Source organism: Rhyacophila brunnea, unplaced genomic scaffold (assembly GCF_057557595.1).
Source record: "Rhyacophila brunnea isolate RB1 unplaced genomic scaffold, BYU_Rbru_1.0 scaffold_22, whole genome shotgun sequence".
NCBI classification, from domain to species: Eukaryota; Metazoa; Arthropoda; class Insecta; order Trichoptera; family Rhyacophilidae; genus Rhyacophila; species Rhyacophila brunnea.
Genome location: NW_028232882.1, coordinates 28,214,416 through 28,274,144, shown reverse-complemented (window position 1 = coordinate 28,274,144; position 59,729 = coordinate 28,214,416). Strand labels below are relative to the sequence as shown.

Below are 59,729 nucleotides of genomic sequence, written 5' to 3'. Positions count from 1 at the left end.
CGAAAAGGATTTCTGTGCAACTCCAATAGCTGTGCATACACCCTAACAAAACATGCACTAGCATATAAATCCGGGCCCTAATTATGACTTGGTTTTCGCTGGGCTTAATTAAATTTTAAAAACTAACAAACACCATCTATAAAATTATAATCTTATTTCAATGAAAACAAATACGTATGACTGACAATGTTTAGTGTGCTCTGTTTATGTCGGATCTTAACAGCCTACCTCCACCCATCGCCACTGGTGGGCGATAGGGACCAGGTTGACTACTCCTGGTGTAGAAGTATTCTTCAGTAGAAAGGCAAATACTGAGTTATAAATAATATTCTGTTTGAGGTAATAAGTCTCTTATCGATTTGGATACATCCATTGCCGACTCAAGTAGAAAGCCGATACATTCACAACGACTGGTCCTACCTTTTCCGCCCCTCCCGTTGTTGTCTATGGATGACCTGTCATTGTTCTATAGAGTGCTCATACTGACGCGTCTGTCATGCTCACACAGGGAATGGTTTGATTTGGATAGATGAGTTACATGATAAATAATACACTAGCATTAACACATATGTAATGCATAGATTAATGCTACATATTTTTTGGAAATCGATACCGGTTTTTGTGTGAAGGACTAGTCTGACTTTGACAGCTTATGAATAACAGGAATATATATTATTTATTAACACTGATGGTTAATAATATATTTTATTTGAGAATTTTTTATAATTCAATTTGAAACGAGAAAGGGACCGAATGACAGCTGAATAGTGGACCACTCGTTGCTTGTGCAAGAAGATATGTCCAGGCTTTATTAATTTACAGATGGCGCTGATACATCGCAAACATAATAATATATGACGGCCGAAGTAAAGGTTTTTGTTTTCCGTGTATGCTAAACCTTTTTACCTGACGGCATATTGGGAAAAATGAATTTATTTTGTGACACACCAAATAAAATCCACAAAGGATATTATGCATCTTAAAACAATGGGGAAAATTTTGTAATGTATTCCATTCAATTTCCATTTTTTAAGGCGGGATTAACAAAATCTAGAAGGTGCCATCGTCTTTCATATTTAACAATAGATTTTAGTCGCTTTAATCACTTTTGTAGGTACATACCCCATACTCTGACACTCCGAATTTCGATTCAAGCAAAAAACCACATGACCTTCAGGTATAACTAAGGGTTTTCACCATTGATATACTACTGGATGAATCATATGCTTCTTAAAATGACGCCCGATTTTCAGCGAGTCGGCCTTTGTTCAAACTTACTGAGTAAGCCCGGTCTAGCTTGCATCTTACTCTAACTAATAGTCAGCGCATGACGACTTGCTCTGTCTGTTTTGCGTTGCAGCACCCTTAGGTTCACTATTCCAAGAACGCAAATTAAGTTTTACAGCCAGGGCAATACGGGTGAAATTCGGGAATCCATGTTAACGGTCTTAACGTATTATACCTACAAGGAAATATTATAAGACGATATTCGTTATATCTTTTGTGGTACATTTTTAAAATGACACTTGTATGGGAACTGCTCATCTAGTAGTATATCAATGGTTTTCACACACGACTTATTGCGAGCTGTAGTATTCACAAGTGGTTAGGTATAGAATGCGTCATAATTATTATTAGGAATGTTAGTGTTCATTTGTGTCATTCGCGCTGTCTTGTTGCACCAATTTATAAGGGCCGCGGATCTCCCGGTACCCACAAGTCTTGGTGTGATAGAATGCAGAGAGGAGTAGAGACAACCCGTGGAGAATCTGTTCTTCAGGACCTTACAAAGAAGAAGAAGAAGAATTTACTTAAATAATTTGTATTTTTTTTCTGTTTCTGGGGGGGAGGGGGGTCCGAACCCGAAAACCCCTTCTTGTGTGCGCACCTGTTACTACTAGGTACATAATATTGTTTTTTTATTTTAATTAATGGTATTGTGTACTCACCGACTTTTTCTATTAATTTTTTTTTAAATTTTTAATAGATGCCTATTTAATGATCCTAATAATTAGCTAGCATTCTAGATAATAATATTATTTCGTACATCCTTGAAATGAGTTTCCACTTAGTCAATAATAATATTTTATCACACAATACACTTAATCTTCACTTTATTAGAGGTTATTTCGGTACTGGCCAAGTAAAATATTATGAAAAATAACGCCTAGTGTTGCAATGTTTGCTATATGATTTTAATCATATTATTTAGGGATTGCAATACCGATATTTTAAAACCGGTACATATTCCAATATTTTTGAATACCGAAATACCGGTATTAAAAATTAGACAATGCCGATATATTCGGTATTAAAGATTGAAACAACGTGTATTAATTAACAAGAGTGTATTTTTTTTTGTTGGCTAACGCGGGGCAACATTGTTTTTGATTTTACTTCTTATGGGATAAAAGTAAAACGATTGCTATTATTACATATCATTATTATTATTATAATTATATAAAGTGTAAAAAGTACAATAAACTAATAAAGCGGGTCACAGTCACATACATATTATTATCGAATTGTTATTCTGATTGTTAAACTGATTGAAAGATCATTCGAAGAAGAAAGTGCCATAGTTCAACTACTAGATATTAATTGTAAACACTAACATATCTACCGTATCTTTCCTTTACATGTATGTACATATTTAGATATTTTTGCAATAAAATACCAATATATTAAAGAGATTTATATAATATATATTTATTGGTAGATTGATATTATTTTTTCCATGTATTTTTAAAGTATCGGTATTCAATAAGAAATATCCAGGGCTCGAAATGGAACGGAACGCACCGGAGCGCCGTTCCGGCTCGTGAAATTTGTAAAATTATCGCTCCGTCTCGTGGGAAAAATATGTTGACTGTCTGAGCTAGATAGGCCATAGAATAGAAAATCTGACACACTTATTTTTATAAAATACACATACGATTTGATGACTATGTAAATATCTTCAGAAAATTTGTCGAGCGCTCCGGTTCGTAAACTTTTCCATTTCGAGCGCTGGAAATATCGAAATACCGGTATTGATATTTTCATTCGGTGTTGCAATCCCTAATCATAATATTACACAACTAAACTAAAATCTTTTGTTTGCAGAAAAATATGACTTGTAATAATTGGTTAATAGTAGTCAGGAATTCACGAAAATTTGTAATCAACGTATATTCAGAGAATCATTACAAGCAATAAGCGCATGTAATGATGTAATTAGAACAGTCACATCGAAAGAAAACTATGAAAACCTGTGGGTTTATTAATTCTATACACAAAGCGGCTATCGGTCGTTATTATTTTATTAAAATTGTTACAATAAGTTAGCCGTCTGAACTGTCAAAACTGTCTATCTCTCCGTAAAAGTTAACACAGCCGAGAGAGGGGTTGTTAAAAATAGCATATTTTGACAATTTAACCGCCTCAATACATAAATGTAGCAATCATACCACTCAGCATTAAATAAGTGACACACTTTAATATGTATTTTAGGTTGTCGAAACAAAACAATAGAGCGATAATATTGTCAGCATGTCCTCAATCTTAGAGAGGGGTATGTTATGATTGATTAATTGCGATAATATCTCTTGTAATATGAGTACTGCATAAATGTATAAATGGAAGGAAAATGTAGGAATCCTTACTCAACTCATCGAATCCGTCACGAGACGCACTACTATTAATTGTCACGAGTCCTTCGCTCAACACAGTCAACGCCATTCCACTCGAATCAAGTATCTCAATTCATTAATATAATCAATCTCTTAATCACATCGATCTCACCAGCACATCATTACCCGCTATCATAATCTGATGTCATCATCCTTATTATTGTATTCAGTGTATTCTAGTACCGACAAATAAACTCTCCTCCAAACATCCACGCAACAATGACCTTCTATCTCCTCCACCTCAAAATGTATTCTTTGTTCATTGAAAACAAATAAATGAGTACCTATGACTGACAATGTTTAGTGTGCACTATTTATGTCGGATCACTACAGTCTACCTTCACCCTTCCCCATTGCTCGATGCAAATGGATCGGGATCTTTAATGGGCTAGTCGAGTTCCTTATTTCATTGTTTACATCTTCAGTAACATAACTAAATAAAATCAAAGTACTTTCGGTCGTTGATTAAGTATTTATTATATAATTCATACTACAAAAAATGAATTGATCACAGAATAACTAATTTAATATAGATATATCAGAAAGTTGTCATTCTAAATATTCAATTACCGTTAACATAATATGAAGAATTTTATTGGATAAAAAGGTATAATTATTAAAATATTTAAATATTTAATTTTACTATTCTTAAATCCAGTTTGCATGTAGAGACCAATCCATTTGCACACAAATTCAATATTTTGAGCTTTTATTAAGAATTACTGGATTTGATCGTGATGGCATGTCTGCCTAAATTTAAGCGAGAGGTACTGTTGTATTTCTTGGTTTGATCCCAATCCAGAAACCATTTTCTGCTGTCAACGTGAAAATATGGCTCTGGACTTTGATCAGAGATTCAGTTCTTGGAGTCATGACCAAGTCAAACTGACGAAGAATATGGAAAGCCAACAACTTTATTTCCATAAGGGCGAAGCGGTTTCCTGAAATTAAGAATGTTCATTATATTAAATTACGTACATATTTTACTCACTATGTTGCTTATTGTAGTTGTTAAAATAGCTGAAAGAAGAAATGCTTGCTTGTCACAGTTTTGCAACAGAAGGAATTCAACTGGAAATAGTTGAAGAGTTTGGCGTTTTGACACGCGGCCCGCAATAAAGTGAACTTGCTGAATCTGGTGAAAAAGCTGACGAATGAATCGGGAAAGATGTAGAATGAAGAGGACTGTAGATTAACTTACCAAACTTAAAACATGGGATTGTGTTAGTAATTTGAAGAAGAAAAGGGAAGAGCATAGAGGATCATAAAAAAACTCGTGGCCTTGATCAGAAAACACGGCGTGTTAATTGAAAAAAAAATATATATACGTCTATAATATTACAACACAACTGATCATGATTTTTGCAAAATGATGAATGATGTACAGTGACATTCCTAGACAAAATGCCGCCCCTAGGCAGTGCCAAAATGCCATCACATTTTTTATACAGTAATTTTTATCATCCTTTCATGAGTCATATATTGAAGAGATGTGTCATATGAATACATTACTAACAAGATACAGGAATACAACTAAATCAAATTTAAATGCCATCTCTGCTTCAATAGACAATATTGTGGTCTACGGTTTCAGATAGGTACATTTAAAATACACTTGACAACTTCCAAAACTCGCGAGTGACTGGCAAACATATTTGGATAAATTTAAAATTGGGTACATGTGCACGTGTCAATGCTGTTCACCAAGAACGTGATATCTACGGACAACGGAAGTAAACTAGACATCGCAAACCCGAAAAAAAAGTCCTGTTAAAACTTTTATAGTACCTAATTAATATATTTTGTTTTCAACCAGAGCTGATTTTTTTAATGGAAAGATATTTCCGTTATTACTAATTTTAGGTAGCTTTCTATGTATACCTAATGATTCTCCTCGATTTGCCGCCCTTTGGGTAAGTGCCGCCTCCAAGCGACGCTCAATCTGCCTACCCCCACGGGACTTCACTGTTGATGTAAATGGAATTATTGTATTGGAAATGACCAAAATACTGACCTATGCAACCACGAGGTCCAACACCGAAGGGCAGAAACGAGAAGGGGTGTATTGAACTTATGTTCTGATCTGAAAATCTCTCCGGATCGAATTTCTCTGGATTCGGCCAATACTTTGGATCTCTATGTATAGGGAATATCGGAACTTGGATAACATCACCTTTTTGAATCTGAAAAATATAACAAACCGGCTGAGAATATTCAATAGTAAGTTAGTGAGAAATGGAAGAAAAATAGTTTCATATTTTGTCCTGTACTTTTTTTGATTGAACTTACAAATATTTTTTTTGACAATGTCGATCTAATTAATAAGATGATAATATGGGCCTCCACAGAGTGGAGATCTGTATAAACAGATTTTAGTTTTTACGAGAAATGGATGTCAGCCACTTGCTCAACCTATTAGGTCCATACCTACTCTGACACACACACAAATTGAAAAACAATATGTGTACTTGTGTACATGTTACGCCGAATGTGCGAAATTGAATATTACATGAAATGGGCAAAATTTTGCCTAAATCATGAAAAATGCAAGCCCATTGCCTTACTCATGAATTAGACAAAATATCTGAAGAGTGCGTGAATGTATTGGACAAAATAGATAGTAGCGCTACGGTGGTATTTTTTGCAACTAAACTAAATGTATTAAATGCTCATGCATTGGTCAAAATGTACATATATTATCTATGGTCAAAATAGATGTCGCGCTCCGGTGGTGTTTTTTGCAACTAATCAAACTAAACAAATGTGTCAAATGTCATTGATTATAATATAAAAATATACCAATCAATAACTACAATGACGTTCATATCCATTTACTATGCGCAAAAAAAATCTAGAATTATTATAATATGATAACGGAAGAATTTTATTGAAAAGTATTTTCGCGATTTGATTCGTGCTTGGGTATCAAACGTGCAATGGTCGATTGAATGTTTGTGATAGTTTGTTGACACTTGATAGGACCTATTGACCTCAAAATGGACATTCAGTTGAATAATTTAATTCAGAATTACAAAACCTAACCTAACCTAACCTTATAATAATAATATTATATTATGTCCAATTATAACTAATAAAACCATCCGTATTAAATTTACTTTTTCTTTTGTCATGTTGACAGTTTAAGAATTCCATACCCTGGCGAATTCATGTACTCAGCAGAAAATTTACCTAATTCATGAATAAGGCAACAGGCTTGACTATTACATGAATTAGCCAAAATTTTGCCCATTTCATGTAATAGTTAATTTCGCACATTCGGTGTAACATACATACTAGACTGCGAAATCTTTAACGTGAGACCTGGCGGCGGCGTTTGTGTCGTATCGCGTCTATGGTTTTCGATTTCGAAGTTTTGTAAGTACTCAAACGAGAGAGGACGGGATCTAGTTCTCCAAGCCAGCCGCCTATCACCGTAAAGATTTCGCACTATATGTATGTGTTAACTGGACTTACTGTATGGCCTACATGGCGAGGGTTTGATGGCGGTAATCTGAAGGTCTTCGTACATTGTCGGTCTACTACTCCAACTGGTGGCCAAAGACGAAGAGTTTCTGAAAGACGGGGATTAACATTAAGGGGGGACATGCTCAGCGTAGGTCAAAATGGAGCTTTTATTGCATTTTCAAAGCACGATCGTGGACATTCCCTAAACGTTGTAGATAATCTATTTATATAATTTTGAAGCCTTATTATTATCCGTTATATTTATTTTAAACATTTGATGACTGCATAAAGTATTTTTATTACATAAAATAGTCTTCTTTTAAACCTCTCGCTCTAATGTTTCAGAATATAGTCATATTTCAGTACATAAATGTGCAGTGGTGTTTTTTTACATTTATTAATTTTTAAACGCATTTATAAAACCATCAGTATAATTTATATCGACATTATTATAGTGAAATATTTACGATAACAAAATATATTGATAATCTCTGTGATCCCAAATTTGACAAAAAATAGGCATTTTATTATTCAAAAAATGGGCAATATTAACACATTTGAAGATAATTCTAAAGATACTCATTATAAGTTATGTCTTTGACTATTCAAGTGTGATAAAACTGATAAACATCCTACGAATAATGATTGCTTTATAATAATTATTGACCTAAGAATAAAGTAGTGTTTTTTTGAAATAAGCCATTTCTTTTGGCATTCCCCAGTGGTTAAGCTACAACATACGGCGGTAGCCATAAATTGACAAACTAAAACTGAAGTAGGGAGTAATAATATGTTAACGCGCGTGTTTGAACATGTACCTAACCGAAAAAAAATCTTTTTTTTTAAACGGTACATGTTCAAACACGTGCGTTATCATGATCTTACTCCCAACTTCAGTTTTAGTTTGTTAATTTATGGCTACGGCCGTATGTTGTAGCTTAACCACTGGAGAATGCCAAAAGAAATGGCGAATTTAAAAAAAAACACTACTTTATTCTTAGGTCAATAATTATTATAAAGCAATCATTATTCGTAGGATGTTTATCACACTTGAATGGTCAAAGACATAGCTTATAATCAGTATCTTTAGAATTATCTTAAAATGTGTTTTGGCACCGAGTAGCATAATATAAATAAATAGATTTTTTCTAGAAAATAAAAGTGTATTTTTTTATCCAATCCATTTTCCTTATTGTCACGATTAATAAAAATGATTTTAAATTAAACAAATTTTTTATGAAATACGTAACTTAAATTACGAATTAAGGTACTGACTACCGAGGATTAAACGAGTATAAGTGTATTAATATTAATATTAAATAATTTATCCACCAACGCCTCTTTTTCCTATTCCTATTTCTTTCGATGATATTTCTGTATGACGCCATTTTGGAATGCATTGAGTATTTCACTTTTGGTGACACGTGTTAACAAAAACTGAATGATCGCGGAGCCTTTAGTCAATATTTACATTGTACAATTTCAGGGCTCGAAATGGACCGGAGCGCACCGGAGCGCCGTTCCTGTTCGTGACATCGGTAAAATTATCGCTCCGTCTCGTGGAACAAATAATTTGACCGTCTGAGCTAGATAGGCCATATATTAGAAAATATAATACACTTATTTTTATAAAGTACGCATAAAATGTGATAATTATGTAAATATCTTAAGAAAACTGTCGAGCGCTCCGGTTCACAAACTTTTCCATTTCGAGCGCTGAATTTATACTATGTTTGGTCAATTTTATTTATCCAATATTATTCTGATATAATGTTATTATGCTGTGAAACCAGTTGAATAGATATTGGAGTATACATGCTTGGCGACGTTGAGCCAAGTCAAGAAGAAGTGATACGTTTGTGAAATGAAAGCTGACTCGGTGCATGTTTTTTTATGTATGGTCTAAGGTCTAATAATCAAAACTTGTAGTGGAGAATTGCTTTTATCTGAAAAATACGATTACAAACAGCGCATGTATGAGTTCACAATGCAACATAGCCCACACACACAATAATACACTGCCCAAGCATCGTAAGTATTAACGAATCCCACCGTTTTATATCACGGTCTGCGGCCTGTCTTCTTGGAATTTGGCCAGTTCACAATGGGCAGGTGATCGTTTACAATTTAAAAATCTAATTTGCAGACAGAGTAAAACAGACGAAACTTTTTAGTCTCTCATGTAACTAGAGTTGGGTTTCGGGAATTTCCCGATGGGAATTCTCGAGAATTTTTCGAGATTTTCTATCCCGGATCTCGAAAATCTTTTCTCGGGATTCGGGATTTCTTTATTATCAAATATTAATTGAAAAAACGATTTTCTATATGAAAAAAGTGGACAGAAACACAAAATGTTCAAAAACTGATTGATGGGACATTTAACACAATTAAGCCAACGTCGACTCAAAATGAGCGCAATGTTTGCAACATCAGGGATTTTTGTGTCTCAAAAGGGTACGTGATTGATAGTCTGTGTTTTAAAAAATTCTATTTAAGTAATGTTTTAAATTATTTTTGTTTTCTTACTTCTATTTTGTTTGTCTTCTTACATAAATAAAAAAAACATAGTTTTTTGGAATTTATCTGTTTTTACACTGATTTTAGGTTTTTTACAGTTTTTTTTTAATTTCTCGATATCTCGAGAATTCTCGAGAATTCATTTTGGAAATCCCGAATCTCGAGAATTCAAAATTTCATCATTTCGGGAAATCCCGAATCTCGAGATTGAGATTTTCTCGGGAAATACCCAACTCTACATATAACTATTCTTAACTAAATTCTAGGTTATGAAACTGTCGTAAGCTGGGTCCATCCTAAAACACGAATGTGGTTGAATTCAGTGCATGTCAAAAGATCCATTGATTACAAATTGACTAGGTAATCTATAATTTAACAATTAATGAAAAATACTAGTATGTATATCATACCAGAACAAACCATATCCAGATATTTTAGTTTCTGAAGATCATTGTACGAAGCCATGGCTCCATTGTTCTCCCTGACATATTCATCTATCTCTGATTGTAGCTGGTCATGAGCTTCTCTATTTGTGCACAGTTCGTAAAACATGAAACTAAGCATGGTGGAAACTGTGTCGAAGCCTGCGAAAAGGAATACCACTACTTGAGCTGTTATTTCGTCCTTCGTCCAATCTGGAATATTAAAACGATTATAATATAGGGTTGATCATCAGAATTAGGAGTTCGGTTGAGGCATCTATATTCAAGTCTGAATAGTTGTCTAACTAAACTATACTGTCTTGAAGTCTCATGGTGTTCACGCGTCAAATACTTTAAATCGATTAAAAGTGGAAAAACTTATTAATTCGCTTACGTTTTACCTCAATTATCTCAGAAAATAGATCAAGGACACTGATTTTTTTATATATTTTATTATCGATATCACTAACATGAAATATAGTAGTTTGGAAAATCATTGTATGGGATATCTGATTTCACTATAATTTTAATAAATTGGTTGTTACTGCATTAGTTCTATAGTATTCGAGTAAACTAGTCGAGCGACAGGCAAAATAGCTGTTAGTAGTTTAATAAGATAAAGATTTTCATTTAATTGAAAAAAAACTCCATATTATAGAGTAGCTGACTCAACGATAATAATTATTTCCTAAATATTATTTTCAAGATATTATTTCGAGTGTGAGTACATACATATATAGCGGATCATAATTCATTGGAAACGTCACTCGAATATAAGTTCCCGGTCTGTTAGTGTCTCAGTCTCTGTATCGCTCCGCACAACATCTCATTATACCGAGACTCGGACCTCGGAACAGTATCATAAGTGTTGTAACATAACTACTGTAACATACTCTTGTACTGACTGCTTATGCTGTAAATAAAACTCGCTCCTCCATCCATTGGAGCAACCACCAAATCTCGACTTCTTCATCCACAACACTATGATCCCTAGATAAATATAAATGACCATTAGCGAATATCTTATATCATTATGCACCGAATCGCAGAAATTTAGTGACTTAATTCTAAAACAAGGGTCAAGTACCCAAACAATAATTATATTTACTTCGTTTAGTTATCTTCTTTTCTGTCTTCTCTTCTAGAACCCTTACAAAACCAATATCTTCGCTGATACCTGTGGCCTCTTTATCGTCGTGCAAGGATCCTTTGACGGCCTGCATCAAAAGGTGGATCATGTCTCTCCGAATCACTTCAGAATCTTCTCTAGATTTCATAATGTCAGTCACTGTTGACCTGAAGAAGTTGGCCACTGTATCTCGCATCAGGCTTACTTTAAATAGCTAATGAAAACGATATAATAAATAGGTACGTATTAAGAAAATTGTATATGAATTTGGTTTATATTAACGCTTTCGCTGCTGAATAGATAATGAGATTTTAATTGCCCCCTTTAAAATGCACGTTAATTACAACGATCGGCCGCCTGGTCATTACGCGCCGTGTGCGTCTTCCGCGTCCAAAGTATTAATATCGAAGCATATAATAATATGTAAGTTGAGTGACTTTTTTTATCATGGTGAATTAATTAAATTATATTTAGTTATTGAAAAGGAAGACTTAGCAATACGATAGACTGGCGCTGGGACCAGGGATTGCAATACCGAATGAATATATCAATACCGGTATTTCGGCATTTCTTATTGAATACCGGTATTTGTCAAAACATATTATAGTAAGAAATAGAAGTACTTACATCAATAAATATAGTTATCGAAAACACTATTTTATAGCAACCTAAAGAACCTACCTTATTGACCTTTATAAATATGTATGGATCATAATATTTTATAACTACTAATTTTTACAAAAACTTCAGTCGAAAGTCCAGATACAGGAAAATTACTTTCAAATTCAACGTTTTTTGGATGCACTATCAATGTTGGATCAATAGTTATAGAATATTTGGATATATTTGCCACGAATGTTTTCTTTTTCGAAATATGTTAATTCATCGCGACAATTCAATAAGTATATTAGAGGGATTTTGTTTTATTATTACTTAACTTTTGTTGGTTTCAGTAGATATATTTGCGGTTTGGCAGCATTAATCTGTACACTAAATTTAATATAAGTACAGTATAGTAGTTAGTAATGAAAAAAACTCAATTCATTTTCAAAAAATATTAATGTGTATGCTTTTTTAATACAGAAAATACCGATATTTTGGATTTTTGAAACCGGTATTTCGGTAGCGATAAATAATTGAACACCGGTTTTGAGATACCGGTATTGCAATCTTTAACTGGGACAACGGGACGCAAGGACAAGTTGGCACCGCATTGTCGAATGAAATAAAGTTCATAAATAAAATAAATAGACGTTCGTTATGATTTGATACATAAAGTAGGCGAGGAAGTTTAATAAGTTTCTATCTAGATAACTACTTAGTAGTTTTAATTCATTTTGATTTTAACATAATGTTTTTAATTACGGATTGAGAATTATCATGCTATAAAAATAAAAAAACTCTCTTCTCGTTGGAACTTAAACATATGCACAATTTTATTTCATTGTGTTAACTGTCAATACGTGCTAGGCATATTTTTTCAGCACCTCTTTTGGCTGTGGTAAATTTTAGAGCGAGATAGACAGTTTTGATTATTTAGATGGCTAGCTCATGCAATTGTTATAATAAATGTCAATACTTCGATACAAGCCTACCAAGAGTGCGAAGGGTGGAGATAGGCTGTTAAGGTCCGACTTAAATAGTGTAACTTAAACTAAATTTGGGATCACAGAGATTATAAATATAATTTTTTATCGTAAACATTTCACTATAATAATGCCAACATAAATTTTACTAATGGTTTTATAAATGCGTTTAAAAATTATTTAATCTAAATAATCTTAACACCACTGCACATGGATGTACAGAAATATGACTATATTCTAAAACATAAGAAGTTTAAAAGAATACTATTTTATGTAATAAAAATACTTTATGCAGTCATCAAATGTGTAAAATAAATATGAAGGATAATAAGGCTTCAAAATGATATAAATATATTATCTACAACGTTTAAGGAATGTTCGGGCTAATGTTTTGAAAATACCATAAAAGCTCCATTTTGACCTACGTTGGGCATGTGGGCCGTTAAGCCTTGCCTAAATCAAATTATAATAAATAAAAAATATTATTCTATCTATAAAATATTAAAAAAACTATGTATTATTTAATGGCATAATTTTAGATATTTTATAAATAGACGAGAATTTTTTGACTATTATTTTTATTGGTTTGCAGGGTTTAATTAAATTTTAAAAACTAACCAACACCACCTGTAAATTATTGTAGCCTTAGTTCAATGAAAACAATTACGTATGAATAACATTCTAAATTAGTTCAATGGAAACCTTCAAGGATAAATTAAGTAAGTATACCATAGTGTCTGTCACAATTAAAATACGCCTTACAATACAAGTCTTACCCTCATAAGACCAGGAAACATTGAAAGACCAGCCATCTTTGCTATTTCAAATCCTTTAAATTGTGTAACTTTTTCGGACATCTTGTAAAAAGTATTATTTGGTTCGTTCAATGAATCCGATTCAATTCCGAAGGCACACGAGGCTATAACATCATTTGAGTATTTGGTCAAGAAATCTTTTAGTTCTATTTCACGATAATCTCCTGAAAAATGAATATCGTATACAGGGCTCGAAATGGAACGGAACGCACCGGAGCGCCGTTCCGGCTCGTGAAATTTGTAAAATTATCGCTCCGTCTCATGGAAAAAATATGTTGAGCGTCTGAGCTAGATAGGTCATAGAATAGAAAATCTGACACACTTATTTTCATAAAATACACACGCGATTTGATGACTATGTAAATATCTTCCGAAAATTTGTCGAGCGTTCCGGTTCGTTAACTTTTCCATTTCGAGCGCTGATCGTATAATAAATTATAATGGATTATATTGTGCTATTCTATTTGAGTCGTTTTTGGCGACCCGGTGTTCGCCTCTCGGCATCAAAAGGCACTGTGTACACTCACCAAAAGGATAATAAACACTGACCACGAATACTATATCTAACTTATATAACCAATCAACCTATTATATTTTATTTCGTATTTTTATAATATTATTTTTAAAATATAACAAATCCACAAATAAACCCACCTAATATGTATATTTATATACATTTTTTGCGGAATGTCTCTCTTCTTAAGGCTTCAGTTGAGGCATGGTCTAAAAAGATCGTGACTAAGCGATGCGCGGATTGTGCAAATGAAATATAATTTGTCATAAAAATTCAACATGCGTCCATTTAATGTTATGTTTATTGTTATATTAGTAATAATAATAGTATTTTCATTACGTGTTTTATTTTTCAAGTACATGTGTAACGTTTTTTAGGCTTCTTTACACGATTTAAGAATATATTCCTCCGACGCCATCATAAAACAAATTGACGTGCTTACACCTTGATTGTCGGTCGCCGATTGGCCACCTACTGTTGAAAATTATTTCCCGTTTCACTTATGTATGCTCTTAAGCAAAAATAGATTGTCCCGCACGGGTCAGCTAAATCCACGATTATTCAATAAATACAAATAAGACGTTTAGGTCAAGGCATATTCGAATTATTCCCGGAAAAAGAGACCAAAAACATTTTCAAGCTAATTTCATTTATTTTAAGCATAACAATATCTAATTGCTATAGCAAACGGGTATTTTCTCAGATGAATTTAAAATGGTCAAATGCAAGAAACGGTAATTAGGTTATGTTACTTGTATTAAGTTGATAAAATCGGAATTACTCATTCAATTTAACATGATAATATACTAATGTGTTACCAATACATTATGCAGTAAAGAGCAATTATTGAAACAAGCATTGCATACCCTTTGAGAAACAATTATTGGTGTCCTGTTTTAGATAATCCGTCATGCGTTCTGCACATTTTTCAACGAAGGGTATCATTTCTTTCATCTTGGATCCCGTGAAAGCAGGACTTAACATGGTTCTCATGTCTCGCCACCTATCGCCTAAATCAGATAAAAATATAGTACAGTCTTCAATATAAGCTAGAGCATTTTTATTAATGATGGGTAATAGGGATCAAACCGAGTCTTAATGTCAAACAACACTATCTACAAAAGTGCAACTTTACAGGACAGTCAAAAACGTTTTTTTAGTTTCTTGTAACTCAACAAAGGATATGTTTATTTGAAACCTAATGTTCATATTTTATAATTTATTGTGTATTGTACATTTATCTTGTTTATAGTGTTGTTAAAATTTATAGGTGTGGTTTTAAAAAAAACAAGGGTTACTTTATGTAGTTAACGTGAAACTTTACTGACGATTCAATAAGCAACTAGAAAAGATTGACATAAAGTTGTTTGACTATCATGTAGCCGAGAATGTAAAATAACGTTATCTAAAATTTTTTTGTAAATAATGTTGTTTGATTTTAAGCAGTCGAAACAGTAAGTTATATAAGTAGAATAATATGTAAATCTTGACTTAGAGATGGTATTCGTTACTAGCAGTTTTGCAGTTTTTTGCTAGTTCCGAAATTCGACTAACATCTGCTACAGTTAATGGCACTTCAAGAATATGCTTTACAGTGAATGGTTTTGAGCTCTAAAAAGGTGGAAAAATAATCCATACATAATAAAATTTATTGTCACTTGTCTTGTTTTCCTACCTTTAAGATTAAATAAATTGTAGAAGTATAGTGGGTCAGATTCTTGCACTCCGAATAGTGTAGTATGGTCCGTGAAGTGATCGAAGTCTTTGACATTCACTTGCTTTAGCAAATCTAAGTCTTTTATGACCAAACAGGGCTGGGAGAAATTGAAAAATCCCACATATCTAAAAAAATCAAACAATAAGTCTTAAATTAATTTTCTCTTTAGTGCATATTTTAATAACTTTACTGATGGGAGTAAGGCAGTACGATGTGGTTAAATTGCACTAAAGTAGCTTCCGTTTATATGACTTTCAATTGTTCAATATTCTCAGAATAAAAAAATCCGTTAGTTTTCTGATTATATGGTATAGATTGGCATTGCGAGCGAGACGTGCGGTGTTGAAATATGTTTACAGAATGTACTGACGTTCAGACACGAGTATCGTTTTTGTAGGTTGGCATTACCCGACTCGGATTCCGTAAGTTAAACGCGAAATATATTATGGTGCATGTCGCGGACTATCACGTAACGTCACAGCACGCTGCCGCTATGGGAAAAAAGTGTGTAATGTCGTTTTTCTTGGTGTTTAAGATGTTATCAGACTGATGCTTCCACTCCGTAGCACATTTTGACAATTTAAACGAACATTGTCAGTTAGCAAAATCTGCCGAAATCACCAAAACAACAATGAGGTCACCTCACGTTGAACCGCGCTGTATCGACACCTGAATGACGTTTTGAACGTTTTTATCATTTTCTAGATGTCTACACTTTTTTGAATCATGTCAATTCACGTGTTTTTTTGATGGTTGACACTATAAGAATCTTGTCTATTATATATGGTCTGTGGGTTGGGTTCCGTTAAAAATATTATTGAATTTAAAGAGACTCGTTACTAGGTTACTCCATCATTGAATTTACAGAGATCGTGTTCGTTCAAAATATTCTGCAAAATGACGACACCATAGATTAAATTATTTGTCGCTGTGACAGCGTGACAGTATGCGACATGCATCTCAATATAATCACAACTAAACATTTTACACCCGCTACTCCCAGTGGAGTCATGAAAGAAATGGAATGTTGAAAAATTGAGACAACACCAATCCATAAATAACACTCAATTCACTAATGATAATAGAAACACGGGATTTCCAAATCAATGTTATAATATTATAATGTTTCTTACTTTTCATCCGGAAAGGTGTCATACGTCCTTTTGAAAGCGTCATTTAAATGTTCTTTCCCAGCAATTACTTTAAATGTGTTTCCAGCGAATGGCACTGGATTAATGTACTGGATTCCCGTATTGATAAAATGCCGTGTGCTTCTATTTCCCAAAAAGTACAGGGATACCAGAATTGATACTCCCAAAATGATAAAGTCTGTAGTGGTGAACATTGTGACGGTTGTCAACTGGAGCTAAAGGAAACATAGATAAAATCATCTGAGATGTTGTTGGACCTTGGAAGATTCGGCTACGCTGATTGGACGACGGAAAACTGTGCGCTACATTTATAAATGAAATGTGCAATTTTAATTAACGTAAAGTCCCGCCTGAGGTCAGTCCGTCACAGGTCCCCGGGCGCAACACGAGTAAACGGAAGTATATTGTAACACATTTTTAGCCCTAAGACCCGCTGAATAGACAAATTCATAAAGTTCGTTCAATGTACGTGGTAACAAAGAACTTGGTACCAAGAAGAGTGGAGGAAGCTAGGGGAGACCTTCATCCAGTAGTGGACCGACGCCGACTGATGATGATGATGATGATGAAATAGAATTCCACCTCACTCATTGCAATATCTTAAATAGTTTTGAAATTATCAGCAGTTTCTGTTTAATTAAGAAATATACTAGAGCTGTGATTATATTATTATGATGCACGTCGCGCACTATAAATACGTGAAGTCACAGAAAGCTGCCGCTATGGGAAAAAAGTGTGTAATTTCGTTTTTCTTGGTGTTTAAAATGTTATCAGACTGATGCTTCCATCCCGTAGCATATTTTGAACCTTTAAACGAACATTGTTAGTTAGCAAAATCTGCCGTTATCACCAGAACAACAATGAGGTCACCTCATACGTACCGCACTGCATCGACACCGGCATGAATCAATGAACGTTTTTTTATCATTTTCTACATGCCTACACATTTTCGACTTATGTCAAAATCACTTGTTTTTTGTCTTCCGCGGTTGGGACTATGTATTTTCCATAATAGTGAAAGGTGCTGTTCGGTTATACGGAATACAGCGGAAAACACATTTTGAAAATAGCCGATAAACTGGATTATTTGTTAAGTTAACCTAACCAAACCTAACCTAACCTAACCTAACCTAAACTAACCTAACCTAACCTAAACTAACCCAAACTAACCCAAACTAACAAATAATCCAGTATATCGGGTATTTTCAAAATGCGTTTTCCGCTGTATTCCGTATAACCGAACAGTACCTAGTGAAATTACCTATGGTCTGCAGGTTGGATTCTGTTCAAAATATATTATCTATGGCTGTAATATTGCAAGTAATTTTAACGTACGCACACGTAGAAACTGTTAAAATTAATTGGAATTGTCATGAATAATGAATAATAATTCAAAATACTAATACATTGGAGTTGGCACTTTCCATCATTGAATTTACAAAGATGGTGACTGTTCGAAATATCCTGTAAAATGACGAAACCATAGACTAAATCTGTCGCCGTGACAGCGTGAGAGTACGCGACGTGCATTATAATATAATCACAGCTTAACTAGCATCTATCTTTTTTTTGACAATCTTTTTATATCTACCGCCAACTTTTGTATTTCTGTTAGTAGTAAAATTTTCTAACCGCCAACCGGTTCCACAGTAATGGTGTTTTATAAAGTAGGGAAGTAAATTTACTTTATAAAACAGAGTTACAGCAATACAAGTTAAAGCATATAATAATAATTATTTACCAAATACCGTATGTCAGACTTTCGCTAAGTTTGACAGAATAAATCTTTATAAAACAACTTATGTACTGTTGTTAAATCTATCGTTTATTTATACTTATTTATATTATATGGAATCTGAAGTCTGATGAAATTACATTTAATTAATTAAATTATTAATGAGATCCCTGAGGCTAATGATGCGAAACTAAATACTGGATATCTGTCTCAATTTTTGTGAGGAAGAAACGAAGGTCTCCTCTTTCGGAAATATTCAGGCGGTTTCGTTCTTTAATATGACAGCACTAAAACCTAAATCTGGAATTTTATAAAAACACAATGAGAATGTTTTTAAAACCCCTACCGCCTACCATGAAAGCTAGAACACCCACTAGTGGGCGGTAGGGACCAGATTGACTACCCCTGATCTATATAATACAATTAAACAAATTAGGTACATCATGGAATGATAAATAATACCATTTATTTATTATTGTGAAACTGTAACACGTCATAATAATTATCTATATCTATGATTTATACTAATATAAATTTTATAATCAGTATATAGACATCAGTGACGTCCCTAGGCTGCCCCAAAATGCTGCCCCTAGGCAGTGTCAAAATGCCACCCCATTATGCAGTATTTTTTATTATCCTTTCATGACTTCAATATCTAAGAAATACATTATTAACAAAATTTATAACACAAAATTTAATTTAAATGTCATCTCTACTTCAATAGACAATATTGCGAGTCCACAGTTTGAGATATTTTATTTAAAAATACACCTGACAACTTTCAAAACTCGCGAATGACTGACAAAAATATTTGGAATAATTAATTAGGTACCTAAGTATGTACCTACCTTTAATTCAAATATAATTCGCAAATCTGCACGTGTTATTGCTGGTCATCAAGGAGTGATGTCCAAAGACAACGGAAGTAAACTAGACATCGCGAACCCGACGAAAAAAATACAGTCTTGTTAAACCTTGTTTGCTAATTAATACATTTTGTTTGCTGAGCTTTGTGAGCTGATTTTTTTTAATGGAAAGATATTTCCGTTATTACTAAAGTTAGGTACCTATTCATGTATATATATATATAAGCGCCTAGTTTCAAAAGCCCCTAAAACGGGTTTCATAAAAATTTGAGTTAGAGATATGTTTTTGTCCTCTATATGTTGGACAAAGTTATAGTTTCAAAAAAGGCCTAAAACCGTCAATATTTATTATCAAAAATTAGGCTTTATTTCAAAACCCCCTAAAACAGTTGGCGTGTGAATTTCAAATTCCCCTAAAATGAATAAGCCAATCAGCGGCTGTTCTGATGGTCATGTGATACGGATTTCAATATGTCTGCCTGAACAAATTAATTAAAGTGACTTCGTGTTGATCGCTCTATAGGTTAATAGTATGTTCAATATTTATAATGAATGTTGAACTGATTAATGTGCCGAAATGTAAGCCCAATGAGTCAAATAATTACAGTTTACCATTGAAAATGTAAAATATGTACCTATTGACTTAATACTTTTTCACATATTTTATTAATAATCAGTGGGTCTATTCTATGCTTATCGACCGCTAAAGTGATAAAGTGAAAAATATTATCAAACTTAGGGTAGGTTTGTATCAAAATATTAGCACTTATTGTAACAATTACACGAAGCCGGTTTTTATTGTTGCAATAAGTGCTATATTTTAACAGCACCTATCTTGCTGCTGTTAAAATATCGCACTTATTGCAACAATAAAAACCGGCTTCGTGTAATTGTTACAATAAGTGCTAATATTTTGATACAAACCTACCCTAAGTTTGATACTATTTATCAATTTAGTGTTCGAAAACAATAGAATAGACCCACAGGACCGGTTTTACCAACATATTATTTTATATACAAATATTTAAAAATGCATAATAACAAAATATAAAGTAGAGACAGCCACTAACTAGAATATAAATAATTATAAATGTACACTATACCAATACCATTCATCCGATTACGATAAAACTTTGGTGAGTTATTGTGTGCACACCTGCCAAGGTTTCTGAATTAGAAAAACTATCTTCTTCTTCATTCTATCTTCTTTTATCCGTGTGGTTCCTATACCATTCATTCGATTGCGATGAAACTTTTGTCAGTTGTTGTGCGCATACCCGCAAAGATTTTTAAATTAGTACAACCATGTTCTTCTTCTTCTTCTATTTGTATGCGTTCCTATACCATTAATCCTATTGCGATGAAACTTTGGTGAGTTGTTGTGCGTACGCCCGCGAAGGTTTCTGAATTAGAAAAGCCATCTTCTTCTTATTCTTCATTCTATCTTCTTTTATTCGTGTGGTTCCTATACCATTCATCCGATTGCAATAAAACTTTTGTCAGTTGTTGTGCGCACACCCGCAAAGATTTTTGAATTAGTACAACTATGTTCTTCTTCTTCTTCTATTCGTATGCATTCCTATACCATTCATCCGATTGCGATAAAACTTTCGTCGGTTGCTGTGCTCATACTTGCAAAGGTTTCTGAATTAGTACAACCATCTTCTTCTTCTTCTTCTTCTTATATTCTATCTTATTCTATTTGCATGCGTTTCTATACCATTCAACCGATTGCAATGAAACTTTTGTGAGTTATTATGCGCACGCCTGTGAAGGATTCTGAATTAGTACAACCATCTTCTTTTTTTTCTTCATGCGGGTGTGCGCACAGCAACTGACAAAAGTTTCATCGCAATCGGATGAATGGTATAGGAACGCATACGCATAGAAGAAAATAGAATAGAAGAAGAGAAGATGTTTGTACTAATACAGAAACCGTCGCAAATGTGCGCACAACAACTGACAAAAGTTTCATCGCAATCGGATGAATGGTATAGGACCGAATACGAATACGAGAAGATAGAATAGAAGAAGAAGAAGATGGTTTTCTAATTGAGACACATTTGCGAGTGTGCGCACAACCACCGACGAAAGTTTCATCGCAATCGGATGAATGGTATAGGAACCATACGAATAAAAGAAGATAGAATGAAGAAGAAGATGATAATTTTTCTAATTTACAAACCTTTGCGGGTATACACACAACAACTCACGAAAGTTTCATTGCAATCGGATGAATGGTATAGGAACCATACGAATAAAATAAGATATAATGAAGAAGAAGAATATGGTTTTTCTAATTCAGAAATCTTTGCGAGTGTGCACACAATAACTCACCAAAGTTTCATCGCAATCGGATGAATGGTATAGGAACCATACGAATAAAAGAAGATATAATGAAGAAGAAGAAGACAGTTGTACTAATTCAGAAACCTTTGCGGGTGTGCGCACAGCAATTGACGAAAGTTTCATCGCAATCGGATGAATGGTATAAGAACCATACGAATAAAAGAAGATATAATGAAGAAGAAGAAGACGGTTGTACTAATTCAGAAACCTTTGCGGGTGTGCGCACAGCAATTGACGAAAGTTTCATCGCAATCGGATGAATGGTATAAGAACGAATACAAGAAGATAGAAGAAGAAGACGATGGTTTTCTAATTGAAACACATTTGCGAGTGTGCGCACAACAACCGACGAAAGTTTCATCGCAATCGGATGAATGGTATAGAAACTGTTGGGTCACTAGTGTGGTGTTCGATGTGTAGATTGAGGATGATGATAATGAAGTATACGATGTAGCAGGGTGAGATTTATTAGCAGCATATTGGTACAATAGTATATTATACAATGACAGTTACGAGCTAGGTACTTGGATTCGAGTGACATCTAGATAAATTATTCTTCGTTATTTATACAATAAAAAGTAATACATTAACATTAAATTCTGGTACATAATCATATTAGACTAATTATAGAATCAGCGTTTTAAATCGAGTAAAGAAATGAAATATTATTTGTTATTACAGTTGTAAGAAAATATGATACTATAAAAATGATTATTTGGCTAATACACCATAATGGTATAATGTGCTGTGATATGATGTAATAATATACCGTATCTAATGTCCCCAAACAACTTGCTGATTTAGCTAAGATTGTTTGCTGGAAATTGATTCGCTGGGAATATATTACAGCAGAGTAATTTGATATCTTAAACAATAGATATTTGATCGCTATTATTCTGCAGCTTCAGAACCATACGAATAAAAGAAGATGTAATGAAGAAGAAGAAGATGATGATTTTTCTAATTTAGAAAACTTCGCGGGCATGCGCACAACAACTCATGAAAGTCTCATCGTAATCGGATGAATGGTATAAGAACCATACGAATAAAATAAGATAAAATAAAAAAGAAGAAGAATATGGTTTTTCTAATTCAGAAACCTTTGCGAATATGCACACAATAATTTACCAAAGTTTCATCGCAATCGGATGAATGGTAAAGGAACCATACGAATAAAAGAAGATAGAATGAAGAAGAAGAATATGATTTTTCTAATTCAGAAACCTTTACGAGTGTGCACAAAATAACTCACCAAAGTTTCATCGCAATCGGATGAATGGTATAGAAACCATACGAACAATAGAAGATAGAATGAAGAAGAAGAGGAAGAAGATAGTTTTTACAATTCAGAAATCTTCGCGGGTGTGCATCGAATGAATGGTATAGGAACCATACGAATAAAAGAAGATAGAATGAAGAAGAAGAAGATGATAATTTTTCTAATTTAGAAACCTTTGCGGTTGTGCGCACAACAACTGACGAAAGTTACATCGCAATCGGGTGAATGGTATAGGAACCATACGAATAAAATAAGATAGAATAAAGAAGAAGAATATGATTTTTCTAATTCAGAAACCTTTACGAGTGTGCACAAAATAACTCACCAAAGTTTCATCGCAATCGGATGAATGGTATAGAAACCATACGAACAATAGAAGATAGAATGAAGAAGAAGAGGAAGAAGATAGTTTTTACAATTCAGAAATCTTCGCGGGTGTGCATCGAATGAATGGTATAGGAACCATACGAATAAAAGAAGATAGAATGAAGAAGAAGATGATAATTTTTCTAATTTACAAACTTTTGCGGGTATGCACACAGCAACTCACGAAAGTTTCATCGCAATCGGATGAATGGTATAGGAACGCATGCGGGACAAACAAACATTCATTTTTATATATAAGTATAGACAACTGTTCTATTTCAATATTATTTGTAATATTTTTAAATATATATGTATGTATACAATAGTAATTTCCATATCGTTAACATAATTTATATTGTTAATTTTAGTTACTTCGAATAAATATTTTTTTAATTTGTACAAAACATATATTTTTTTTCTCCAAGAAATATAACCACATGACGCCTTGCAAATTCCTCATGCGTCATTGCTATAATGTAAGTTTCATAACCCCCTAAAATCATACATGTTAATTTCAAAAGCCCCTAAAATGGTAGTTGAGTTTCAAAGTCCCCTAAAATGAAAATCATTTGATTTTTAATATATTCTCTCAGTAAAATATGCAAAAAGTGAGTAAAAGATACTAAATATTATACTCTTTATAGTGTATAAATCAAATAATAAATACCTAATGTTCACGCATTCAATAGATATGACTTTTTCTCATTTTTCTCAGAACTGCCAAAAGTCGTTTTAGGGGCTTTTGAAACTAGAGGCTTCATATATTGAATGATTCTCCTCGATTTGCCGCCCTTCGAGTAACTGCCGCCCCTAAGCAACGCTCAATCTGCCTACCCCCACGGGACGTCACTGATAGACATTAATACATAATAATTCTTACCTTCACAGGATTATCAATAATTATTCAAGTAAATTTATTTTTCACAACACTTTTGAAGAGGTCATTGCCAGACACGACATGCTTGTAACCTTCGCTTGCTGATTGTCAATTATTGTTATTGATAGTACAGCTGGCCTGGATATAATGTCTCCAATTATATAATGTCATAAAAATGATAACAGTGTCTGGGGTTACCAAATTACAATTCGCTGACGAATAATTCTTTTTTTTTTGTTATACCATAATTTACTTTTTGTTTTTTTTTTATATTATGCCACTAAGGCCCGTTTCAGACGGGACACTGGTGTCGCGCTCGATATAATATATGAAGCCTTTGTATTCTAATAAAGGGGCCTTTGTATTGTGTTTATGAATGCCCTAGAGCTAATGAGTCAACACGTGTCCGGTACACTTTTCCGTCAGCCGCTACATTCTCAAGCCGCCGATACACTTGTTTTTATTACCGCAGCCAGTTTTATGTTCTAATTTATAACGCGAAATTATGCGTTGACTCATTAAATCTGGGGCGTTCAGAAACAAAATACAAAGGCCCCGTTATTATATCGAGCGCGACACCGGTGTCCCGTCTGAAATGGGCCTAATTTATGTGTGAATACGCTCGAGTAATTTTATTTGACGCAGATGATGCTATCGATTCGTCAGAATATTTTAAAGGGGGCCTCGAAAGAGCTCAAATCACCATTATTTTCTAGTTGTTCGTTACATATTTTAATTTGGTATGAAGTCCAACAACTAAGTTTACTTTGATTCGATATGGACACACAATTGATTAAGAAAATAATTTTATGGTTCTATTATATCTATTTAGTATGGTTTTATTATTTTGTTAGTTTAATGTATATCGCGGACAAACGCAGTATGCGAGGAACGATTACTCAATTGGGAGATTATTTATTGTGAATTGCTTGGTTGAAAGGTTTGATATCGACTAAGATCGTTAGTTATATTATATGTTGAAAAATGTTACTATACAATCTTAAAACGAAGTGTATTTATCAAATTTCAGTATCTAGTGAATTATGACCCAGCATAACACAATCCCTGAAACTAACACCAAAAATGCATATATATATATATATAACATAACCCATCAAAAAGGTACGCATCACTAATAGGTATATAATATTATCTGTCAATTAAAACTATTTTTCGTTATAGGATTTGATTTTAGGAAAGAGATAGATATATTCATATTTTTACTAGGTAGGTTGGAATTCCTGGTTTTTTATTTTATTTTTCATCGTTAGGAGCCTTAACATCAGTCAGTGCCTCGGACCTCTACATCCATAAAGCCATCACTGTGAATATGTTTATGCAATGGCAGTTTAATACGATTCTATTTATGTCAAACTATCCCATTGATGATAATGTATTGATTTTAAACAGTGGTTTTCAAACCCTACAATCAAATCCAGCTACACTCATTTCTCCCAGATCGTGAATCCATGTAAACTTTTGGTCTTTAAATTAAATTTGTATGTAGGTTTTTTCAATTGGGTTGGAGAGCGGCGCTTTTTTGAATTTTGCACGGAGGCGGCCGTCTGTATTAGTTAACTGTGCACAGGCAAATTGAAAAAAACTCTTCCTTGCCTCCATTACTCTGAGACTTCTCCTCTAACTGTATTATCTCCAAAACAGGTTATAAGAAGCAAAAGGGGCAAGATTTGGCTGTTATAAATTGTTATTTATAACCACTATATTTAGTCTTTATTGGAAATTTATAAAAACAAAAACAAAAACACTATCATTATTTGGTTTATTTCTTTTGAATGGATTTCCAAGGATTAACAGTAACAAAATGGATAACCTACATAAACAAAATAAAATAACAAATTAATAAATAAATCAATCAATCAATCCTAGGATGTTATGGAATAATATTATTTTTCTCTCTTATGTGAAAATTGAATATCATTTAACCGTTGATAATTTACTCAATCGGATGTTCCTAATATTTACAATACTGTGGCATTTCTTCGTTTGATTCCAATCCAGAAACCATGTTCTGCTGTCAGAGTGACAATGTGGCTCAGGATTTTGATCGGTGATTCAGTTTTTGGAGTCATGACCAAATCGAACTGACGAAGAAGATGGAAGGCCAGCAACTTTACTTCCATGAGTGCGAAACGGTTTCCTAAAATAAAAATGGATATGATATAGGTGATTGTCAAATTATAATTGAAAAATTTTCAAAGAAATCGAAATTAAATTAATAACCAGAAAAAAAAAGAAAATCCAGAATCAAAACCGACACCTACTGTTATTGGTTTTGGCAAATTCAAAGGGTCGCAAATTGTAATTACCTACTTAGTTAAGTTATGTTATGGAATATACCAACTGTGCTCTAAAGATTGCGCAGATTCATCTCTTGAACCTTGGAGTACCTAACGATCACGAGAATGAGATGTGTTATAATTCTACATGAGAATTTTGCAAATATCTTTGACTGTGAGACAAACATTAAAATTATTATAAAAGAGAACGTTCGTCTACTTTGAACATTGTATGCATAGCAGAAACATAGACCCTTCCAAACCAAATCGTCCCACACCAAACTCAGTACTTATTAATCGGGCGTATCATGAAGCAGTTTTTTTACGTCTGGGAATGTCTCAGGAAAAGATATCCAAATTTTGGATCATGCAGTCAAGTGTGCTTTGACTGATTTTACAGAGAATTGCTAATGGAAAGTGCACATGGGAGAGAAGAACACGATGAGATAACAAAAATAACTGATTTTAATTATTAATGAATACTCATTTATAGTACAAAAAATAAAGCTAAAACAATACGGACAAACAAAATGTTAAAGAGATTTTCACGTCCGCAATAAGAAGCTTTTTTTAAACGTAACAAAATTGGCTTTTATGGCGACCAGGTCGGATGGACCGATGGGCGCACTTTGCAGGGGAACAGGGGAGAGTAAAGAGGAATGCTCTAGATCTAAAAACACATAATAATATAAAAATAAGAACATGTCAATAGTATGACTACTGCATTGCACTAGCCACTGCGCTATGACAGGTGATGTTAACGCAACTTCACTATTGTGATGAAAAATTACCAAAATACTGACCTATGCAAGCCCGTGGTCCAACACCGAAGGGCAAAAACGTGAAAGGGTGAATTGAACTTTTGTTCTGATCTGAAAATCTCTCCGGATCGAATTTCTCTGGATTCGGCCAATACTTTGGATCTCTATGTATGGGGAATATCGGAATCTGGATAATATCACCTTTTTGAATCTGAAAAAAGAAACGAACATGCTGAGAATGGCTACTAATAGTTATTTAAGAACGTTAGATAATATATAGTTTGGTGTTTTTAGGTTCGTTTTATTAGTTTTTGGTAGATGGTGATGGTATTTTAGACAACTCAACTTACGGTATAACCAGGATGGCCTGGATTTGATGGTGGTAATCTGAATGTCTTTGTACATTGTCGGTCCACTAAGCCAACAGGTGGCCACAGACGAAGAGTTTCTAAAAGATGGAAATTTGTTATTTTAATTAGCATATACAATAAATAACCCTGTTTAAATTGAATTTTTTAAATGTGTAATCGATTTTTAAGTAAAAACGTTGTTATTAAATAATAAACAGTTTACTAATACAATCAACTATTAAAAAAAATCTATAAAAAATAATTTATGGTCATATAAATTAGGATAATTATCGTGAAATTTAATGAGGTTTAGAGAACCTATCAAATTACAATTGAATGATAGATTTTTTTATGATATACGTAGGCAATAATCAGATGAAACTGTTCAATGAATTACGTTTATCGTTGAATTAAAAAAAATATTTACTTTTCTTTGTTTTCTTAATGGAAAGATAACATATGAAAAATAACAAATTAAATTTAGGGAACTCAACACAATCATAAGGCGAAACCCGGGTCGCAAAAAACGACTAAAATGGAATAGTACAAAACTGAAATCCATCAGAATTTAAATTCAAATTCCATCAAGTACCTTCGGTCGATAGTATTAATATTACAATCATAACCATCAAAAATTCTCGATAAAACTGGGCTGGCCATGTTCAACGAATGGATTTGGAAGACTGGAGAGGTTTTGGTGCGAAGTCGTCTGGGTGACTATTGGCAGATTCAAAAAACGGTGGATAGATGGCGCGATTAGGATGAGCGAGAGATCAGAGATCCAATGGATGAGGATTCCAGAAGATAGACCGGACTGAGAATGGTGGCTAGAGAAGCCCAGAGCCCACCCCCAAAATAAACTTTTTTGAAGTTATACTTCTTTGGGCGCGTTTGGAAAATCAGATCGGAGTGTATTTTTGGCGTGTGACATGTAACACATAATTTATTTTTTCACACAAAAATAAACGCACTCGATTGGATTCGAACCACCGATTGTTCGGTTATCAGCCGAACGCACTACCATTACGCCACAGTATAATCATGACGATTATACAGTATACTATTATAGTTTAGAATTGTACCGTTGCCTAGGCAGCGAATTTATTATTGTCGGCCATTTGCAATTCCTTATGTAAACAAACTATTAAACGTCATAGTGGCAGTTGTTACTTTAAAAATAAAAAGAACGATAAATAATTATATAATTTAGTAATATACGTTAAAGTGTATAGAAATAAACCAACGGCGTTCCAATAAGCGGTTCTTTTTCTTGAGTGTGTAATTTAACGAGATAATTAAGAGCTGGTCGAAGAATCTAGGTTATCACAAGTTTTGTTTTTGTTTTGTTACGCCAAAGAAGTATAACTTCTAACGCACGTACAAAAGTACACACACCGATTTTTTTTTAATCAACGAATAATTGATAGGATTTTTCTTACACACATATATAAAGCACTTTGGTTGGAATCCGATAAATGGGGTTTGAGTGCAGCCTGTTCTAATATTTATTTCAAGTATTTTTTTAATGAGTATGTTTTTGAGGTGTTTCAGAACTGTGTATGTTCAATTTGATTAGCCCAATATTATTATGCTTTGTGAAATACATGTATTGTGCTGTAAAACCAGGTGAACATTGGAGTATCCATATGCGGATGAGACAAGATAAAAATGAAAGATAGAAGAAGATGCATTAATTATGGATTGGATAATCTATGACTGATTTTCAACATGGGTACAAAGAGGAAAGACGAAGATAACATACCAGAACAAACCATATCCAGATATTTTAGTTTATGAAGGTCGTTGTACGTAGCCATAGCTCCATTGTTATCCAGGACATATTCGTCTATTTCAGCTTGCAACAGGTCATGGGCCTCTTTGTTTATGCACAGTTCGTAAAACATGAAATTGAGCATTGTGGATACTGTGTCAAATCCCGCAAAAAGGAATATCACTACTTGGGCTGCTATTTCGTCGTCTGTCCAATCTAGAATATTAATATTACGATTTTATAGCCGTGATTTTTATTTTTCAAACAGTGTACTATGAGTACCTTCCTAGTATGAAAATTCAAATTTTCTTAAGTTTTTACTTATAAACAAGCGCACACACAACGATGGCGAGGTCACAAGGTGACAAGGTCCAGAATATTCTGATGTGGCATGTTTAGAAGACAAGACAGTACAGACGACACAGACACTAAAGTTCTGATCAAATTGAGGTGAATGTCACCTACATGTCGCCAACTGTCACGCTGTCGCGGCGACAAATTTAGTCTATAGTTTCATTATTTTGCAGAATATTTTGAACGATCATCATCTCTGTATTTTCACTGAAGAATGGCACTGATGAAGAGTGCCAACTATAATGTATTACTAATTTGAATTATTATTAATTATTCATGCTAATTTCAATAAATTTGACAGTTTCTACGTGTGCGTACCTACGTTAAAATTACTTGCGACATGACCATAGATACTATTTGGAACAGAACCCAACCTGCAGAGCATAGATAATAGACAACATTCTTATAGGAAATACATAGAGCCAACCGCTAAAAATAAAAAAACGTGATTTTGACATGACACTCGAAAATTGAAGGCATGTAGAATTGATGAAAAACGTTCAAAACGTTATGCAGGTGTCGATGCAATGCGGTTCAACGTGAGGTGACCTCATTGTTGTTTTTGTGATTTCGTCAGATTTTGCCAAGTGACAATGTTCGTTTAAAGGTTCAAAATGTGCTACAGGATAGGAGTATCAGTCTGATAACATTTTAAATACCAAGAAAAACGACATTACACATTATTTTACCCTCACGTGATAGTCCGCGACATGCACCATAATATATTTCGCGCTTAACGATCTTAAAAATTGTTAAGCCACGCGCACTCAATTACCATAATATGTAAGTGCGACACCTCGCAATAACTCGTACATAGGTGAATGGCAGAAATTTAGTGGTTATATACAAACAAAATCATGGGTTAAGTATCCACATAAAGAAAATATATTTACTTCGTATAGCTGTATTTTTCTCTGTTTTCTCTGCATGAACTTTTTCGCTGATACCTGTCGGCTCATTCTCCTCGTGCGAGGATCTCTTGACCGCCTGCATAAGAAGGTAGATCATATCTCTTCGAATCACCCCTGAATCTTCTCTAGACTTCATAATATTAGTCACTGTTGACCTGAAGAAGTGGGATACCGTATCCTCCATCAGGCTAACTTTGAATAACTAATAAAAACGATATAAAAATACGTATCAACAATATTTGATATTTGGTTTAAAATATTGAAACATATAAGGGAGTAGAGTGGCTCAAATAATGTAATGTTAACTATGTAAGTATAATATGCATATTTTTTATATTGGTATTACAACTAAATTTATAATATCAATTTAAAGAATAAAATAGTCACGATAGATCAGACATTAGGGTTTTTCGGTACCAAATACCGTTCCAATATTTATGTGAGCTAAATTTTTGTATACTTCTCTCAAGGCCAGCATTTGATCATATAATTTAAAAACTCACGCATGTTTGAATATGGAATAGGACATAATAAAAAAAAGGACAGAATGACAGCTAAATTATTTCATTCTCAATATCTTCATTTCAAGTTTTGACGAAATCGTGTTTAGTGTTTCATTTTTTACATATATGTCTTGGTTTGTGTCCCGGGGTACCTATAACCTAATTTCTGTAGATTATTTTAAAGTTCAATTTAGGGTAGATTAGGATCAGGCGCAAACCGGACAACCTGGAGAGACTGGTAGTTTTGGGTAGCCTCCAGGGAAGGCGAAGCAGAGGAAGAGCGTCTGCGCGATGGAGCGACCAAGTGAAAGAGCTGACTGGGGGAACCATCCATTCTGCCCTGAGAGAAGCGGATGATCGATAAGGATGGAAAGTCTTGGTCGCTCAAAGGATGGCAAAATTTAAATGTGGTCACGATCCTCAGCCATGAGTACACGACTAAGATGAGAGAGGATCGGGTATCGACCATTAGTGGAAAAGGCGGACACAGATTGAGAAAAATGCGATGACACGTCTTACTACTATATGGAAGGATCGGGGAATTTTAATTGCGACGAAAATAATGCTTGTGCAAAATGTTCTCCATATTGTCGAGTCCTGGAGTCCGTAGGCAAGAGAGCGAAATACAATTAATGCCTTCGAAATGTGGTGTTGGCGCCGAATGCTTCGTGTTTCTTGGAGAGAGCACAGGACGAGACTACAGGCTGTCGACAATATGTTTGCGATGTGTTCTGCAGTTTTTCTAACATATTGTTCGACGCGGACCAGATAACCTGGAGAGAATGATCAAGAAAAAGCGTCGGCGCACTGGAGCGACGAAGTGAAGGAACTGACCAGAGGCAGCCTTCACTCTGCCCTGAGAGAAGCAGAGAATCGAATGGTGTGGAAAGCCTTGGTCGCTCAACAGATGACAGAATTTTAAGGTGATGCCATGAGGGAACGACTCATCTATGTATGTTAGTACCAAATTTATAAGAAGTGATTTAGATGTTGGTAAGTATATATTTAAAAAGATCCCGATTCCGATCCAAAAATCCGATATTTTACTCTAAGAAAAATAATATGGTTACTAATATTCCATTGTTGTGTGAAACCCGCATACATAAAGCAATACGTATTTTTAAATTAAACTTTAAATACATAATTGCTGCTCTGGAAAAACAATCAAAAAATGGAAACTTGCAAACAAGGCAACATGCATTCATCAAATGTTTAAAATAAATATAAAGGATAATAAGGCTTCAAAATTATATGAATATCTACAACATTTAAGGAATGTCCAGGCGTATGCTTTGAAAATACCATAAAAATTCCATTTTGACCTACGTGGCGCATGTGGGCCACGTGAAAAGAATTTAATCTGATGATTATTAGTAATTTCCTACACCCAAAAAACATAAATACATAATGTATGTTTCTTAGTATACTACGTTGGCGCAATAAATAATAAATTTACTATATATTTAATAATGCAAGCCTTACGTTCATGAGGCCAGGACACATAAAGAAACCAGTAAACTTTGCTAAATCCCATCCTTTAAATAGTGTAATTTTTTCTGACATCTTGTAAAAAGTATTATCTGGATCGTTCAATGAATCCGATTCAATTCCGAAGGCACACGATGCGATAACATCATTTGAGTATTTCGTCAAGATGTGATTCAATTCTATTTCTTGATAACCGGCTGAAAGACGGATTGTTATAAGATGGTATTAGATGTAATAAATTAATCAATAAATAAGTTAATAATCAATAACTGACCAAATTCCCCCAGTAATAGTAAATGATATGTTATATTTTTAAATAATACTGCAATAAGTTATGATTTATCGTGTAAATTTAAGAACCAGCTAAATTTCCACAGTAATATAATAATATTATCTATGTATTGCTATATTATTGCATATGGAATGTTTTAAAATCAATAAATAAGAAATCCTTTTAGAAATTAATATTGCACAGAGTGTAGTATCGACTATGAATTGTAACGTTCACATCATAAAACCTAAATTTTATGATGTTTCATTTGAAAACCTGTTTATAGGGGATCTAAATATACTCACAATGACCTTTGTCCATAACAACATCCCAAGTAAAAATAGACCCCTGTTCAGTGTTCAACCTATTTCTATATTGCGCATGTAGCAATGTAAAGATGACCTAGAATCCATCACGCTAAGTTATGTTAAATACCCGATTTTACAATTATCGTCAATTAATAAATTGAATCCAATACAGTATTCATCATCATCATCATCAGCCTGAATCTATCCATTGCTGGATGAAGACCTCTTCAAGCTGCTTCCACTTCTCTCGGTCTTGTGCATTGCATTGCCACGTACTTCTGCAGAACTTTATCATTTCATCGATCTAGCGGCCTCTAGGTCTACCTTGCGGAAGTGTTGTACTTCTTGGATACCACTGGATAACTAGATTTCTCCAACGATTGTCTCTTCTTCAAGCTATGTGTCCAGCCCATCTCCATTTAAGGCTTTTAATAAACTCTATTACATCGCAAACCCTTGTCTGCTTCCTTATCCACTCATTCCTCTTTTTGTCCTTTCGCGTTATGCCCAGCATGCACCTCTCCATACCACGTTGTGCTACTCTAAGTTTCTGGATCTCATATATATATATCTCACACGCATACGTGATCACGGGAAGCACACACTGGTTGAACACTTTGCGCTTTAGGCACAGTGGAAGGTCACTTTTAAAGACATTATTCAGGCGGCCAAAAGCACTCCAGCCCTAGCTTGACTCTGCGAACAATTTCATCAAATATACATCGATCTAAAGACACTTGTTGTCCCAGATAGATATAGCTTTTCACCTGTTCGAGCTGAGTGCCATTGATGAGGATCTCTTTTTGGCCCGCAAAGCAGTTGAACATGACTTTCGTCTTTGTTACATTAAAATCACAATAAAGTATTTAAATAAGTTAAACTAGTTAATTATCAATTTTGGATAATTAGAGCACCTGTATAGATAATAATATAATATGAAAGAAATAAATAACTACGTTTATAGTCAGCCATAAAAATGTAATGATTAATATAATAAATAATTTTATTATGGAAAACATAGGTAATACTATTTTGTCTGTTTAGCTGTTAGGTAATCAAGTATTACATACCTGTTGAGGATGTCTTTTTGGTTTCCTTTTTTAGATAGTCAGTTAGACGTTCTGCACATTTTTCAACGAACGGTAACATTTCTTTCATCTTGGATCCTGTGAAAGTAGGACTTAACGTGGTTCTCATGTCTCGCCATTTGTCACCTGTAACAAAAAGAATAAAGTGAATACGCTTCTTTGGAATTTTTAAATAGTAATTTTTGACTTAGACATGGAAGACATTCGTTGCAAGCAATTTAACAGTTTGCTTTGCAGTCCATGCCACCCACTTTCATTTTTAGTCGCAAATTTATCAGGTAGGTACTTACCTATCTACGTAATTAGTCTTGTTTTTATATTCGGCTGTCTTAAACAGGAACGTGTAACAAAAGATTAAACAATGACATAGGTAAACATCATCTACTGAGGAGTAGAGAATTTCTGCAAGCGGCGCAAACTTATGATACTATTCCGAGGTCCGAGTCTCGGTAGAATGAGATGTTGTGCATAGCGATACAGAAACTGAGATACTAACATACAGACCAGGATGAGTGACATGTCCAATGATCCGCTATTTATTGATGTACTCACAATCTAAATAATATCTTGAAAAGAATATTTAGGAAATAATTATTATAATTAAGTCAGCTACTCTATATTATATGGAGTTTACATTATTGGATATGGCTGACTATGTGAAACAATGGATACTGTGGAAATTATAATTGCAGTAAGTTATTTATTGAGTTTGACATTATTGGATAAAGGAATTGATAATTGCGGTCAGTTATTTAATATCGCCGATTAATTTGCCGACACGGATTGAGTTGTTTATCCCCATAGACAATAGGTATATTTACTTTTTCGTTGCATATTGGACCGAAAGCACAGAACCTCAAGTACTGTAATATTATTATAATTCGTTGATCATCTTGCACATTTTTATTACAACGTTTTTCTTAGCTCGTATTCTTATTTGTCTGGTGGTTCTTTATCCGGTACGAATCTTGCAATCGATTTTTAACTAACTTCCCGACTAGCTAGACATTTGAAACTTTTAGAATATCCCTTTACTGCATAGTGTCGCAAATTTGCGACATTTCAAACTATTTCGATATAGCCAATGCCATCTATGTAAATTATCAAATAATATCCTTTTTCGATGCCTAGAAAACTGTTTTACCATAAACATCCTACTTTACCGATTTTGTTTGGACATTTCAAGAAATAAAGCATTTCTGCATTATAGTCTCTGCATTTCTGCTTTGACAGTTGACGAATTCGTATGTACGCGAAAATCCGCATTTGTAAATAAATAAAAAAAAATATAAGTACAGAAGATTGAAATTGGTTGAATAAAAATATCTACACATCAAATAAGGTGTGTACATTAGTTTTTTATAATTGTTTTCATTTGGTTTTGTATTTTGTCATACTAAAATGTAAGATTTCCAAATAATCTAAATTCGTAAATCTGCGACACCACGCAGTAACATACAAAATTTAATGAAATTTTCGAAAAATATTTTTTTATTATTTTTCCTTCATTCACAAAGCATTTTGACACCAAGAAAAAATAAAATTTTTCAAAAAAAAAAAAATCATGCAGTAAAGGGATATATCAGAACACGATGCCAATGCATTCTTTTAATACTTTTAGCCATCTTTAAAAGGAATTGAATTCATTTTCAGTTAATTCTGTTTTGTATAAAATGTTATTTCGACACCATTATTGGTTGCTAGGGGTCTAGGGTCCAAGCAACTAAATTATTAATATATACGTGCGTTACGATGGAAATCAATATGACATTTCAGAATTATTTCTATCAAGTAAAATTTTTTTGATCGTTTAAGCTAGTCAAGTCAAGTTTATATGATTCAACAGAAAATTTAAAAACGTTGTATATAAAAAGTTCTTTTTATCTAGTAATTATTTTTTTAATTTTGTGGCAATTATTTAAAAAAAAAATACATTTAAAATTTAGTTTTATTATTTGTGGCATGATTGGTTCAGCAGTCTCTATAATTAATAATTACTTGTTGCTTTCCTACCTGTAAGATTAAATAGATTATGGAAGGAGAGTGGATCAGATTCTGGCGCTGCTAGAAAAGAGTGGTCCGTGAAGTGGTCGAATTCTTTCACATTCACTTGTTTTAGCAAATCTAAGTCTTTTATGACCAAACAGGGCTGGGAGAAATTGAAAAATCCCACATATCTAAAAAAATCAAACAATAAGTCTTAAATTAATTTTCTCTTTAGTGCATATTTTAACAACTTTACTGATCGGAGTAAGGCAGTACGATGTGGTTAAATTGCACTAAAGCAGCTTCCGTTTATATGACTTTCAATTGTTCAATTCAAGTCCAAATCTTTAATAACCAAGCAAGGTTGGGAGAAATTGAAAAATCCCACATATCTGAAAAAAATCGATTTCTACCAATGTAATAAATATATCAGGGGATGTTTGATGTTTTTATATTGCCCCCGATGTTATGTATATATATGTTCTGATGGTTTCGTCGTGTGTGTGTGACAAGTGATGGACAATATTAAGAGAAACACAAATTGGTATTTTCATGATTTATGTTATGGCAATAATGTATTGTTTACACGGCACAACGGAATAGTATATATTAATTCTAGTTTGAGTGTAAAGGTTTAAATCAGGAATAGTCAACCTTTTTATACCTACCGCTCACTTTTGTATCTCTGTAGTAGTAAAATTTTCTAACCGCCCACCGGTTACTCAGTAATGGTGATTTTTAAAGTAGGGAAGTAACTTTACTTCATAACATTTATAAAGCAGAGTTATTTAATTAATTAAATTATTAATGAGCTACCTGAGGCTGATACTGCGAAACTAATTACTGGATATCTAGTCTCAATTTTTGTGAGTAACTCAGGAAAACATACTGAACATATTTTTAAAACCCCTACCGTCTACCATGAAAGCTGGAACTCCCACTAGTGGACGGTAGGGACCAGGTTGACTAACCCTGGTTTAAATTATACTTTAGAATTTAGATATTAAAAAGAGACGCGGACGAGCGGCGCGTGTCGACTACATTTTAAGAAAGCTCAATGAAAACTGTGTCTTTTCCGTTGCGTCATTGTCTATGGTCTATAAATTACCATAGATAATAACATGTCAGTTGTAGTGTTCCTCTCCTCTACCTCTACAAAGACACCAATTATTCATAGCTCCCACGACAGGATCTTTGGTGTCCCTCTTACCTATCGCTTAGTTAGATTAAAAGTAATGTGAAGCTCTACAATAGGGGTTTCCAAATGGTGTTCGAGGTAAAATTAAGAGATTAGAGTAAACCAATGCAAGCTAACTAAGCTACTTTAAATCAACTTCTTATTAAATATTATATGAAATTTTTCAATATACTCAGAATAAAATAAAATCTGCTATCTTTCTGAATAGAAAGAATATTGTAATGTTATTGCGAGCGAGATGTGTGACGTTGAAATTTGCTGTCCCAATAATTATACTGATAGTCCAGTCGATGAGTGCTCAAACGGTGGATGTAGAGTGCATGGAATATGCCACAATTTTTGACTTCAGGACTTTGTTAGGAGTAGTTAGTAGGTAAAAATACTAAAAGTCCCCGCCCCAGGGAGGTTAGCTAAAGGCGGGAGGGGAGTCGAAAGGTCACATTTTTTGGTTTTTCGCTTATATCTTGGAAATTGTGCATGTAGAAAAAAAATATTTCAAATAAAAATCAAAGTTAATTAAATTTTCTATAAAATTGTTTCTATACATATTTGTCGAATTCCTAACTGTTTCCGAGATATACCTTATTGAAAATCCATAATTTTCAACGATAATTGGTAGCCAACGAGCAAATGGGCAAATTGAAGTCCTGAAGTCAAAAATTGTGACATATTCCATGCACTCTACAATATATTCAGATAAATGTTGTTTTCATTGAGTGGTATTACGCCACGGGTCGTGTATGAAGTTAGTTGCATTTACTAATCGCTATACACGCGGTGAGCGGTGTAATATGAGATGGAGGAAAGCAGAAAAATGAAGACGATATTAGTCTATGATTAAATACATAGATAACAACAAAATGCTATTTTAAAATAAGTATTCTTATAATAATGTATGTGTCTTACTTTTCATCTGGAAATTTGTCGTAAGTCCGTTTGAGAGTGTCATTTAAATGTTCTCTTCGAGCAATTACCTTAAATGCATTTCCAGCAAAAGGTACAGGATAAATAAATTGGATACCTGTGTTGGTAAATTGGCGCACATTTCTTTTCCCCAAAAAATATATGATGGCCAGGATTGAAACTCCCAAAATGACAAAGTCTGAAGCGGTAAACATAGTGATGATTATCAACTGAAACTAAAAGACACATATAGGTGAGGATAGTAATTCTATCATTCTGATTGTTCGATTTGGTTTGATCGAAAAGTTTTTATGCTGTTGTTTATACCCTGTTGTTATAGAACGGACTGTCTTTCATATCAACATTATTTTGTTAACAACATATCACAAGTGCATAAGAGTTATGATCTAATCCAGTGGTTCTCACGTGAAATTTAACTGTGGCCGCACATTTGACATTTGACAATCAATTTATTTAAAGACAAGTCCATTTTTATTTTATTTTGTTAACTGTCAATTCATGGTGGAACTGCATTGTATTGTTGTTTTTATTTAATAAAACGCAATTTTTTTATAGTTGAAAATGTCCCACTGAGGTGGACGAAACCGGTCCTAATATATTAATTAAAGTGGAATAAGTACTATAAAAAAATTGCGTTTTATTAAATAAAAACAACAATACAAGTCCATTTAATAAAAAACATTAGAATATTTTTTTTCCGACCATGTCCGATCCTAATAGGATCATATGGGCATCCACAGAGTAGAGGTTTGTATTAACAGATTTTGTTTTTACGAGAAATGGATGTCAGCCACTTGCTCAACCTATTAGGTCCATACCCTGACTCGCACACAAATGAAAAAAACAATATGTGTACTTGCCAGACCCAGGATTCAAACGCTTAAGCCGCGCGGCCACCGTGGGTGTGAATATTTTAGTAGGTACATATCTATTTATTTAAAAATAATGCAAATGGAAATTCCTCATTACTCATTTTTTCCAATGGCTCGCATTGATTAAAAATTTTCGCAATTGCTACATGGCAGTTGCATGGCACATGGCGCGATACCCATGAGACGCAGGTTTGATTCCTGCCGGGTGTCTTACCTTTTTCAAAAAAAAAATATTTTTTTTTCTATTGTCTATGTGTTTTCAGAATTATGTATAATTATAATAATACACTTTTATGATTCCAAAGAAATAATAGTTCTTACCTTTACAAGATTGTCAACTCAGATTTGGTTAAGTTTTAAGTTAATCTATATTTACACTTTTGTAAAGGATTTTGCCACACACGATATGACCGTACCTCACACTTGCTGATTGTCAAATTTTATTGTTATCTTCTAGGTATATAGTTCTTTAAATGCATTGTCTCCGACTGTGTTATGTCATAACTCACAGGGGTAAGCAAACGGCAAATTGCTACCAAATAATTTACATTTGTTAGTTTAGGTTACGTTAAGCCAGAATTATCATAAAGCAGGGCAGAAGCAACTGCGTATTGAGCTTGTCTAGCTCCAAACGTCCAAACCGTACTTATCGCAAATCGGAAAAAGTTGCATTTGGCGCGAACGCTACCACACACTCATACCACATACAATGTAAAGCCAAGTCCTACTTTTTATATTACTTTTAATATACGAGTATTATAAGTTATACTTAATACTGTATGTATTTATGTTTGCTGACTTCAAAAGTAAGTTACTAAAACGACGTTGGTCGTCTATATAACGAGATATCCAACATCACAACCAAAATCATGGCCCCCACATCCTGAAGCGGGCCCCAAGGCTAGGATATTTGTCAGGCCCCCCTACCTATCGCCAAGGTTAAAGGCAGTGTGACGCTCTACAGTAGCGTTTTCCAAATGGCGTTTACGGTAAAATTAAGGGTATTTAGTGTATTTTTTATACTTACATCTACTGTAATTTTGGAGTTAATTATCAGTGACACAATTAAAAATTGGGTCGCACAATCACAAATTTGAAAGTATTATCATTATTAAACTTTTTTTACTATTAGAGAAAATTTGTGATGTGTGTTTATCTCACTTATTTGGCCGACTCGCCACGACGGCCCCCCCATGAGCCCGAACCCCCAGGCTAGAGTCCTGTCAGCCCCTCCCCTTGTGGGGGCCATGACCAAAATGTCAGTGTTTTTTTTTAAATATCGTATCAACAAATATTTCGGAATTATTTTAACAAAAAAAGTGTATTTAGTACCTTTTAACAAGCCTTCTGTGTGCACAGTGTAGAGAGGAATACGAGGGAATCGAGGTAATCATTTTTACTCAGTAAAATAATAAGAATAAAAAAAAACACAAAAAATAGGTGTTTTAAAACAATGGGGAACATTTATTTTCTAATGCATTTCATTCCATTTCCATTTTTTGGGACGGTATTAACCTTAGTTGGTACGTTTAGATTTTGGTCGCTTTAATCACGGAATATCGGATTTTTATTCACATTCCTCATACCCTGACACTCCGAATTTTGATTCAAGCAATATACACCTGCCCTGCAGGTATAACCAAGGATGTTCACATACTACTTATTGAGAGCTGTCATAATGATTATTATTATTATTGTTGGTGTACGTTTGTGTTGTCCATACTGTCATGTCTTTTAGACGTGCCGCATTGGAATATTAAAGCAAACATCGAATGGCTCAGATAGTTGCACCAATTTATATGAGCCGCGGGATTTCCAGTACGAACAGGTCTTGCGAGTCGTAGAATGCCGAGAGCATTGGGGAGAAACTCTTTGATAGCTATACCCGTAACCCGGATGGTCACTATCCCGTCTTCAGGTCTTGTTGACGAGGAAGAAGAAGATTTTATCTAAATAATTTGTATTTTCTCAGTTTTTGGGGGGAGGTCCGGACCCGAAACTCCCTTCTTGCGTGCGCACCTGTTACTATTACATATTGTTTTTTTTATTTTAATTAAAGGTATTATGTAGCCACCAACTTTATAGGGGAATTTTTTCTATTTTATTTTACAAATGATGTACGTCCCTAAATTTTTTTATAGATGCCAACTTAAAGATCTTAATAATTGACAAGTATTTTTAGATCATAATATTATTTCGTACATCCTTGAAATCGCTTTCCACTTAGTGAATAATAATATTTTATCACACAGTGATAATGTACACTTTTAATCTTCACTTTATTACAGGTTTTTCGGTAGGGGAGATCGAGGTGGGTTGACACAAAGTTGAGTTGACACAACGAAGATATCATTCTCAAAAAGTATAACGGTTAAGTTAAGAGTATAGCGATATTGCAGTTTAAACTTTTTTTGATAAGTCCACCGACCTGTTGGTACATGGCAAGGCTGTGTAACAAGCGGTTGTGATGCTATAACTTCTGTGCTGCAAAATCAACCAAAAGAAAATTTTCAGCCACTTTTTTGATTAACTTTATTTATTTTTCTGTTAAGCATTAAGTAATATGAGTTTAATATTTTTGTAGCATAATTATTTCAGTTTTATAATTAAACTTTGTTTTTTCACAAACTCCTTTTTTTAGGATATAATTTCTTTTGAAATTATACATCGTTATTTTTATAACCGAGGTAAGTTGAAATACCTTGTTTCAACTCACCTTGGTTATAAATATTACATACACATTATGCGAAATATTTAGTCATTAAACATCTAAGTAGGTATTCTGGTATGCGATTTTTGGAGGAATTCAGGCGACTCATTTATGTGTTGGTATACTATCGTCGCTGTAGGATTGGTTTGTCGAATAAACCAAATGTCAAATGTTCAAGAGACGAAATACAAATTTCATTATCCTATATTTAAATACATGGAGGCATTTAAATTGTTGTTTTTACAGCATATGAATGCTGTATTCATTAAAATGTAAAGAAAATGAAAATGATTTTTTCAGTTCTTCAGTTCAGCTTCAGTACTGCTTTTATATGCAAGTAAATGATGAAATATGCTGTCCAAAAAGCACATTTTCATAGTCTTAGTGGTGAAACTGAGCAAGTTATGACCAAATGTAAAAATTGTGTTAATCCACCTCGGTCTCCCCTACTGGCTAAGAAAAAAAAAATGAAAAATAACGCCAAGTGTAGGAATGTTTGCTATATGATATACCTACACAAATAAAATAAAATCTTTTGTTTGCAGAAAATTATGACTTGTAATAAATAGTTGAAAAGAATCCAGGAATTCACGAAAATTTTAAATCAAGTATACAGAGAATCGTTTAGGAGTAGGTATGTTAAATAATATATTGTCTTCTGTATTGTGATGATAACTGATAAGATAAGCCAAAGTGAACAAGCAATAAGCCTTTGTAATAATGCAATTATTAGCCTTTTCTATGGCTCACAATTAATATTACTATGGCACTATCGCAGTATCGGGCAGCCCGCAGATTTTTAACGACACACGTTGAATGTAGAGCGAAGCTCTTACTACAATCGCTGTAATACCGATACTTTGTAGCTTAGTTTTTTTTATATTTATTCAAACAGATGTCACTGTGTGTTTAATATTTTAGATTATGAAAATCAATCGACGTTGCTAGTAATTTGAGTTTAAAGGACGAGATAACTCGCAAAATTTGTATGTGCGGCCTGTTGGTCAAGGCCCCATTGAGCAAGTCTACTCCCTCAAGGCATAGAACCGACTAAGGCCGGCATATCAAAAGAAAAGTATGAATACCTGTACAGGTATTGTTATCAGTTATGACTTTAACACGTTTCCGTTATTTTCATTAGTCCAAATTAAAACGTAAGGCATTTTATATACAAGCAGTTATCATCGGCTATCTCCAATAGTTGGTAAATTCGTAATACGGCCAAAATTTAGGTTGGTAAACATGTCGGTCAAATTCGGGTATGGTCGTGCTGGCGGATAAGACCAAACCCAATAATTTTGGATTGACAAGTCAGACAAGTCAGACATATCAACATAACCTACAATTTTATTAGTCATGCCATTGCGATTGCAGCACAAAGTGTAATGGCAATAAAACAAATACTATGTAATCTACAAGCAACGCATGACATCTTAGCTTTATAAAAAAGTTATTCCAATTACCCCAATCTCTCCCAGATCTTGAATCTATGTAAACTCTTAGTCTTTAAATTAATTAGATTTTTTAAAATTACGTTAAAGAGGATGTTTTTTGAATTTTGCCATTTTACACAGAAGCGGCCGTTTATATTAGTTAAATTATCGATCAACTGATCAACATTATTCTGTGCGTTGGCTAAATGAAAAAAAAACCCTTACCTGCCGCCATTAACCTAAGGTTGCCTTCTCCAGCATCTGGTACAGGTAAATACCTGTATAATATGTCCAAAACAGGATAGAGGATGTAAAAGGGGCTGTTATAAAAAAATGTTGTTTATAATCGCTATATTTTTCTTATTTCAAAATATATTATGAAAAAAACACTATCGTAGTTTGGTTTATTTAATATCAATGAGTTTCCTAGGATTAACAGTAACAACATTGATTACCTACATAATCATAATAAGATGCCAAATTAAAAAAAAAAAAAATTAAATCCTAGGATGTTATGGAATAATATTATTTTTCTTTCTTGTATGAAAATTGAATATCATTTAACTGTCGATAATTTACTCAACAGGCTATTCCTAATATTTACAACACTGTGGTATTTCTTGGTTTGATACCAATCCAGAAACCGTTTTTTGCTGTCAGTGTGAAAATGTGGCTCATGATTTTGATCGGAGATTCAGTTCTTGGAGTCATGACCAAATCGAACTGGTGGAGAAGATGGAAGGCCAGCAACTTTATTTCCATGAGAGCGAAGCGGTTTCCTAAAATTAAAAATGGGTATAATATAATAATTTCACTTGTTGATCAAATTGTCAATAAAAATCGGATGTTAGTGACTTTCATCTTATGCCTTGATAGTGGAAAATTATTCACTAGGAAGCCAACTATCTGTGACGCTGGATGCAGCATTGAAGACATGGCAGAAAAAAATGGATACATTCACCAAAGGCAGGCACACGTATTTTTTTTTTCCAAATATCAAATAATAGCGAATGGAGATAACAGCTTTCACATAATAATACTTACCAGTCAATAATTTATTATCGCCTAGACATGGTGGCTTTGCTGGCAGGCTCTTTGAGCTTGGTCATGTTATCAGTTCAACATGTCCGTGTAGCTGAGATATACCGGATACAAATCACATCCTCTGGGAATGTCCTAAAATGTGTAAATTGCAACGCAACGCACATGATCGAGAGAGGTGGATTTATCTTGGAGAGGCCTTCATCCAGCAGTGGATAGTTTCAGGCTGATGATAACATTCTCAGAGGAAGAGCTTGACAGCTAATCCACCGTGCCCAGTCAAGAATACGCTTGTTATCGGCATATCTTAAAGTATTATGTCCTCCACGCTATATATTTGCGGTGGATAAAACACCAGACTGCGACAAATACAGAGGAAATACTTTCCCTGACTGTTCAATGTAAAACATTTCCTGTGGAGCCGTTCTACGCAGCCTCAATAGTGAGTATTTCCTTCAGCTGAGGCATAGTCTAAAATTATCGTGACTAGGCGATGCGCGGATTGTGCAAATGACGCGAGCCGAACGAAATATATTTTTTCATAAAAATTCAACATGCGTCCTTTTAATGTTATGTTTATTATTATATTCGTAATAATAATAGTATATTCATTGACATGTTTTCATTTTCAAGTACATGCGGAACGTTTTTTAGTCATCTTTACATGATTTAAGAATATATTCCTCCGACGCCATCACAAAACAAATTGACGTGCTCGCAACTCGACTGTCAGTCTCCGATTAGCGACGACTGCGAAATTTCGTTCCACCTACTGTTGAAAATTATTTGCCGTTTCACTTATGTATGCTCTTAAATAATCCGTTAAGCTCACATTTTTGGTGGGTAGTATATGGAGGAACTCTAATGGATTTTTTAAAACACCGATTTATTTAACTGGTGCAGGATTGCAGGGGAAGAGGGAAGGGTAAAAACGAATGCTCTAAATCTAAAAACCCATAATTGTGATTATAAAAATAATTACAAGATAAAAAGAACTTTTTATATATCACGTTTTTAAATTTTCTGTTAAATCATATAAACTTGACAATTCTACGTATTAATATTTTTTTTATTGTACTTGATAGAAATACTGAATAAATATTATAGAATACAGAAATGTCATTTTGACATTTCATATTGATGTCCATAGTGACGCACGTATATATTAATAATTTAGTTGCTAGGATCCACTTAGCAACCAATAATAGTGAGTAGTAAATATTACTTTTAACGATTTTTTTCCGAAACATACATAATAGAATTAACTGAAAATGAATTCAATTCTGCTTAAAGATGGCCAAAAGTATTAAAAGAATGCATTGTCGTCGTGTTCAGATATATTCTAAAAGTTTCAAATGTCCAGCTTCTTCCACTTCAAGATTTGTACTGGATAAATAACCACCGGACAAACAAGAATACGAGCTCAGAAAAACGCGGTAATAAAATAGGCGTAAATGAAATTTTTAATGTATTTATTATTTAATAGAAAAATAATGTATTTTTAATGTTTTCTCACACAGGACAAATTCTATATGCATTAGTGTTGAACACCATCATCATATATTATTATAATGTGAACACGCCGTGTTCACATCAGTGCTTGGAATAGACAATTTTACGAACCAGAGCGCTCAATAATTTTCCGAAAATCTTGGACAAACAAGAAAAAATTTGTACCGGACAAACAAGAATACGAGCTAATAAAATCGTGGTAATAACAGGATGTCAATAGTATGACTACTGCATTGCACTGGTTACTGTGCTATGGCGGGTGATGTAATTGAAATTATTGTGATGGAAATGACCAAAATACTGACCTATGCAAGCCCGTGGTCCAACACCGAAGGGCAAAAACGAGAATGGTAGTATTGAACTTTTGTTCTCATCAGAAAATCTCTCAGGATCGAATTTCTCTGGATTCGGCCAATACTTTGGATCTCTGTGTATGGGAAATATCGGAGTCTGGATAATATCACCTTTTTGAATCTGAAAAAATAAACAAACATCCTGAGAATAGCTACTAATACTTATTTAGGAACATTACACGTATACTATGATGTTTTGAGGTTCGTTTAGTTATTTTTTGATAGATGGTGTATTTGACACATAGCAGATGAATAAATAAAATTCAGTTGGGCTGTACCCCAATACACTATATTTTTAAGTAGGGTTTTAAATATGTGAATGTCATACGAAGATGAACCAAACATTATAGAGCGTCAGTACATAAACCGAGAACAGTTGTCAGAACGAAGCAATGACGTATTATTGAAATCCCACATTCTCCACACTAGATCGGTTGCCTGTTACTCCACATCCGTTAGGTATCTATTTCAGTTATCATAAATTCTGTGTTCCCTGGTATTAGACAACTCAACTACTTACGGTATGACCAGGATGGTCTGGATTTGATGGTGGTAATCTGAATGTCTTCGTACATTGTCGGTCCACTACACCGACTGGCGGCCAAAGACGAAGAGTTTCTAAAAGATGGAAATTCGTTATTTTAATTAGCATATACAATAAATAACCCTGTGTAAATTGATTTTTTTTATGTGTAATCAATTTTTAAGTAAAATACGTTGTTATTAATTAAATTAATACTATTAACAAAAACACAGTACCCACGTTGGCCGCGCGGCTTAAGCGTCGGTCTATATTCGTGGGGTCCATGTTCGAATGCTAGGTCTGGCAACTACACAACATATTGTTTTTCAATTCGCGTATGAGTCAGAGTATGGACCTAATAGGTTGAGCAAGTGGTTGACATCCATTTCTCGTAAAAACAAAATCTGTTAATACTAACCTCCACTGTGTGAATGCCTATATGAACTTATTAGGATCGGTCGTCGGCGGAAAAAAATAAAAATGAACAAAATCCTTTCTACACCCATTAGAGAACTTATCAAATTACTTTTAAATGATAGAAATAATTATAAATATAAATAGGCAATAATCAACTCAAACTATTCAATGAATTAAATTTATCTTTGAATCTAAAAAATATTATGGTTTTCCAATTGAATCCAGCAGATACAGGTTCAAGTCCCGTCAGGTGTCGTATTTTTTTCTACAAAATGATTTTTTTAGTATATATAATGTGCATGAGATGTTTTCAAATGATATATGTTCAATTTGATTAGCCCAATATTATTGTGCTTGGTGATATAGATTTATATTGCTGTAACACCAGGTGAATATTGGAGAATCTATATGCTGATGAGATAAGATACAAATGAGAGATAGAAGAAGATGCATTAATTATGACGGATTGGATAATCTACGATTGATTTTTAACATGGGTACAAAGAAGAAAGTCGAAGATAACATACCAGAACAAACCATATCCAGATATTTGAGTTTATGAAGATCGTTGTAAGTAGCCATGGCTCCATTGTTCTCCAGGACATATTCATCTATTTCAGCTTGCAACAGGTCATGGGCCTCTTTGTTTATGCACAGTTCGTAAAACATGAAACTGAGCATTGTGGATACTGTGTCAAATCCCGCAAAAAGGAATATCACTACTTGGGCTGCTATTTCGTCGTCTGTCCAATCTGGAAAATTAATATGATTTTATGGTAACATGTAGCACGATAGCACGGACGCAAGTCATACACTAACGATTTTAATAATTATTGTACAGTGTCATCTCCCGTCAAGTGCGCGAGCGAGAAGATGCATTTTCCTTCTTCGCTCAGTATGCTGGTTGCTGGGCATCGTCTGTTATTTGGGACTTGGGAGTGAAAATAAACACCTCGGAATGGTCGAAAACGGTGATTTTTATTTTGGTTATTACATTTATATACAATTGTGCGGAGCGCGAAATGTATGCTGTTTACAATTCCAATCTTTAGAAGCATCTGTCGCCAAATTTTTGTGCTTTAAGCCTCAATTACATTGAGTTTCTTTACGAGCTGTTTATTGGCGAATTTAAAAGCGGGCGATTCAGCTACTGCGATTTGATGATTACACACAAAACTTTCCATTCCCTGAGAAGCCACAAGCCAGCGACTATTTTGACGGAACGTAGTTCGTTTTTTTACCGGGAGGTTGGTACTGCGCTCTACTGCGCAGACGCAGTAGGCCCACACGCCGGCGTGTAGCGTGTAAAGTTGACTGGCTTTCAAGTTTTCTCGGTAGAGTGTTTACAACCTGCTTATTAGCTTATTCGATGATTACACTGGGTGACTTTACAGGCAGATTGTAAATTCGCCAATAAACAGCTCGTAAAGAAGCTCAATGTAATTGAGGCTTTAGACATCGATGTCAGCGAGAAGCGTTACCCCCTTCCACTGCAATCAATCTCACACACAAAAGCGGTGTAGGTACAAATGCAAAGTTGTTAGTATTTTTTAATGACTTACGGATAAACAGCGTTGCAGGATATTTTTTTGCTCGTAATCGACCATTACTAAAGTCAGCTCGAAAATGGTTCTGGCCTCTTTAGACCCCCAGAGGAGACATCCTCAAATGGAAACAGTTCAGGGGTATAACATTAACCACGCGCTTTCTATTACCATTTGTGGGTGAGACAGCTTGCAATAACTCATAGTTGAATAGAAGAAATTTAGTGGTTATAATAGACAAACAAAATAGAAGGTTAAGTATCTATAATGAAAGTATATTTACTTCGTTTAGCTGTCTTTTTCTCAGTCTTTTCTGCATGAACTCTTGCAAAACCAACATTTTCGCTGATAGCTGTTGGCTCTTTCTCCTCGTGCAAGGATCCCTTGAGCGCCTGCATAAGAAGGTAGATCATGTCTCTTCGAATCGTCCCTGACTCTTCCCTGGACTTCATAATATTAGTCACCGTTGACCTGAAGAAGTTGGTTACCGTATTCCCCAACAGGCTAACTTTGAAGAACTAATAAAAACGAAATAAAAAAGTATTAACAATATCTGATGTTTGGTTTAAACTATTGAAACATATAAGGCAGTTGTGTGACTGTTTAATATAAAAACTCACGCATGTTTGAATCGTATCCGGAATTTTTTACGTAAACAGTTCACCACAGGATACTTATTCGTGCGCCGCAGTACGTGAAATATGAGTTCGTGTAATATTTAATCAAATGACGAGTTTTTCGTTGAGCATTTCACCGTGGAGTATATGTGTACGTATGTTACAACATGTGGCAAATTTTATGAGATGTCTTTACTAGGTTAAGTTAGGTTAGATTAAGTTAGGTTAGGTTAGGTTAGGGTTAATCTAATTGGAACAGTACTATTTGCAAACTGTCGCCGCATTTTGTAAGATACGTACTAATGTATTCCAAGGTGAAATGTTCAACAAAGAACTCGTCATTTGATAAAATGTTATACGAACAAATGTTTCACGTACTGCGGCGCACGAATAAGTGTCCGACGATGAACTGCATACGTACATCTTACATGTAAGCGTTTGAATAAGGAATAGTGCATAATATAAAAAGGACAGAATAACTAAATTATTTCATTCATATTTATAATAATATAATACATAGGTATACTACGTAGGCGCAAAACAATAAATTTACTATCTATTTATTAATGCAAGTCTTACGTTCATAAGACCAGGAAACATAAAGAAACCAGCCAACTTTGCTATATCCGTTCCATTAAATTGTGTAAGTTCTTCTGACATCTTGTAAAAAGTATTATTTGGTTTGTTTAATGAATCCGATTCAATTCCGAAGGCACACGAGGCGATGACATCATTCGAGTATTTGGTCAAGAAGCCTTTTAATTCTATTTCTTGATAACCTCCTGAAATACGGATTGTTATAAGATAATATTAGATGGCATAAATTAATCAATAAGTAAGATAATTAATAACTGACAAAATTCCCACAGTAAAAGTAATAGGTTATAAATTGTTAAATAATATTGCAAGGAATATTTTTGTATCAATATATAAGAGTTACCTTTAGAATAAGTACTGAATAGACTAAGTTAAGATTTACTGGGTAAATTTTAGAACTAACTAAATTTACACAATAATATTATATTAACGATGTATTGTTACATTATTGCACAAGGAATGTTTTTAAATCAATAAATAACGAATCCATTTAGAAATTATTATCGATTATGAATTGTAACGTTCACAACATAAAATCAAAATTTTATGATGTTTCACTTGAACACAATATGTGTATAGGGGATCTAAATATTCTCACGATGACCTTTGTCCATGGCAACATCACAAGTAACAATGGATCTCTGTTCAGTGTTCAACCTATATTGCACGTGTAGGGATGGCAATACCGGTATTTTAAAACCGGTATTCTAGTATTTATCAATACCGAAATACAGGTTTTAAATATCCAAAATACTGGAATTTACGGTATTAAGAGGGGACATGCTCAGCGTAGGTCAAAATGGAGCTTTTGTTCTATTTTCAAAGCATGATCCTGGACATACCTTAAACGTTGTAGATAATCTATTTATATAATTTTGAAGCCGTATTATCCTTTATATTTATTTTAAACATTTGATGACTGCATAAAGTATTTTTATTACATAAAATAGTATTCTTTTAAACCTCTCACTCTAATGTTTTAGAATATAGTCATATTTCAGTACATAAATGTGCAGTGGTGTTAAGATTTTTTACGTTTATTAATTTTTAAACGCATTTATAAAACCATCAGTATAATTCATATCGACATTATTATAGTGAAATATTTACGATAAAAAATTATATTGATAATCTCTGTGCTCCCAAATTTGACAAGAATTGGGCATTTTATTATTCAAAAAATGGGCAAGATTAACACATTTGAAGATAATTCTAAAGATACTAATTATAAGTTATGTCTTTGACCATTCAAGTGTGATAAACAACCTACGAATAATGATTGCTTTTTTGCGGTATTGACATTTTCATTCGGTATTGCAATCCCTATGCACGTGTAATCAATGTAAAGATGACTTTTGTACCGGAATCTATAGTTATATTATAAGTTATTTTAAATGTGTGATTAACGATTGTCAATTAATTAATTCCAATAAAGTATTTTAATGAGATTAACTCGTAAATTATTAAATTTGGATAGTTATAGCAGCCTGGATAAAGCCGCGTTGACACGGTCCAAGTACGATCCAAGTACACTTGGACCGATTGCCATCAAAGTGCACTAGTATGAGACATCTTCATACTAATTATTCCTATCCAAGCTACTTGGACCGCATCCTACTCATCCAAGTAAACTTGGATAGGAATAATTAGTATGAAGCTGTCACTTGGATGGCACTCGATCCAAGTGTACTTGGATCGTACTTGGACCGTGTCAACGCGGCTTAAACAGTGATAAAATATAATAATAATATAACATAATTTAATAATATTTTATCGTAAAATTAATAACTACGTTTACACTAGACATTTTAAAGTAGGTATTAGCCATGAAAATAGCGACTTCTTTTATTATGGGAAAAATAGGTAAGCTGCTGTTAGGTATTCAAGTATTATATACCTGTTGAGGATGTATTCTTGGTTTCTTTTTTTAGATATTCGGTTAGACGTTCTGCACATTTTTCAACGAAAGGTAACATTTCTTTCATCTTGGATCCAGTGAAAGCAGGACTTAACGTGGTTCTCATATCTCGCCATTTGTCACCTGTGACACAAATAATAAAGTGAATACATAGGCTTCTTTGGAGTTTTTTTTTAATAGTAATTCTTGACTTAGAGATGGTAGATATAAGTTGCAAGCGATTTAGCAGTTTATTGAGAGTCCATGCAGTCACCTTTTATTGTTAGTCGTAAATCTTGTACCTACCTACCTACGTAATTAGTTTTTTTTTTAAATTTTCGGCTATCTTAAACAGGAAAGTGTAACAAAAGTTAAAACGATAATATGTACACATCATCTACTGAAGCACACTCTGCAACCGCAGCGGTGTTTTAGGTATCTACGTATAGATCTGAGGCGCTGAGAGGTGTGGAGACACTGTTATGAAAATGCTGTCTATGCGATAAACCGGTTTCGTCCTCCTCAAAGGGACATTATCAACTCAATGATGGATAATGGCCCTCGGAGGAGGGCGAAACCGGTCAAAAATTTAATTAAAAAAGTGGAATAAGTGCTATAAAGTTGTCTTTTATTTAATTAAACAAATAATTAATCAAATAATACAATGCAGTTCCACCATGAATTGACAGGTAACACTATAAAATAAATTACTTTTTCATTGCCTATTGGACCGAAACTACAGAACTTGAAGTACAGTAATATTAATCTAATTCTAATTTGAAATATTTTACACTTTAAATTATTTAAATATTATGGCAATTATTCTGTAAAAAAGAAAATAAAAATAAGTGATATTTAGTTTTATTATAAGTAGCAGGATTGGTACATTAGTCTCTGTAATAAATAATTAGTTATTGCTTTCCTACCTGTGAGATTAAATAGATTATAGAAGAAGAGTGGATCGGCTTCTTGAGCTGCTAGAAAAGAATGATCCGTGAAGTGGTCAAATTCTTTCACATTCACTTGTTTTAGTAAGTCCAAATCTTTAATAACCACGCAAGGTTGGGAGAAATTGAAAAATCCTACATATCTGAAAAAATCGGTTTGTACCAATTAATAACGACATCAACTCGTGCCCCCCACGACAGAATCTTTGGTGTCCCTCTTACCTATAGCTAAGGTTAAAAACTGTGATGCTCTACAATAGCGTTTTCCAAATGGTGTTCGAGGTAAATCGACTGGCCACGCCGGACCCCCTCTGAACACAGGCGCCCAAGCTAGATCCCCGTCATGGGTCATTTGGGGGTGAAGGAGTTAGTCGATGAATGAATAAACATGAAGTTCATTGATTGGATCGAGGAGCGAGAATTTATTGCTGCGCAAATGGTATACCGGTAGTATAAAAATAAATAACGCTGGAGAGATGTTAGCGGCCCGGGGCTCGGTGGCTCGGGGCTCGGTCTGTGCGGTGTGATAATGAGATTGCATATGATATTCCATCAATTATTATGACACGCTATTTGTATAAATGTATAGTCGACAAATTAAGCAAGCCATTATTGATGTAGGTTAATATTGGCAATATGCTGATCGATGCACCGTTGCAAATTCGCGGCGTTTTGTTAACCAGACTTTGTTGTTTGACCCTCATCAAAGTATGTCACACTTGCTTAATGGTACTGACCGTAGCTGAGGTGATGTGACTGTAACTCGCTGATCAGTGCATTGACGAAATTGCGCTGATATGGCCAGGAGTTGTTGACCGCCACAATTATATGAATATTAATGGTATTATATTAGGTAATTATTTTCATTAATATTTTTTATACAAGTTGGTACGTCACATTATAATAAGCGGTTAGAGTAAACCAATGCAAGCTAACTAAACTACTCTAAATCAACCTCCTATTAAATAATATTATATGGATTTTTTCAATATGCTGAGAACAAAATAAAATCCGCTAACTTTCTGAATAGAACGTATGTAATGTTATTGTGAACGAGATGTGTGACGTTGAAATTTGCTGTCCTAATTGTACTGACGTTCAGATAAAAATGTTGTTTTCATAGATTGGCATTACGCCACTTGGGTCGTGTATGAAGTTAGTTGCATTTACCAATCGCTATTACAAGCGGTGAGCCATATGAGAGGGAGGGAAGAGAGAAAAATGGAATACCATTTCAAAATAAGTATTATTATAAAATAAGTATCTTACTTTTCATCTGGAAATTTGTCATAGGTCCTTTTGAGAGTGTCATTTAAATGTTCTCCTCCAACAATTACCTTAAATGCATTTCCAACAAACGGTACAGGGTTAATATATTTGATTCCTGTGTTGATAAAGTGGCCCATATTTTTTTTCCCCAAAAAATATATTATGACCAGGACTGAAACTCCCAAAATGACAAAGTCTGAAGCGGTAAACATCGTGATGATTGTCAACTGAAACAAAAAGAAATACATCAATGATTCAATCAGTAAAGACAGTTGTATCATAATGATGGTTCGATTTGGTTTCATGGAAAAGTTTTTTGAAAATAAGGATGTTGAAGAACTACATTTATGCCAAATTTCAGTTCCTTACTTTGTGGGTCCACCATGCATACAAACTCAACTAGAATACCGGTGCAGAACTTACTAGTCTTAACATATTTTACAATAATTATTGTTAAACTAATTTAATAAATATTATTGGAAATATTTTAAAAAAATCGGTCTGTGTACTTATGTACGCGCGTTAGAAGTTATACTTCTTTAGCGTAACAAAACAAAAACAAAACTTGTGATAAACTAGATTCTTTGACTAGTTCTTAATTTTCTTGTTAAATTACACACTCAAGAAAAAGGACCGCTTATTGGAACGCCGTTGGTTTATTTCTATTATACACTTTAACTTATATTACTAAATTATATAATGGTTTCTCGTTGTTTTTATTTTTAAAGTACCAACTGTCACTCTGACGTTTAATCGTTTGTTTACGTAAGAAATTGCAAATGGCCGACAATAATAAATTCGCTGTCTAGGCAACGGAACAATTCTAAACTATAATATTATACTGAATAATCGTCACGATTACAGTATCATACTGTGGCGTAAAGGTAGGTTCGAATCCAATCGAGTGCGTTTTTTTCGTGTGAAAAAATAAATTATGTGTTACATGTCACACGCCAAAAATACACTCTGATCTGATTTCCCAAACGCTAAAAGAAGTATAACTTCAAAAATATTTTATCTAGATACTTTAGCTTGATTATTATAAAAAAAATCTTGATTTTTTTGGCAATCGCCCATTTTATGGATATGTTTGGGTTTTTATAATCATTTACTCGCGTGTTTGAAATACTTAAATAAAAATTGGTATTCCAAATGTAATCCAATCATAATTGATAAAAGATTATAAAGATAATTCTCAAGTAGACAGGTGAGTATCGTATGCGGTAAGGTGACTTTGACCAATTACGTTCATTACAGGTACAAGACTAGTCTCTTAATGTTTGAGATAATTACTTTAAGGTGATTCGCTCGATTTTGTAGTGTTTTAAAAATAAGTATATTTTCAAGCGAGATTAAAATTTGATAATACATAATATCGAATGTTATAAGGTATAGAAAGGACTTTGTTCAGTCAAAATATAAAATCGATATAAATCTGACATTATTGAGGTTATTAAAAAAACAATAAATATGATAATTAAGTATTTTTTCCCACTTCACTTCCTTCGAAATATAAACTAAATATAAATAATAATTGCGCATTTGCAACTTACATCCTTTGGCCACAACATATATTTATTTATTATAATTATTATAATGTTATAATCCAATAAAATCTATTTTAAAAAAACTGAGGGTTAAATCCGTTTCTCTTTCTACAGTTATATTTGTGGGTTGCATGTATGGTGGATGAAGAAGTCGAGATTTGGTGGTTGCTCCGATGGATGGAGGAGCGAGTTTTATTTGCAGCGTAAATAGTCGGTACAAGAGTATGTTACAGTAGTTTATGTTACAACACTTATGATACTGTTCCGAGGTCCGAGTCTCGGTAGTATGAGATGTTGTGCGGAGTGATACAGAGACTTGGAGACTAACAAACCGGGAACTTATATTAGAGTGACATGTCCAATGAATTATGGATCCGCTATTTATTGACGTACTCACAATCAAAATAATATTGTGAAAAGAATATTTAGGAAATGATTATAATAATTAAGTCAGCTACTCTGTATGGAGTTTACTTCATTGAATATGGCTTAATATGTGACAAAACGGATATTGCGGAAATTATAATTGCAGTAAGCTATTTACCGAGTTTGCCATAATTGGACACTACGGGGATTGGATATTAAGGAATTTATAATTGTGGTCAGTTATTTAATATCGTCGATCAATATGCTGACAAGGATTGAGTTGTTTATCCCCGAATAGTATTTTTATTTTATTTTTTCAATATTATTATTTTACAATTTTTTTACCACTTAAAATGGATCGAACCTCAGTTTATGAGAGTCATCTGGCCGCAGAATACGGAGCATACCATTTACAAAATTTACTGATAATTTCCATTTAAAATGTTTTTATAAATTAATACTATGTAATCTAAAAATGTTGCTTTAGCTACTCCCATTCGGAAAGCGAATTCTTATTACAAATCAACATCTTGCTAAATATCCGTTCGCTTTAATCATGTTTAAAAGATACGTGTTTTCGCCAAGACAGTTTTAGATAGTTATCAAGGGCCTTATTCAGAAATTATTATTGTAATCTCTTTTGATTACGCAATCATCGTAATCAAAACAGATTCAATTGTTAATGAACAATAAAAAATACTTACTAAATGATATATATTATATAATATTAATTAATTATTAATTATTAGATTATATGAATATTCTGAGATCACAAAGTTTATCCAAATAATATATTTTTAGATTTATAGATAAAACAAAATAAATATAATTCTTGTCTTATCAATAATAATATTATGAATTATAACACACTAAGTTGATAACTTTAATTTTATAATGATTATTTTAAAATGATCCAACGATAAAGGTAATTACATTGTTTAAATCAGTGTTTCCCAATTAGGCTATTCAGGGTGACGTTAGTAGCTTCCCAAGCAATCGGGGGGCGGTGGAAGCAAAAACAAAGTAGAAGACAATTTTTAACAACTGTTCGTACCTACATGTCTCATGTAACATACAGTTAAATTCGTATTACTATATTTTCCAAATAAACAACACAAACATGTACCCTCCAAACCAAACTGTCCCGCACCACACCCGGTCTTAATCGAGCGTATCACGATGACCTTCGTTTGGATGTGAAGTATTTATTTTCGCCTGGTAATGCTTCAGAAGTAGATGTACAAGACTGAGGTCGCCGCGCTCGCAAGTGAGCTTTGACTGAGTTTACTGAGTTGACTTTAATGCAAAGTGCCGTCGGAGAAAAATACACGGAGAACTAAAAGAATTTAAATATATAACAGAGACAAACAATACGGAATCAAAAAAATATGTGAAGAAGTCTTCACGGCCGCAGTATGACGCCGCAATTTTTTTAAATGCAGGAAAATTGACCTTTGTGGTGACCAGGTCGGACAGCTCGTTGGGTCCAACAGCTGGTAGGACCGGACCGACTTGAACATCTCTTCTCTCTCGGAAGTTTATGATTCGACCAAGGGCAGGCAAACATATTTGTTTTTTTCGAAATGTTCAATGGTGATCGGAGATAACCAAATTGACTCCTGACAGTCCTGACCACTATAATACCTGTCAGTTTTTGACAATTTTATCTAAAGTTATGTATGATTTAATTGCATAATTTTAGATAGTTTATAGGTAGACGACTATTATCTTTTATGTCTCGGAGTTCGCAGAATTTAATTGAATTTTAAAAACTAACCTATGCCATCTGTAAATTGTAGTCTTATTTCAATTAAAACAAATACCTACGTATGAATAATAAAGTTTAATGTACACTATTTATGTCGGATCTTAACAGCCTATCTCCACCCGTCGCTACTGCTGTCTAGTTAGTAGCTAAATGGATTGTTATTATCTCTATTTGACATATATTTTTATTATAATTGAAGTATATCCACTACTTTTAAATATTTTAGACTGTCGCGTAAGACAATGATATAACTATTAATAGGTATATTATAAACAGTGATTTACTTAGGTAAATATGATAAGTTTTATTTAATTCTTTTGTGAACCTTTTCATATCACTTATTTAAGTATGCTGCTTAAATAAAAGCATGTGATTTTATATACGATGAGTAGTTTTAGTTATGAGTAAAGTAGACCTAAAAATACATATTATGCGTTTTCACTTACCCCCTTAATAATATTTATCCAGTTACACCTTTTCCCACTATATTATATTTATATAGGTACTATGTACAATTAAAAGTTAATTTCACGTATTTATTGACACGACTGTGTCGACAGTGTGTATGTAATAAAGATGACAAATAAAATTAAACCTTGATAAAATGTTATAAATATTTATGTTCGATATCTAATAATAAGTAATCTGAGCTATGTAGATACTTAATTGACTATATCACAGGTTCTTAAACATTTTTGTACCAGCGACCCCATTTTAATAATTTATATATCTGGGGGCGGACGTGCTCAGCGTGGGTCAAAATGGAGCTTTTTTTCTATTTTCAAAGCATGATCCTGGACATACATTAAACGTTGTAGATAATCTATTTATATAATTTTGAAGCCTAATTATCCGTTATATTTATTTTAAACATTTGATGACTGCATAAAGTATTTTTATTACATAAAATAGTATTCTTTTAAGCCTCTCGCTCTAATGTTTTAGAATAGTCATATTTCAGTACATAAATGTGCAGTGGTGTTAAGATTTTTTACATTTATTATTTTTTAAACGCATTTATAAAACCATCAGTATAATTTATATTGACATTATTATAGTGAAATATTTACGGTAAAAATTATATTGATAATCTCTGTGATCCCAAATTTGACAAGAATTAGGCATTTTATTATTCAAAAAATGGGCAAGATTAACACATTTGAAGATATTTCTAAAGATACTAATTATAAGCTATGTCTTTGACCATTCAAGTGTGATAAACATTCTACGAATAATGATTGCTTTATAATAATTATTGACCTAAGAATAAGGTAGTGTTTTTTGAAATACGCCATTTCTTTTGGCATTCCCCAGTGGTTAAGCTACAACATACGGCCGTAGCCATAAATTAAAAAACTATAATTGAAGTAGGGAGTAAAATGATGTTAACGCGCGTGTTTGAACATGTACCTAACCGAAAATATTTGTTTTTTAAACGGTTTGGGAGCACAGAAAAATAATATATTATATCTACATCAAAACATCACAAATTAAACAGAATAAAGCCGATTGTCTTTACCACAATGGCAGTACCACATGTCAATATTCTTATACCTACGTATTCTCCCTGTCTCACTTTCTCTCTCATACGCTTAGTGTTTACGTATTTGTTCTGTCTCACCAGCGACGTTCCGTGGGTGTAGT

General features: G+C 33.6%; 2 protein-coding genes across 2 annotated transcripts; both read right to left on the bottom strand.

The window, feature by feature from the left end:
* Positions 1-4,306: 4,306 nt before the first annotated feature.
* LOC147070300 (uncharacterized) lies at positions 4,307-39,988 on the bottom strand. Its single transcript, XM_085949944.1, has 19 exons — positions 39,866-39,988; positions 38,655-38,887; positions 36,578-36,741; positions 34,547-34,690; positions 32,892-33,094; positions 30,889-31,108; positions 29,633-29,857; positions 27,871-27,968; positions 27,563-27,731; positions 26,445-26,620; positions 16,970-17,202; positions 15,795-15,961; positions 14,986-15,129; positions 13,567-13,769; positions 11,184-11,418; positions 10,064-10,288; positions 7,146-7,243; positions 5,686-5,854; positions 4,307-4,612 (listed from the first exon to the last, which is right to left on the bottom strand). The coding sequence occupies exons 2-19, from the start codon at positions 38,864-38,866 to the stop codon at positions 4,428-4,430; spliced, it is 3,270 nt and encodes a 1,089-aa protein (XP_085806070.1). The 5' UTR covers positions 38,867-38,887; positions 39,866-39,988; the 3' UTR covers positions 4,307-4,427.
* A 4,037-nt stretch (positions 39,989-44,025) lies between these two features.
* Positions 44,026-58,663, bottom strand: LOC147070299 (cytochrome P450 9e2-like). Its single transcript, XM_085949386.1, has 10 exons — positions 58,532-58,663; positions 54,405-54,631; positions 53,115-53,278; positions 52,189-52,332; positions 50,274-50,476; positions 49,361-49,595; positions 48,061-48,285; positions 47,114-47,211; positions 46,546-46,714; positions 44,026-44,466 (listed from the first exon to the last, which is right to left on the bottom strand). The coding sequence occupies exons 2-10, from the start codon at positions 54,614-54,616 to the stop codon at positions 44,288-44,290; spliced, it is 1,629 nt and encodes a 542-aa protein (XP_085805512.1). The 5' UTR covers positions 54,617-54,631; positions 58,532-58,663; the 3' UTR covers positions 44,026-44,287.
* Between the last annotated feature and the right edge of the window lie 1,066 nt (positions 58,664-59,729).

Bases quoted from the DNA above. Each gene is read 5' to 3' on its own strand.
- LOC147070299 (XM_085949386.1), bottom strand. From the start codon at position 54,616: ATGTTTACCGCTTCAGACTTTGTCATTTTGGGAGTTTCAGTCCTGGTC. The intron at 53,279-54,404 runs GTAAGATACTTA...CGATTTTTTCAG, and splicing joins GACAAATTTCCAGATGAAAA to ATATGTAGGATTTTTCAATT. The intron at 44,467-46,545 runs GTCAGTATTTTG...TTTTAATTTTAG, and splicing joins TGGACCACGGGCTTGCATAG to GAAACCGCTTCGCTCTCATG.
- LOC147070300 (XM_085949944.1), bottom strand. From the start codon at position 38,866: ATGTTTACCGCTTCAGACTTTGTCATTTTGGGAGTTTCAATCCTGGCC. The intron at 33,095-34,546 runs GTATGTAATACT...TCCGTCTTTCAG, and splicing joins CAAAAAGACATCCTCAACAG to CCGGTTATCAAGAAATAGAA. The intron at 5,855-7,145 runs GTAAGTCCAGTT...TATATTTTTCAG, and splicing joins CTCGCCATGTAGGCCATACA to ATTCAAAAAGGTGATGTTAT.